The sequence below is a fragment of the Oncorhynchus tshawytscha genome, linkage group LG06 (assembly GCF_018296145.1).
Source record: "Oncorhynchus tshawytscha isolate Ot180627B linkage group LG06, Otsh_v2.0, whole genome shotgun sequence".
Lineage (NCBI taxonomy): Eukaryota > Metazoa > Chordata > Actinopteri > Salmoniformes > Salmonidae > Oncorhynchus > Oncorhynchus tshawytscha.
Genome location: NC_056434.1, coordinates 39,748,631 through 39,820,719, shown reverse-complemented (window position 1 = coordinate 39,820,719; position 72,089 = coordinate 39,748,631).

Genomic DNA, 72,089 nt, shown 5'->3' with positions numbered 1-72,089 from the left:
TATGCGCCCTGGTAGGACACCACGTGGCACACCTAGAGGGGGGTACTGTCACACCCTGATCTGTTTCACCTCTCTTTGGGATTGTCTCCACCCCTTCCAGGTGTTGCCCATCTACCGCATTATCCCCTGTGTATTTATACCTGTGTTCTCTGTTGCCAGTTTGTCTTGTTTGTCAAGTCAACCAGCGTTTTTGTGTCAGCTCCTGCTTTCCCCAGTCTCTCTTTTCTCGTCCTCCTTTGACCGTTACCTGTCCTGAAACTGTACCCACCTCTCCTGACCACGCTGCCTGCCCCTGTCCCTGAGTCTGCCTGCCGTCCTGTACCTTTGCCCACCTCTCGATTACCGACCTCTGCCTGACCTGACCCTGATATTGCCTGCCGTCCTGTACCTTTGCCCCTGTTGCTGTAATAAACATTGTTACTTCGACACGGTCTGCACCTGGGTCTTACCTTGATACATATACACCGCGTGTGTTTGTGTGTATGAGCAGAGTTAGAGGGAGATCTAATTTCTGCCTGAGAGCAGCTAGAAGCTGATAAAAGGTAAATCCCAGTTAGTGTTATCTGTGATACCCTAAAAGCCCTAGTTTGGGGTTATTACTGTAGTAATGGATGAGAAGAAGACCACAGAGAAAGTACGGGAGGACAGTTTGAGTGTCAACGGTCATGGGAATAATAACGAGGTGATGGTTCAAGTGTAGATAACTATAGATGGATGGAAGAAATGAGGATTGTTTGTACAACGTTGTCATGTTCTGACCTTAGTTCTGTTATTATATCTTTGTTTTAGTATGGTCAGGGTGTGAGTTGGGTGGGCAGTCTATGTTTGTTTTTCTATGTTGGTTTTTGAGTTCGGCCTAGCATGGTTCTCAATCAGAGGCAGCTGTCAATTGTTGTCCCTGATTGGGAATCATACTTAGGTAGCCTGGGTTTCACTTTTGGGTTCTGGGTGTTTGTTTTCCGTGTGAGTGTTTGGTCCACTGTTTTCAGTTTTGTATGTTCACGTCATCGTTTGTTGTTTTGTGCGAGTGTTCTATTGTCTTTATTAAAAAACATTATGGACACTTACCACGCAACGCATTGGTCCTCCGATCCTTCTCGCTACTCCTCCTCAGAAGAGGAGGACGAGAACCGTTACAAACGTAACCTGTTTCTAAACATTCCACTGCACGGATGTGCCCTGCTGAACGCAGCCCTGGCTTCCCACTCTCAGCTATCTTCCCAAACATTCACCTTCAATCCACTACTCTGAAAGTGGTGCCTCCACACAGCAAACAGTGGAGTTGGAACATAGATGGGACAAGTCCAAGTTTAAAGGTGGTGGTAAGAGAGCTGACAGAATTACTGCATAAGTTGTTCAGTATGTATTCAAACACAGTGACAAGGGCCCATTGCTCAGAGTTGGGTGGTGGAAGGAGGCTTTGTACCAAAGACTTATCAAGGATTTATTCACACCTCTACTTTTTATTCACACCAATACTTACACAACCACCATGCAACAGAAACAGTGAGACTCATTTCAACATGACTGCAGTACACACACACACACACACACACACACACACACACACACACACACACACACACACACACACACACACACACACACACACACACACACACACACACAGAGACACACATACACACACATTGTATACCTAAATTGAGCTTTGAAAAGGTTTTGTGTTGATTTCCATTGTGGGGGTCTGGTTTTACAGGAAATTACCTTGTTTTCGGACATTTGTCATTACGCTGGACCCTCCCCTTACTCTTATCTTTACCCCTCCTACTCACATCCACTTTAACTTTCACTCCCTACACCTACTCACTCACTATACTTACTAACTATACAGTAACGTAACATCGTCTTACTATCAACGCCATTCTTCTTCTTGCTCATTATACTGCTCTCACCTCATCAGCCCTACAACACCTTGTCTAGCCCCCCAAACACACACACACACACACACACACACACACACACACACACACACACACACACACACACACACACACACACACACACACACACACACACACACCTCTCTTACTGTCACTGGTAGACCCTCATCTCTAGAGCTCCTATTGAATTGTCTAATCCTCAATCATCCATCCACCCACTGACCATACCATCTCACTCTCTCTCTCTATCGGTGACACTCCTCCCCTTCCTAAATAATTGTTCTTGCCTAGTCTAATGCTGTACCCTCAATCCATCCATTGACATGTCCCACCAACTCCCCCCCTCCCCTCCTCCTCTTACACCTTCTATATCATCCCTCTACCCCGCTAGTCGCCATCCTACTCACTCCTTACCATATCTGGTCCCTCAACTTCCCTAAAGCTCAATTCAAAGTCCACAGCTGCAGAAACGTAACAGTCTGCGCAGACCATTATTACACTTTCAACCTAATTTACTAATCTGTTATCGAGTCGCGGAGGTAGCCTTTTTTCACTTAAGCTTATCCGTGTATCTCGTTGACCCACTACTTCATCCCCCAACCCAGCCTTGCCACCCTCGCTCTCTCCCTTTTTCCTTCTTTCCCTCCCTCCCTACCTCTCTCCCTCCCTCCTTCCCCTGTCCCCCAGGTCCTCCCAGCCTAGCAACCATAGAGAGGGATTGTTGTTTGATCTGGGGCTCTTTGAACTAAACTTATTTGTTAGGTCCACAGACGAGGGAACGGTGACACCCTCTAACCAGCGCTGATATATTGCTGCAAAGACAACACCCTCTCCAACAGAGCACTGGTTATTAATGGACATACTGTATTTCACATCATCTGTCTCCAGATAACACACTCTTATCTGAGCTCTGTGTGCATTCCTGCTCCTGCCTTGCATGTACATAACCCACTGTGAGGTTTGTGTTTGTGTGTTGGGGGGATAGATGAGGGTGGAGGTGGAGGGGGTGAGAGAATGTGCGTGTGTGTGTGCACGCGTGTGTCTATGTGTGTCTGTATTCATGTATGTGTTCTGAGTATAGTATGTTCAGTATATATCATGCTATCCTATACTCACGGATTGTCCTATGCAGTCATGGATCCCCCAGACCCTCCCTCTATATTCTATACCCAGAGGCCAGGCAGCCCAGTGGGGCGAGAGAAGACATTCTACACCCAGAGGCTAGACAGCCCAGTGGGGGGAGAGAAGACATTTTACACCCAGAGGCTAGACAGCCCAGTGGGGGGAGAGAAGACATTCACAGATGCACACATATACAGGTTGCATAAATCCGTTATATCCACACACATACCGTACGCACATAGACACACACACATACACCCTCCACCATGTGGAAGCAAATGCCATGTCTTGGGGGTAGATTCGAGACTCAGACTTCCACCCCCTCGTCCTTCCTCAGAACTGGGTCAAAGTCTACCCAAGACAGTTTACTGGTGCTCCATCTGAAAGGCATCCATTACAGCTACTCCAAAGGCCTGTTAGTGAAATCTAGTCCACAATATCCCATGATATCATTTCACATGTCGTTAATTACACTGTACACAGCCACACTATTCAAAACAACCACCATTTAGAATTTATGCCTATAGCGGTGTAGGCTGCTGAGGGGAGGACGGCTCAAAATAATGCCCGGAATGGAATAATGGAATGGTATCAAACATTTGTTTGCTACCATTCCATTTACTCCATTCCAGCAAGTACACTCCACTCCAATCATTATTATGAGACATCCTCCCCTCAACAGCTTCTACTGGCCTACAGATACATACAGTGGGGCAAAAAAGTATTTAGTCAGCCACCAATTGTGCAAGTTCTCCCACTTAAAAAGATGAGAGAGGCCTGTAATTTCCATCATAGGTACACTTCAACTATGACAGACAAAACGAAGAAAAAAAAATCCAGAAAATCACATTGTAGGATTTTTTATGAATATATTTGCAAATTATGGTGGAAAATAAGTATTTGGTCAATAACAAAAGTTTCTCAATACTTTGTTAATATACCCTTTGTTGGCAATGACAGAGGTTAATCGTTTTCTGTAAGTCTGCAAGGTTTTCACACACTGTTGCTGGTATTTTGGCCCATTCCTCCATGCAGATCACCTCTAGAGCAGTGATGTTTTGGGGCTGTTGCTGGGCAACATGGACTTTCAACTCCCTCAAAGATTTTCTATGGGGTTGAGATCTGGAGACTGGCTAGGCCACTCCAGGACCTTGAAATGCTTCTTACGAAGCCAGTCCTTTGTTGCCCGGGCGGTGTGTTTGGGATCATTGTCATGCTGAAAGACCCAGCCACGTCTCATCTTCAATGCCCTTGCTGATGGAAGGAGGTTTTCACTCAAAATCTCACAATACATGGCCCCATTCATTCTTTCCTTTACAAGGATCAGTCGTCCTGGTCCCTTTGCAGAAAAACAGCCCCAAAGCATGATGTTTCCACCCCCATGCTTCACAGTAGGTATGGTGTTCTTTGGATGCAACTCAGCATTCTTTGTCCTCCAAACATGATGAGTTGAGTTTTTACCAAAAATCTGACCATATGACATTCTCCCAATCTTCTTCTGGATCATGCAAATGCTCTCTAGCAATCTTCAGACGGGCCTGGACATGTACTGGCTTAAAACCTCTTAAGTCGACCCCCTACTTTTTTGAACATTCTGTTAAAAATCGCGCAACATTTCGGTGTCCTGCTACTCATGCCAGGAATATAGTATATGCATATGATTAGTATGTGTGGATAGAAAACACTCTCACGTTTCTAAAACTGGTTAAATCACCGCTGTGACTATAACAGAGCGTCTGTTTCATCGAAAAGCGCAAGAGAAACGTATCACTGAAAACTGAAAAAAATATCCATGCGCCACTTGCATGTATTGTTTAAGGGGCACGAAATTAAATGGGGCCGAGATTGCAAGTCCTACAGCTTCCACACGATGTCACCAGTCTTGTCAATTGCCTTCTCGTTGTTTCTTGGTCAAACGAGGAAGAGAGACCACTTTCCATCCGGTCTCCGACAGGAAGTTTTGGAAGAGAGATTTCGGAAGATGATTTGAAATCGTGGAGCTATTGAATACACATCGCCTCGTGATCAATTTGATCGATTATTAACGTTTACTAATACCTAAAGTTGGATTACAAAAGTATTTCGAAGTGTTTTGTGAAAGTTTATCGTCAACTTTTTTAATTTAAAAAAATGACGTAGCGTTTTGAAACTGTGTTTTTTTCTGAATCACACAGTTTCCATAGATGGATATTTTGGGTATATATGGACCGATTTAATCGGAAAAAAGACCCAATAGTGATGTTTATGGGACATATAGGAGTGCCAACAAAGAAGCTCGTCCAGTAATGAAAGTTTTATATTTTATTTCTGCTATTTGTGTAGCGCCGGCTACGCTAATTCTTTTGTTTAGGTCGCCTTCAGGTATTTCGGGGTGTTGCATGCTATCAGATAATATCTTCTCATGCTTTCGCTGAAAAGCATTTTAATAATCTGACTTGTTGGCTAGATTCACAACGAGTGTAGCTTTAATTCAGTACCCCGCATGTGTGTTTTGATGAACGTTTGAGTTTTAACGAGTGCTATTAGCATTTGGCGTAGCGCATTTGCATTTGCTGGTGGCTAGATGGGACGATTGCGTCTCGGGTCGACGCAAGAGGTTTTAAGCAGGGGGACACGTCTGGCACTGCAGGATTTGAGTCCCTGGCGGCGTAACGTGTTAATGATGGTCCCGTGTGGTTCTGGGATTTTTGCTCACCGCTCTTGTGATCATTTTGACCCCACGGGGTGAGATCTTGCGTGGAGCCCCAGCTCGAGGGAGATTATCAGTGGTCTTGTATGTCTTCCATTTCCTAATAATTGCTCCCACAGTTGATTTCTTCAAACCAAGCTGCTTACCTATTGCAGATTCAGTCTTCCCAGCCTGGTGCAGGTCTACAATTTTGTTTCTGGTGTCCATTGACAGCTCTTTGGTCTTGGCCATAGTGGAGTTTGGGGTGTGACTGTTTGAGGTTGTGGACAGGTGTCTTTTATACTGATAACAAGTTCAAACAGGTGCCATTAATACAGGTAACGAGTGGAGGACAAAGGAGCCTCTTAAAGAAGAAGTTACAGGTCTGTGAGAGCCAGAAATCTTGCTTGTTTGTAGGTGACAAAATACTTATTTTCCACTATAATTTGCAAATAAATTCATTACAAATCCTACAATGTGTTTTTCTGGATTTTTTTTCTCATTTTGTCTGTCATAGTTGAAGTGTACCTATGATGAAAATTACAGGCCTCTCTCATCTTTTTAAGTGGGAGAACTTGCACAATTGGTGGCTGACTAAATACTTTTTTTTGCCCCACTGTATATTTAATTTAAAGTACCAGTCAACAATTTGGACACACCTACTCATTCAAGGGGTTTCCTTTATTTTTACTATTTTCTACATTTTAGAACAATAGTATAGACATAACATCTATGAAATAACACATGTGGAATCATGTAGTAACCAAAAAAGTGTTAAACAAATCTAAAGATACTTTATATTTGAGATTATTTGCCTTCACGACAGCTTTGCACATTCTTGGCATTCTCTCAACCAGTGCCACCAGGTAGTGACCTGGAATGCATGAAAATGAACAGGTGTGCCTTGTTAAAAGTTAATTTGTAGAATTTCTTTCCTTCTTAATGCTTTTGAGCCAATCAGTTGTGTTGTGACAAGGTAGAGGTAGTATACAGAAGATAGCCTATTTGGTAAAAGACCCCGTCTATATTATGACAAGAACAGCTCAAATAAGCAAAGAGAAATGACAGTCCATCATTACTTTAAGTCATGAAAGTCAGTCAATATGTAAAATCAAAAACTTTTAAAGTTTATTCAAGTGCAGTCGCAAAAACCATCAAGTGCTACGATGATACTGGCTTTCATGAGGACCGCCACAGGAAAGGAAGACCCAGAGTTACCTCTGCTGCAGAGGATACGTTCATTAGAGTTACCAGCCTCAGAAATGGCATTAGAGTTAACAGCCTCAGAAATGGCAGCCCAAATAAATGCTTCACAGTGTTCAAGTAACAGGCACATCTCAACATCAACTCTTCAGAGGAGACTGCGTAAATCAGGCCTTGATGGTCAAATTGCTGCAATGAAACCACTACTAAAGGACACCAATAAGAAGAGAAGACTTGCTTGGGCTAAGAAACACGAGCAATGGACATAGGCCGGTGGCTATCTGTCCTTTGGTCTGATGAGTCCAAACAGAGAGCAGGAGAGTGATATAACCATGTTACTCTAATGGGAGCTCCTCCACTGTTATTGACGTGGATTAGAGGAACAAAGAGCAGGATGGAGAGAGGTGATAGAACCCTAACAACAACTGTAAGAGTACCTTCACTGTTATCTAATGAACAAATGAGATGTTTGACTAGGCCTGGGCAAGATCTAGGCACGTTTGGTTATCCCACCACCTCACAGGGGGGAAAGCAGTAGAGAAAGCAGTTAAAACACTAACAGGATAGTTTCATTGTGTGGAACTAATAGCCTGGCTAGCATCATAACATGATGGATCTGCATGGTTAGGAGAGACAGAGAGAGAGAGATAATATATAGGAAGGGAGAGAGAGATAATAGATAGGAAGGGAGAGAGAGAGAGTATGATAGGAAGGGAGACAGAGAGTATAGATATGAAGGGGGAGAGAAAGAGAGAGATAATATAGATATGAAGGGAGAGAGAGAGATAAAAGAAAGATATAAAGGGAGATAGAGAGGGAGAAAGCGACAGAGAGAATAGATAGGAAGGGAGGGAAAGAGAGAGAATAGATAGGAAGGGAGGGAGAGAATAGATAGGAAGGGAGGGAGAGAGATAATAGATAGGAAGGGAGGGAGAGAATAGATAGGAAGGGAGGGAGAGATCGCAGTCTACTTGAACAGAGCAATACTCAATCATGAGGCATCAAAGCCAAAGGAACTGAGTAACATTAAGATCCTATAGATGAAAGGAATGTAGTTTGGAAACCTACCAAAAAACAATTAGGCAACAAAAATTCAATCCCTTTTAGACAATTTCCTCGGTAAAACGTTCCACTGTAATAGTAAAGGTGTAAACTTGGCAGTAGAAAATCTTAACAGTATATTTGACCTCTCAGCTTCCCTATCAAGTCTAAAAATCTCAAATAGAAAACCGAAGAAAATGAACAACAATGACAAATGGTTTGATGAAGAATGCAAAAATCTAAGAAAGAAATTGAGAAACCTGTCCAACCAAAAACATAGAGTCCCGGAAAACCTGAGTCTACGCCTTCACTATGGTGAATCACTAAAACAATGCAGAAATACACTACGGAAAAAGAAGGAACAGCACGTCAGAAATCAGCTCAATGCAATTGAAAAATCTATAGACACTTCTGGGAAAATTGGAAAACACTAAAACAAACAACAACATGAAGAATTATCTATCCAAAATGGAGATGTATGGGTAAACCACATCTCCAATCTTTTTGGCTCTATAACAAAGAATAAAGAGCAAAAACATATACATGATCAAATACAAATCTTAGAATCAACTATTAAAGACTACCAGAACCCACTGGATTCTCCAATTACCTTGAATGAGTTACAGGACAAAATAAAAACCCTCCAACCTAAAAAGGCCTGTGTTGTTGATGGTATCCTTAATGAAATGATCAAGTATACAGACAACAAATTCCAATTGGCTATACTAAAACTCTTTAACATCATCCTTAGCTCTGGCATCTTCCCCAATATTTGGAACCAAGGACTGATCACCCCAATCCACAAAAGTGGAGACAAATTTGACCCCAATAACTACCGTGGAATATGCGTCAACAGTAACCTTGGGAAAATCCTCTTAACAGCAGACTAGTACATTTCCTCAATGAAAACAATGTACTGAGCAAATGTCAAATGGGCTTTTTATCAAATTACCGTACAACAGGGCATGCATTCACCCTGCACACCCTAATTGACAACCAAATAAACCAAAACAAAGGCAAAGTCTTCTCATGCTTTGTTGATTTAAAAAAAGCCTTTGAATCAATTTGGCATGAGGGTCTGCTATACAAATTGATGGAAAGTGGTGTTGGGATAAAACATACGACATTATAAAATCCATGTCCACAAACAACAAGTGTGCGGTTAAAATTGGCAAAAAACACACACATTTCTTCACACAGGGTCGTGGGGTGAGACAGGGATGCAGCTTAAGCGTGTGCGGTTAAAATTGGCAAAAAACACACACATTTCTTCACACAGGGTCGTGGGGTGAGACAGGGATGCAGCTTAAGCCCCACCCTCTTCAACATATATATCAACGAATTGGCGCGGGCACTAGAAAAGTCTACAGCACCTGGCCTCACCCTACTAGAATCCAAAGTCAAACGTCTACTATTTGCTGATGATCTGGTGCTTCTGTCACCAAGGAGGGCCTACAGCAGCACCTAGATCTTCTGCACAGATTCTGTCAGATTTGGGCCCTGACAGTAAATCTCAGTAAGACCAAAATAATGGTGTTCCAAAAAAGGTCCAGTCGCCAGGACCACAAATACAAATTCCATCTAGACACTGTTGCCCTAGAGCACACAAAAAACTATAAATACCTTGGCCAAAACATCAGCGCCACAGGTAACTTCCACAAAGCTGTGAACGATCTGAGAGACAAGGCAAGACGGGCATTCTATGCCATCAAAAGGAACATAAAATTCAACATACCAATTAGGATTTGGCTAAAAATACTTGAATCAGTCATAGAGCCCATTGCCCTTTATGGTTGTGAGGTCTGGGGTCCGCTCACCAACCAAGACTTCACAAAATGGGACAAACACCAAATTGAGACTCTGCATATAGAATTCTGCAAAAGTATCCTCCGTGTACAACATAGAACACCAAATAATGCATGCAGAGCAGAATTAGGCCGATACCCACTAATTATCAAAATCCAGAAAAGAGCTGTTAAATTCTACAACCACCTAAAAGGAAGCGATTCCCAAACCTTCCATAACAAAGCCATCACCTACAGAGAGATGAACCTGGAGAAGAGTCTCCTAAACAAGCTGGTCCTGGGGCTCTGTTCACAAACACACCCCACAGAGCCCCAGGACAGCAGCACAATTAGACCCAACCAAATCATGAGAAAACAAAAAGATAATTACTTGATACATTGGAAAGAATTAACAAAAAAACTGAGCAAACTAGAATGCTATTTGGCCCTAAACAGAGAGTACACAGTGGCAGAATACCTGACCACTGTGACTGACCCAAACTTAAGGAAAGCTTTTACTATGTACAGACTCAGTGAGCATGGCCTTGCTATTGAGAAAGGCCGCCGTAGGCAGACCTGGCTCTCGAGAGAAGACAGGCTATATGCTCACTGCCCACAAAATGAGGTGGAAACTGAGCTGCACTTCCTGACCTCCTGCCCAATGTATGACCATATTAGAGAGACATATTTCCCTCAGATTACACAGATCCACAAAGAATTCGAAAACAAATCCAATGTTGATAACTCCCATATCTACTGGGTGAAATACCACAGTGTGCCATCACAGCAGCAAGATTTGTGACCTGTTGCCATGAGAAAAGGGCAACCAGTGAAGAACAAACACCATTGTAAATACAACTCATATTTCTGCTTATTTATTTTCCCTTGTGTACTTTAACCATTTGTACATTGTTAAAACACTGTATATATATAATATGACATGTGTAATGTCTTTATTGTTTTGAAACTTCTGTATGTGTAATGTTTACTGTTAATTTGTATTGTTTATTTATATTTTGTATATTATCTACCTCACTTGCTTTGGCAATGTTAACACATGTTTCCCATGCCAATACAGCCCCTTGAATTGAATTGAAATTGAATTGAATTGAGAGAAAATAATGATAGGAAGGGAGAGAGATAGAGATAATATATAGGAAGGGAGGGAGAGAGAGAATAGATAGGAAGGAAGGGAGAGAAAGAGAGAAAGAGAGAGAATATGTAGTAAGGGGGAGAGAGAGACAGAGAGAGAATAGATAAGAAGGGAGGGAAAAAGAGAGAATAGATAGGAAGGGAGGGAAAAAGAGAGAATAGATAGGAAGGGAGGGGGAGAGAGAAAGAGAGAAAGAGAGAGAAAAGATATAGGATGGGGGAGAGAGAGAGAGCGAGAGAGAAAATACATTGGAAGGGAGAGAGAGAATAGATTGGAAGGGAGAGCGAGAGAGAGACAGAGATAGAATATAGATAGGAACGGAGAGAGGAAAAAGAGAGAAATATCTCTCATGAAGAGCAGTATAGGGCTGAGCATCAGCCTCAAGCAAATTAGAAAAAACAGTTCTGAACATTAATGTCCTCTGCTTTTCTCTCCCTGTTTGTCTCTCTCGCTCTCTGCCTCTCTCTCTCTCTGCCGTTTTGTAACCTCTTTCTGTGGCTTCCAAACCTCATGTCTTTGGCCTCCGCTCGCTCTCTACTTATGCAAGAAAATAAAGAAGAAAACGCTGCCCCTCCTAAATCTGTAAACTGCAATTAAGCTAAATTCCACGTTTATTTCCAAAATGCCGTCCTTGCTCCAGACCATGTGAGAAGGCCTCAAAAGGCTACAGTCTAAAATTATCATGTTTAAGTCAGGAGTCCAAGAGCTCAGCCAGCCTCAATGACTAACTGTCTTCTCCAATGGTCTGGGGATGGGTGATGGCAAAGACCTTGTGGATGTAGCGGACAGTAATATTTGATATGTGAACATACAGTACATTATACAGTGCATTCATAAAGTATTAAGACCCCTTCCCTTTTCCCACATTTTGTTACATTACAGCCAAATTCTAAATTGGATTAAATTTTAAAAAATCTTCATAAATCGACACAGAATAACCCATAATGACAAAGCGAAAACAGGTTTTCAGAAACTTTTTTTTTAAATGACCCTATTTCCATAAGTAGGTAGACCCTTTGCAATGAGACTCAAAAATGAGCTCAGGTGCATCATGTTTCCACTGATCATCATCAAGATCTTTCAACAACTTGAATTAAATTTAATTGATTGGACATGATTTGGAAAGGTAAACACTTGTCTATATAAGGTCCCACAGTTGACAGTGCATGTCAGAGCAAAAACCAAGCCATGAGGTCAAAGGAATTGTCCGTAGAGCTCCGAGACAAGATTGTGTTGAGGCACAGATCTGGGGGAAGTGTACTAAACATATTTTGCAGCATTGAAGGTCCCCAAGAACACCGTGGTCCCCATCATTCCTAAATGGAAGAAGTTTGGAACCACCATGACTCCTCCTAGTGTCACGGCCTGACCTTAGAGCTTTTTATGTCTCTATTTTGGTTTGGTCAGGGTGTGATTTGGGGTGGGCATTCTATGTTCTTTTTTCTATGTTTTGTATTTCTTTGTTTTGGCCGGGTATGGTTCTCAATCAACTTACACCTAGAGTTTGCCGCCTGGCCAAACTGAGCAATTGGGAGAGAAGGGCCTTGGTTAGGGAGGTGACGAAGAATCCGATGGTCACCCTGATAGAGTTCCAGAGTTCCTCTGTGGAGATGGGAGAACCTTCCAGAAGGACAACCATCTCTGCAGCACTCTACCAATCAGGCCTTCATGGTAGAGTGGCCAGTCCTCAGTAAAAGGCACATGACAGCCCGCTTGGAGTTTGCCAAAAGACACCTAAAGACTCTCAGACCATGAGAAAGAAGAATCCCTGGTCTGATGAAACCAAGATTGGCCTGAATACCAACCGTCACGTATGGAGGAAACCTGGCACTGTCCCAACATAGAAGCATGGTGGTGGCAGCATCATGCTGTGGGGAAGTTTCTTCAGCTGCAGGGACTGGGAAACTAGTCAGAATCAAGGGAAAGATGAACGGAGCAAAGTACAGAGAGGTCCTTGATGAAAACCTGCTCCAGAGCACACAGGACATCAGACTGGGGAGAAGGTTCACCTTCCAATATTACAACGACCCTACGAGTGGCTTCGGAACAAGTCTCTGAATGTCCTTGAGTGTCCCAGCCAGAGCCCGGACTTGAACCTGACCAAACATCTCTGGTTAGATCTGAAAAAAGCTGTGTAGTGATGCTCCCCATTCAACCTGACAGAGCTTGAGAGGATCTGCAGGGAAGAATGGGAGAAACTCCCCAAATATGTGCCAAGCTTGTAGCATCATATCCAAAAAGACTCGAGGCTGTAATCGCAGCCAAATGTGTTTCAACAAAGTGCTGAGTAAAGGGTCTGAATACTTATGTAAATGTAATATTTTAGTTTTAAGTTTTTAATAAATTAAGGAACAAAAAAAATCAGTTTTTTAGTATTTTGTGTAGATTGATGAGAGGAAAAACAATTAAATACATTTTAAAACAAGGCTGTAACATAACAAAAAGTGGAAAAAGTCAAGGGGTCTGAATATTTTCTGAATGCACAGTACACATTACATGCGACTCAGCAATAAGCCTATAAAAATGTTTATCTGAGTCCATAAAGGTAATTACCAACATGCACGAGTCTATGGTTGACTTACAGTGCCCTGCAAAAGTATTCATCCCCCTTGGCGCTTTTCCTATTTCATTGCATTACAACCTGAAATTTAAATGGATTTTTGGGGGATGTCATGTAATGGACATACACAAAAAAATCAAAATTGGTGAAGTGAAATGGAAAAAAAATAACTTGTTTCAAAAAATTCAAAGAAATAAATAAACGGAAAATTGGTGAGTGCATATGTATTCACCCCCTTTGCTATGAAGCCCCTAAAGAAGGTCTGGTGCAACCAATTACCTTCAGAAGTCACATAATTAATTAAATAAAGTCCACCTCTGTGCAATCTCAGTGTCACATGATCTCAGTATATATACACCTGTTCTGAAAGGCCCCAGAGTCTGCAACACCACTAGGCAAGGGGCACTACCAGGCAAGCGGCACCATGAAGAGCAAGGAGCTCTCCAAACCGGTCAAGGACAAAGTTGTAGAAAAGTACAGATCAGGGTTGGGTTAGAAAAAAATATCAGAAACTTTGAACATCCCACGGAGCACCATTAAATCTAAGAGAGGGACGCCCACTAAAACTCACAGACCAGGCATGGAAGGTATTAATCTGAGAAGCAACAAAGAGACCAAAGATAACCCTGAAGGAAGGGTTATAGAAGTGTCCAGAAAATATCCATTGTTTAAAAAAATAAATAAGAAAATACATTTGGTGTTTGCCAAAAGGCATGTGGGAGACTCCACAAACATATGGAAGAAGGTACTCTGGTCAGATGAGACTAAAATTGAGCTTTTTGGCCATCATGGAAAACACTATGGCTGGCGCAAACCCAACATCTATTATCACCCTGAGTACATCCTCACAGTGAAGCATGATGGTGGCAGCATCGTGCTGTGGGGGTGTTTTTCATCGGCAGGGACTGGGAAACTGGTCAGAATTGAAGGAATGATGGATGGCGCTAAATACAGGGAAATTCTTGAGGGAAACCTGCTTCAGTTTTCCAGAGATTTGAGACTGGGACAAAGGTTCACCTCCCAGCAGGACAATGACCCTAAGCATACTGCTAAAGCAACACTCGAGTTGTTTAAGGGGAACCATTTAAATGTCTTGGAGTGGTCTAGTCAAAGCCCAGACCTCAATCCAATTGAGAATCTGTGGTATGACTTAAAGATTGCTGTACACCAGCAGAACCCATCCAACTTGAAGGAGCTGAAGCAGTTTTGCCTTGAAGAATGGGCAAAAGTCCCAGGGACTAGATGTGCCAAGCTTATAGAGACATACCCCAAGAGACTTGCAGCTGTAATTGCTGCAAAAGGTGGTTCTACAAAGTATTGACTTGGCGGGTAAATAGTTATGCATGCATTTTCTGTTTCTTGTTTGTTGCACAATAAAAAATATTTTGCATCTTCAAAGTGGTAGGCATGTTGTGTAAATCAAATTATACAACAAATATTTTAATTCCAGGTTGTAAGGCAACAAAATAAGAAAAATGCCAAGGGGGATGAATACTTTCACAAGCCACTGTGCATTATTATGCAATGAAGAAATGTCTGAGAATTTAATTCTAAATACATGTGTATTTACTCACTTTGTAAAATGAATGGATTCACATACAAGGCATAACGCTTACAAGGTATTAATAAGCATTACAAGGCATCATTCTAAGCATGGTCAGAGAGAGAGACAGAGAGAAATCATAGGTTGAAAGTCCATGCCCCAAATGTCCTTGGGGTGTAGAGATAAATAAATAAAAGTATCTCTCCACGGCAGTTCCGGAACAAATAAGAGAAAGAACACAATTCATCTTAGACCCTTTTATAAGCATCTGAGCTGTTTGGATTCAAAACCTGAGTTGGTGACCAATAGTATTACTGTAAAGTTAACCTCCAATCACATATCAGAACTACGATGTAACGTCTGCTTCTCAGAGGTGTGACAATGGGGGTTGGCAAGAAACACAGAGAATGTTGAATTCCTAAGACAATGCATATCATATTCTACCATACAGTTGATAAGTCGAGTCACTGCTGGGCCTGGACTGCCCTACATAAGACAGAATTATTCAAAACCAGACGCCTAGCACTGTAGTTGCTGTAGACGATATTCAGACCAGCAGTTCATGGTCCTAGCAAGCATCTCTTCAGGAGTGTCCTTTTTGGCGCTCAATATTGTCTTCGTCTTTAGATGTGCAAATGCACTTAGGTAACACCTTTCCTGCAAGCAAGCTAGAAAGGAATGCTCCAATTGTTCTTGTAAGAGCAAAACACATAACTGAAGGTACATCCCAGATTAATCCACAATTCAATAAACATAAAATTGTCTGTGTATCTGATTGGATTGGTCAAAAGCAACTTCAGATGTAGTTTAATCAAATCAGTCAGATGAACATAAACGCGTGAGAATTACAATGTAGGTTGAGTGGTTTCACAAGCAATTTGAAAATGAAATGTACTTGCGTCTCAGTTTACAGCACCCAACCTTAGCATACCAATGGTGAACGTTCTAAGGTTATTTAGTGACAATAAAAGGTATGACTTTTCATAGCACACACACGTTCAGATGGACTTAGCCATGTGCACCACACATAGGAAAATAAACTATTCTTTGTGTCTTAACATGAGCCATTACATTTTATCGAGCACTCTGTATACAACAAAGAAAGCACATTCACAAAGTAACCTATATAGCCATCAAAAATGGAGGGTTCCAACAATGCCTGACCATATTCCCTTCCTTTTCACACAAATCACAACAACGCTTTGTGAGCTGTTTGGGATTAGCCTCTGTACCTGTCCCAACAGCTGCAATGGGAGCTATTTTGGTAGCTTAGCCCAATGGCATACCAGCAAACAGCGTTGCCTCGCACACCACACCCGTAGGTTGGACTGACTGTGCTTCCATCCGCTATGTGTATCCAAAACATACAAATCACTTTAGAGCCTATGTGTGCTCCATTCTAACAAATCTCTCTGCGGGTCATGTAGGGATGACCTAGTCAAACCATGCTTGTTTTCGCACGCTTCAAGTTCTGATTGCAACTGCTCTATTTCGTGCTCCGATGTCCTCTGGGACTTCACAGTCATATCAAGCATGTTGAACGCTAGTTTGCTGTGTCAAAGTACATTTTTCCCAAGTAAAAACACAACAAGCTCTAGAATGAATATCTTCTTCATTTTTTTCTTATGCATGGCAACATATTGCCAGTAATTAATCATTTCAACCCTAGTCGAATCAAATGTAAGACCATTCTTGCCATTTTTTTATGAAATCTGCTTCTCAGAGGTGTGACAATGGGGGTTGGCAAGATCAACACAGAATGCTGCATTCCTAAGACAACACAGCAAATCCTTGCATACGATGAGAAGAGTCACTTCAGGGGCTGGGCTGCCATACATGGATGATGGACAAACATTATAACAGCTATGATTTACGGCCATATTTCAGTTGTTTCTAACTCTCCCATAGCGAAATAAACGATCCACGTCTGCTTCTAACGAGAACAGGACTAACCATTTTTTTTAACAATCACATTTTCTGTCTGGGTGTGGTGTTGACTGCCAGTAATGTGTCAATCACACGGTATGAAAGTGTACGGGCGACGACGGGAAGTGTTTCAAGCAGCTGGGGTGCCAATCCACCCATCACAGACCCATTGACTTGAATGGGAATGTCCATTGTAGGAATTATATTTACAGTATACAGTTGATACTGCCCAACAACCAGAGAGAAAACTGTAAAAAAGCTATCCGGGAGGATTGGATTCCAGGCTAAAAATGGACAACAGCATCCCGTTGGCTTGGTGCTTTATGATAGCCTTCTCAGCCAGTGGTCTGACTCCACAGCCTGGTAGCAAATAAAAAGCAGCCCACACACCCTAGTCTCTGTCCCTCTCTTTTCTTATCTCACTCTATCTTTCTACCTCTCTTTCTTTTGCCCGCTCTCTCTCTCTGTCTCTCTCCCTCACCCTGTCACAGTCAGTCCTGCTCTCCTGTTGTACCTTTTTCACTTCTCTCTCCATTTATCAGTCTCTACCAATCTCTCTCTCGCTCCATCTCTCCCCCTGCCAGTTATGTGTTTACACACTAGAGGTTAAGTGACAGGGCTGTAAGCGGAAGTCTACAACCGTGTCATTTGGAGAATGTTGTATTTTCCTGGGAGCTCGGTGGTCACCAGGAGAAAAACAAGATTTACATCTCTACAGGGATGGGCCGGAGAGTCAACACTACATTTTCCTCTATTGGCTGTGGTCTGAGTGGGCCCTGACAGATTCACAGAGACTAATGGCTGTGACAAAAAATGATGGGCTTGGATCTCACTGAGATCATTTGAGGTGGGCATCCCTACTAGACATTCTTATACAATTTTCACACTACTGTGAAACCAAATTCAGATGGCTCTGTTATATTATTTTTGCATTGTCCTTTTTGCATTGTCCTCCGAAACCAAGCAGTAGGGGAGAGTGTGGTAAGTTGAGCAATCTTTTACATTCAGCATCACTCAGTCAAGGGAAATATAGTATTCGTTCTAACAAAGATATCTACACGTGTCAGGATGTTGTGTATCCCGGGAAATAATCAGAATTAATGTAAACATTACAGTTTGAAATGTTAGCTTATCCAAAAAAAGGGGTCTCTTGGCACAACTTACAGTACACCGGATATGGGGTAAGTTGAGCCACGCGGCAGGGTAAGTTACAAATGTATGTAGTGAAGGAAATATTACCACTACATTTTAAAACCCACTGGGCACAGACATAAATTCAACAACTCGTTTGGATTTACAATTGGTTTAGTCGTCAACTAACGTGAATTCAACGTGAAATCAACAACAAATGTCACCATGTCATTGGATTTAAGTTAAAAGTTGTGTGAAAAAACAGGACATGCCCTGATGTTGATGATTTTTTGCAAATCCAATCAGTTTTCCACGTTGATTCAACGTCATCACATTGATATTTTGGGTCAAAATGACATGGAAACAATGTTGATTCAACCAGTTTTTGCCCATTTGGAACCATGTCTATCTTTGTTTCCCAAACACAATTCAACACAATCTCGATCATTTTTTTACATAGGCCAGGCCCTGTTGTTACCTTTTATCCAAGCAATAATGCCTTGAAATACATATGGGAAGAAAACACTTCAATTTGCTCTACATGCCATTGGATCAACCATTTGCTTAACTTACTCTTTGGCCATTGGCTCAATTTATCCGAAGGCAAATATTCGTACTATATTAGCCCACACAGCTAAGCTTATGCTAAGTTTAAGAGCTCATATTGAAGCTTAAAAAGACCACAGTAATGTACAGAACACTTTAACATGATCTACTTCGGATTAGATGCAAGCATCATGACAACTCTAACACAATCCATTTATTTGGCTGTTTGACTGTTAATCAATCAGTTTTTGCACCTAAGTTGATTACCACCTTTGTCCATGAAGTTTCTCCCTTCATGGACTCCATGAAATCAAATAAAATAAAATTATATTTGTCAGATGCTTTGTAGACTAACAGTAAAATGCTTTTTTCATGGGTCCATTTCCAATAATGCAGAGATAAAAATAAAATGCAATTTTTTAAATAAAAAATGTAAATAGTGACACAAGGAATAAATACACAGTAAATAACAAAAATAACATGGCTTTATATAGGGAGTACCAGTACCGAGTCAATGTGCAGGGGTACGAGGAAGCTATGTACTGTACATAACCTGTAGGTAGGGGTAAAGTGACTGGGCAATAGGAAAGATAATACACAATACTGTAGCTGCAGTGTATGCGGTGAGTGTACACTGTGTACCACGGGACCACGCAGCTGTCAGACCGCTCAGGAAAAAGACGGGTTCTGTCTCCTAGAGATGAACGTACTTTGGTGCGAAAAGTGCAAATCAATCCCAGAACAACAGCAAAGGACCTTGTGAAGATGCTGGAGGAAACAGGTACAAAAGTATCTATATCCACAGTAAAACAAGTCCTATATCGACATAACCTAAAAGGCCGCTCAGCAAGGAAGAAGCCACTGCTCCAAAACCGTCATAAAAAAGCCAGACTACAGTTTGCAACTGCACATGGGGACAAACATAGTACTTTTTGGAGAAATGTCCGCTGGTCTGATGAAACAAAATTAGAACTGTTTGGCCATAATGCCCATTGTTATATCTGGAGGAAAAAGGGGGAGGCTTGCAAGCAGAAGAACACCATCCCAACTGTGCAGCACGGTGGTGGCAGCATCATGTTGTGGGGATGCTTTGCTGCAGGAGGGACTGGTGCACTTCACAAACTAGATGGCATCATGAGGTAGGAAAATTCTGTGGATATATTGAAGCAACATTTCAAGACATCAGACATCAGGATGTGTCACATTCTGACCTTAGTTCTTTTATTATGTCTTTGTTTTAGTATGGTCAGGGCGTGAGTTGGGTGGGTTGTCTATGTTCCGTTTTCTATGTTCTCCTTCATACGACGACCGTTACAGGATGTTCAAGCTTGGTTGCAAATGGGTCTTCCAAATGGACAATGACCCCAAGCATACTTCCAAAGTCGTGGCAAAACGGCTTAAGGACAACAAAGTCAAGGTATTGGAGTGGCCATCACAAAGCCCTGACCTCAATTCTATAGAACATTTGTGAGCAGAACTGAAAAAGCGTGTGCGATCAAGGAGGCCTAAATACCTGACTCAGGTCCACCAGCTCTGTCAGGAGGAATGGGCTAAAATTCACCCAACTTATTGGGGGAAGCTTGTGGAAGGCTACCCGAAACGTTTGACCAAAGTTAAACAATTTAGAGGCAATGCTACCAAATACTAATTGAATGTACTGTATGTAAACTTCTGACCAACTGGGAATGTGATGAAAGAAATAAAAGCTAAAGTGAATCATTCTCTCTACTATTATAAAGTGGTGATCCTAACTGACCTAACACAGGAAATTTTTACTTGGATTAAATGTCAGAAATTGTGAAAAACTGAGTTTAAATGTACCTGGCTAAGGTATATGTAAACTTCCGACTTCAACTGTATGTAGTCCGTGTGTGTGTGTGTGTGTGTGTGTGTGTGTGTGTGTGTGTGTGTGTGTGTGTGTGTGTGTGTGTGTGTGTGTGTGTGTGTGTGTGTGTGTGTGTGTGTGTTGGGGTGTCAGTGTGTTTGCATAGTCAGTGCAAGATATTTAGTGCAAAAAAGTGTGAATGCAGATAGTCTGGGTAACCATTTGATTAGCTATTTAGGAGTCTTGTTTAGAAGTCTTATGGCTTGGTGGTAGAAGCCGTTCACAGTCCTTTTAGTTACAGACTTTGTGGATTGGTACCACTTGTCATGTTGGAGCAGAGCGAACAGTCTGTGGCTTGGGTGGCTGGAGTTTTTGACCATTTTTTGGGCCTTCCTCTGACACCGCCTGGCATAGAGGTCCTGGGTGGCAGGGAGCTTGGCCCCTGTGATGTACTGGGCCGTAAGCACTACCCTCTGTAGTGCCTTGCGGTCGGATGCCAAGCAGTTATCATACCAAGCGGTGATGCACCCAGTCAAGATGCTCTTGATGGTGAAGCTGTAGAGCCTTTTGAGGATCCAAGGGCCTATGTCAAATCCTTTCAGCCTCCCGATGGAGAAGAGGCATTAACGTCGTACCCTCGTCACGACTGTGCTAGTGTGTTTGGTCCATGATATATCCTTAGTGATGTGGACACCAAGGATCTTTAAGCTCTTGACCCACTCCACTACAGCCCAGTTGATGTGATTGTGGGTGTGCTTAGTCCTCTATTTCCTGCAGTCCACGATCAGATAATTTACCTTACTGTCAGGTCTCTGACCTCCTCCCTATAGGCTGTCTCATCGTTGTCGGTGATCAGGCTAACCGCTGTTGTGTAGTCAGCAAACTTAATGATGGTGTTGGAGTTGTGCTTGGCCACGCAGTCATGGTTGAACAGGGAGTAAAGGAGGGGACTAAGCACGCACCCCTGAGGGGCCCTAGTGTTGAGGATCAGCGTGGTAGATGCGTTGTTGCCTACCCTTACCACCTGGGGGCGGCCCGTCAAGAGGTCCAGGATCCAGTTGCAGTGGGAGACGCATAGTCCCAGGGTCCTTAGCTTAGAACTTTTAGGGCACTATGGTGTGGAACGCTGAGCTGTAGTCAAAGAACAGCATAACTCACATAGGTGTTCCTTTTGTCCAGGTGAGAAATGCAGTGTGGAGTGCGATTGAGATTGCGTCATCTGTGGATCTGTGGGGGGTGGGGGGGAGGGTATGTGAATTGGAGTGGGTCTACGGTTTCTGGCATGATAGTGTTGATGTGAGCCATGACCAGCCTTTTAAAGGACTTCATGGCTACCTACGTGAGTGCTACTGGGCAGTAATCATTTAGGCAGGTTACCTTCGCTTTGTTGGGCACATGGACTATGGTGGTCTGTTTGAAACATGTAGGTATTACAGACTTGGCCAAGGAGAGGTTGAAAATGTTAGTGAAGACACTTGCCAGTTGGTTCGTGCATTCTTTGAGTACTCCGCCTGGGCCTGTTCAATTATTCTTTTTGTGTAGGGTTTCCTAGAAACAAGGAAGGCTTAACTTACCCCTTTGGCTCAATTTACCCCACTCTCCCATACAGCTTGGTTTGGCTCAGTAGTGTGAAAAGCCCTCTAGAATCTGCCAAAACATTTTTTTTTCTTGTGTGGAAAGTCATTGTAATCATATAAATGACTATGATAAGCCGTGGCATGAAGAATGCTGAGTCAATTACCATTTTGAAAGGTCAATATCAAGATTAGAGCTGTGGTCGGATGACAATTGATTAGAAACACAATCTGTTATTTTAACAGCCTGGGCCTGCCACTATGTTGTGCTTACAGTTACTGGCTCCACTAGGTCGCTCAGCCTCCTTAAAAATAGAATGGAAAAGCACTGTCATCACAGCTGATAAAACCTGGAAACAAAAGTTGGGAACTCTATTATGACCAGTAATCCACAAAAAAATCAGATTCAATGATCTCAGAGGATGAAAACAGAGCACAAACATTATGAGAAGCTATAGATAGCTACAATGCCTTCAGTATTCACATCCCTTGAATTGTACGGCCTGATTTTAAAATTTGATTTTTTTGTTCACTGGCCTACCCACAATAAAGTGCAATTAGGTTTTCAGAAATGTTTACAAATTGATTACCTATTAAAAGCTGAAAAGTCTTCAGGCAATAAGTATTCAACCCCTTTGTTATGGCAAGCCTAAATAAGTTCAGGAGTTAACACTTTCTTAACAAGTCAAATAATAGTGTTTAACATGATTTTTGAATGACTACCTCATCTCTGTACCCCACACATACAATTATCTGTAAGGTCCGTCAGTCGAGCAGTGAATTTCAATCACAGATTCAACCACAAAGATCAGAGAAGTTTTCCAATGCTGAGCAAAGAGGGGCACTTATTAATAGATCGGTAAAAAAAGAAGACTTCAAATCAAATCAAATTTTAATGGTTGCATACCCAATATGAATATTTCTGTCAGCATGGTGTTTTTAAGTTAATTACACTTTGGATGGTGTATCAATACATGAAGTCAAAAAAGATACAGGCGTCCTTCCTTACTCAGTTGCTGGAGAGGAAGAAACCGTTCAGGGATTTCACCATGTGGCCAATGGTGACATTAAAACAGCTACAGAGTTGAATGGCTGTGATTGGAGAAAACTGAGGATGGATCAACAACATTGTAGTTACTCCACAGTACTAACCTAATTGACAGAGTGAAAAGAAGGAATAAAATATTCCAAAACATGCATTTTGTTTCTAACAAGGCACTAAAGTAAATACTGCAAAAATGCAAAAATGTTGGCAAAACAATTCACTTTTTGTCCTGAAAACAAAATGTTACGTTTGGGGCAAATCCAATACAACACATTACTGAGTACCATTCTCCATATGTTTTGCTTGCAATTGTTAAGGACTGGGGAGTTTTTCAGGATAAAAAAATGGAATTAAGCTAAACACAAGCAAAATCCTGGAGGAAAACCTGGTTCAGTTTGCTTTCCACAAGACACTGGGAGATTAATTCACCTTCCAGTATGACATTAACCTAAAACACAAGCCCAAATATACAATGGAATTGCTTACCAAAAAGACTGTTTGAGTAGCCGAGCTACATTTTTGACTTAAATTTGCTTGAAAATGTATTCCAAGCCTTGAAAAGGTTTGTCCAACAATGATCAACAACCAATTTGACAGAGATTGAAGAATTTGAAAAGAATAATGGACAAATATTGTACAATCCAGGTGTGCAAAGCTCTTAGAGACTTGCACAGAAACACTCACAGCTGTGATCGCTGCCAAAGTTGATTCGGACATGTATTGACACAGGGGTGTGAATAGTTACGTAAATTAGATATTTCTGTATTATTTATCTATACATTTGCAAAATTGTTTAAAAACATGTTTCACGTCATCCTTATCGGCTATTGTGTGTAGACGGGTTAGAAAAAGCAACAACATTTAATCCAGGCTGTAACACAACAAGATGTGGAAAAAATCAAAGGGTATGAATACATGTTTTTGTTTTTATCCCTCTGCATTAGATCTGTTCACTTTTTTTCTCTTTGAAATTGGGGGGAGTGAAAAATAACCAGAATAACAGCCATCTCTTTCAATCACCTTTTACTACCACTTTATTAACTCCTTTACAATATGTATTGTTTATTCTGAATAGTAAATACAAGAACAACTTTGCCACCCAGAGGCTGTGTCTTACGCCTCCTGGAAAGAATTTACGAGATGGGCACGGCCTGGAACATCTTATCGCTTGTACAGGGAAGGGAGGGGAGAGGAGGGTGAGCAACACTTTTACGGCATGGAACAGTGAACTAACACTACATTTTGTGCCCTGGTCCATATGAATATAATATCAACCTCAGTGGAGTGTACAGAGATGTATGGGTCTTTCTATAAATAATGGAGCTAATGTGTGACATTGGGATCAACATTTCAAAATGGTTTGAAAAAATAAGTATTTGAATGCAGTTCCAGGTGTACTTGGAGGAATTTACATTCGGTTGAGTTGTCAACTAACATGAATTCAATGTGAAATCGTCAATGAATGTCACCATGTCATTGGATTCAGGTTAAAACTTGTTAGGGCCTTTTTTTCTCAATTTCCACCTGACTGACGTGCCCAAAGTAAACTGCCTGTTGCTCAGGCCCTGAAGCCAGGATATGCATATAATTGGTACCATTGGAAAGACAACACTTTGAAGTTTGTAGAAATGTTAAAATAATATAGGAGAATATAACACGATAGATATGGTAGGGGAAAATCCAAAGAAAAACCAACCAGAGTTTTATTTTGAGCGCCCATGCTCTCACAATGGAAAGTATAGGGAAATAATGAATTCTATCTCCCAGGATCCAATTCCTATGGCTTCCACAGGGTGTCAGCAGTCTATGTTCAGGGTTTCAGGCTTGTAACTTCCAAAATCAATGAGAAAGAACAGTTTTACGCTAGGGACAGTCTTGGAAATTCGATGAAGACGCACCTGCTAAAATTGGTTTCCGATTGAACATACTTCTTTCATGAAATATTATAGTTTGATTACATTTTAGGATATATGAGGAGTCAATATACATTTATTTTGACTTGTTGAAACAAAGTTTAGGGGTAGATTTTCGGTTTCCTATCTCTGTACGTTGAACGAGTGGATTACTCAAATCGATGGCGCCAACAAAACTGACTTTTTGGGATATAAAGAAGGATTTTATCTAACAAAACAACATTACCTGTTAAAGCTGGGACCCTTTGGATGACAAATCAGAAGAAGATTTTCACAAAGTTACTGTATATTTAATCGCTATTTGTGAATTTATGAAACCTGTGCAGGTGGAAAAATATTTTGATGTGGGGCGCCGTCCTCGCATGGCATGCTATCGCTGTAATGGCCACTGTAAATTGGACAGTGCAGTTAGATTAACAATACTTTAAGGATTCAACTGATATAAGACATTTGTATGTACCTAAATACTTAATATCCATATTTTTTATGATTATTTATTTGAATTGCGCGCCCTCCAGTTTCCCCGGAAGTTGTCCCGCTAGCGGGACGCATAGCCCTATAAAAGGTGGGTGAAATGAAGACAAAAGGGCCATTTGTTGATGACTTTTTGCAAATTCAATCAGTTTTCCACGTTGATTCAACGTCATCACAGTGACGCGAGCCTACCAGACGAGCTAAATTAATTTTATGCTTGCTTCGAGGCAAGCAACACTGAAGCATGCATGAGAGCACCAGCTGTTCTGGATGACTGTGTGATAATGATGTGGACAAAACCTTTAAACAGGTCAACATTCAAAGCCGCTGGGCCAGACGGATTACCAGGACGTGTACTTAAAGCATGCGCACACCAAAATGTCAAGTGTCTTCACTGACATTTTCAACCTCTGCCTGACCGAGTCTGTAATACCTACATGTTTCAAGCAGACCAACATAGTCCCTGTGCCCAAGGAAGCGAATGTAACCTGCCTAAATGATACTGCTCCGTGGCACTCACGTCAGTAGCCAAGAAGTCCTTTGAAAGGCTGGTCATGGCTCACATCAACAGAATCCTCCTGGACACCCTAGACCCACTCCAATTCCATACCGCCCCATCAGATCCACAGATGACGCAATCTTAATCACACTCCACACTGCCCTTTCTCACCTGGACAAAAGGAACACCTATGTGAGAATGCTGTTCATTGACAACAGTTTAGTTCAACACCATAGTGCCCACGAAGCTCATCCCTAAGCTAAGGACTCTGGGACTAAACACCTCCCTCTGCAACTGGATCCTGGACTTCCTGACGGGCCACCCCCAGGTGCTAAGAGTAGGCAACAGCATGTCTGCCACGCTGATCCTTAACACTGGGGCTCCACAGGGGTGTGTACTTAGTTCCCTCCTGTATTGCCTGTTCACCCACGACTGCGTGGCCAAACATAACTCCAACACCATCATTAAGTTTGTTGACTACACAACAGTGGAGGGTCTGATCACTGACAATGATGAGACAGCCTATAGGGAGGTGGTCAGAGAACTGGCAGTGTGGTGCCAGGACAACAACCTCTCCCTCAATGCGAGCAATACCTTTTCCCCCTCAGGAGACTTGACATGGGTCCCCAGATCCTCAAAACTTTCTACATCGAGAGCATCCTGACTGGTTGCATCACCGCCTGGTATGGCAACTGCTTGGCATATGACCGTAAGGCGCTACAGAGGGTAGTGCGAACGGCCCAGTACATCACTGGGGCCAAGCTTTCTGCCATCCAGGACCTATATAATAGGCGGTGTCAGAGGAAAGCCCATAAAATTGTCAGAGACTCCAGTTACCCAAGTTATAGACTGATTTCTCTGCTACTGCACGGCAAGCACTCCATGAGCGCCAAGTCTAGGACCAAAAGGCTCCTCAACAGCTTCTACCCCCAAGGCATTGGACTGCTGAACAATTCATAAAAATTGGCACCAGACAATTCACATTGCCACCCCCCCTCTTGTACACTGCTGCTACTTGCTGTTTGTTTGTTACCTATGCATAGTCACTTCTCCCCCACCTACATGACACTGACTCAGTACCGGTGTCCCCTGTATATAGCCTCGTTATTGTTATTCTTATTGTGTTACTTTTTATTATTACTTTTTATTTTAGCCTACAAGGGTCAATATTTTCTTCTTCTTGAACTGCACTGTTAGTTAAGGGCTTGTAAGTAAGCATTTCACGGTAAAGTCTACACCTAGTGTATTCGGCGCATGTGGCAAATAAAGTTTGATTTGATTTGAATCTCAGTTGTTCAAGTTGTTCCATCCTTGTGCCCAGCTCAAGAGTAGACTTGCTATGTGAATGTGTATACTATTTGAGAGGCACGCCAAAAATGTTGCAGGGATGTGAAGATTAGATTTTTTGGGGTTGAAGTTACATGGAAACAACTTTTATTCAACCAATTTTTACCCAGTGGGAACCATGTCTATCTTTATTTCCCAAACACAATTCAACACAATCACAATCACTTTTTTTCTCTTTTAATCCATTTTAAGCATATATTAACACAGGCGTAGTTAACACCTAACAAACACTTTGTATTTTTTTAAACACTTTTAACATAGACCAGGCCCTGTTGTTACCTCCTATCCCAGTGATAATACCTTGCATTACGCCGGGGAAGAAAACACTTCAATTTGCTTAACATGCAATTGGCTCAACCATTGGCTCAACTTAGTCCATGACCATTGGCTGAACTTACCCCAAGGCAAACATTTGGACTATAATATTAGCGCACACAGCTACAAGGATGCAATTTCATGCTAGGTTTAGTAGCTCATATTGAAGTGAGACCACAGCTAATATATAGAACACTCTTAACATTATCTGCTTTGGTTTAGAGACAAGCATCCTGAAACCTCCTACACAATACATTAATTTGACTTGGTGAATATCCGTTTTTTGTTTCTAAGTTGCTTACTACTTTTTCCATGTGGTTTCTCTGTGTTTGAAATTCTTCACATACTACATGATATCAAATCAAATGTTGTTTGTCAGATGCTTTATAGACAACAGGTGTAGACTAACAGTAAAATGCTTTCTTAGGCGTACATATCCAACAACGCAGTGTTAAAGATTAGATCAAATATTTCATAATGAATATAAATAGTGACACAAGGAATAAATACAGGGTGAATAACAAATAACAATAATGAGTCAAATTAAAATGGCTATATTATACGGAGTTCCAGTACCGAGTCAATGTGCAAGGGTATGAGGTAATTGAGTTAGCTACAGTATGTACTTTACTAATAGGTAGAGATAAAGTGGCTAGGCAACAGGATAGATAAAACAGACAGTAGCAGCAATAAATGCGGTGTGTGTGTGTGTGTGTGTGTGTGTGTGTGTGTGTGTGTGTGTGTGTGTGTGTTGGGGTGTCAGTGTAAGTGTGCGTGCATAGAGTCAGTGCAAAAGAGTTAGTGCAAAAAAGGGTCAATGCAGTTAGTTCATGTAGCCATTTGATTAGCATTTAGCAGTCTTGTTTAGAAGTCTTATGGCTTGGTGGTAGAATCCGTTCAGGGTCCTTTTAGTTACAGACTTGGTGGATTGGTACCACTTGTCGTGCTGGAGCAGAGCGAACAGTCTGTAGGCCGTAGGCACTACCCTCTGTAGCGCCTTGCGGTCGGATACCAAGCAAATGTCATACCAAGCGGTGATGCAGCAAGTCAAGATGCTCTTGATGGTGAAGCTGTAGAACCTTTTCAGGATCCGAGGGCTCAAGCCAAATCTTTTCAGCCTCCTGAGGGAGAAGAGGCATCGTCGTACCCTCTTCACGTTTGTGTTGGTGTGTTTGGACCATGATAGATCCTAAGTGACGTGGACACCTAGGAACTTTACGCTCTCGACCCACTATACTACAGCCCGTTGATGTGATTGTGCAGTCGCACCGGTCCCCTCTTTAGCAAAGAGATAATGGGAGCGGCTACCTGACCATAGCCCTGTATAAACTTCCAGTAGTAGTTGGCAAACCCTAAAAACCGCTGCACCTCCTTTACCGTGGTTGGAGCCAGCCAATTACGCACGGCTGAAATGCAGTCCTTCTCCATCTCTACCCCTGTTGCGGACAGTCGGTACCCTAGGAAGGAGATGGACTGTTGGAAGAACATACATTTCTCAGCCTTGGCGTACAGGTCATGCTCCAACAGTCGACCAAGCACCTTGCGCACCAGGGACACATGCTCGGCGTGTGTAGCGGAGTATATTAGAATGTAATCTATATACACCACTACACCCTGCCCGTGCAGGTCCCTGAAGATCTCGTCTACAAAAAGGATTTGAAAGACTGATGGAGCATCAACCCATACTGCATGAAAAGGTACTCATAGTGCCCAGTGCCCGTCTTCCACTCATCCCCTTCCCGGATACGCAAAAGGTTGTAAGCGGTCCTGAGATCCAATTTTGTGAAGAAGCGCTCCCCGTGCAATGGCTATGAGAGGCAGCGGGTACTGTACTTCACTGTGATCTGAATTATACCTCGATAGTCAATACACGGGCGTAAACCTCCATCCTTCTTCACAAATAAAGAAACTTGAGGAGGCAGGTGAAGTGGAAGGCCGAATGTATCCCTGTCCCAGAGATTCGGAGACATATGTTTCCATAGCCACCGTCTCCTCCTGTGACAAAGGATACACGTGACTCATGGGAAGTGCTGCGTCTATCATGAGATTTATCGCACAATCCCCCCATCTATGGGGTGGTAATTGAGTCGGCTTCTCTTTACAGAAGGCGAGAGCCAAATCGGCATATTCAGGGGGGATGTCCATGGTGGAGACCTGGTTTGGACTCTCCACCGTAGTTGCACCTATGGAAACACCTACACACATCCCTGAGCACTGACGTGACCATCCCTTGAGAGCCCCCTGTTTCCATGACATAGTGGGGTCATGGTCGGCCAACCAGGGATGCCCCAACACCACAGGAAATGCAGGTGAATCGATCAGAAAGAGACTAATTCTCTCCTTATGATCCCCCTGCGTTATCATACATAGTGGAGTTGTGACCTCCCTGGTCGGTCCCGACCCTAAAGGATGACTATCTAAGGCATGTACAGGGAAGGCCACATCAACAGGAACAATAGGGATCCCTAATCTTATTGCAAATGAACGATCAATAAAGTTCCCAGCTACACCTGAATCTACTAGCGTCTTATGCTGGGAATGCGGGGAAAAATCAGGAAAGTCTATACATACACACAGATGCGAAACAGGAAGCTCTGGGTGAGTCGGGTGCCTACTCACCTGGGATGATCCACCAGTGCCCTGCCTGCTGCCTCGTCGCCCTGGAGAACCGCCCCAGCACCGGCCAGCAGTGTGCCCTCTGCGGCCACAGGTGGTGCAGGGAATGCCACCCCCCCCGGTCCCCCTCATAGCAGCACCTCCTAGCTCCATCGTATTGGATCTGAGGTGCTGGAGGATGGAACTGACGGATCTCGATCAGGACGTCAGCGGGAGGCCAACAGGTTATCCAGCCTGATGGATAGGTCCACCAGCTGGTCAAAGGTAAGGGTGGTGTCCCTGCAGGCTAGCTCCCTACGAACGTCCTTGAGTAGACCACACCTGTAGTGGTCGATCAGGGTCCGCTCATTCCATCCCGCACCTGCGGCCAGAGTTCGAAAGTCCAGAGCGAAGTCTTGTGCGCTCCTCATCCCCTGTCTGAGATGATACAAGCGTAAAATCCTCATAATTGTCCAACGTCGGTCCTTCCCTTCCGCAGACTGGGTTGGCCCATTCGAGTGCTCTACCAGTCAGACAGGAGATGAGGGCGTTTACACTCTCGCGTCCTGAAGGAGATGGCTGAACGGTTGCCAGGTAGAGCCCCATCTGGAGTAGGAACCCCTGGCACCCGGCAGCTGTTCCATCGCATACCCTCGGGAGCGCGAGCCGAATCCCACTGGATCCAGGTGAAGGAGGGGTGGACAGCGGTGTGGGTTGTTGTGGGAGCTGGGGTGATGATGATGGGGTTGCTGGAAAACCCCCCTCTCTCCCATCTCTCCATGGTTTACAGCACGTGATCCATGGCTGTGCCGAGACTTTGCAACATAGTAGCGTGCTGCAGGACGCGCTCCTCCCTAGGTGGAGGAGGGCTGTGTGCACCTGCTGACTCCATTGAAGGTGCGTGTTTCTGTCAGAGTCTAGGTGATGTGGGTAAGGCGGAGTCAGGCGCAGGACACAGAGATGAGTAATAATGGTAACTTTACTCAAAAATAATCTTCCAACAAGGAGAACGAAAATCCAGAATCACATAAACGAGACAACTGACAACAATAAACACACACAAAACTATGATGGCTCCAGAGGGTTAAATAGGGAAATAATTAAAACATAATGGGAACCAGGTGTGTACAATACAGACAAAACAAATGGAAATAGAAATGTAGATCGGTGGAGGCTAGAAAGCCGGTGATGTCGACTGCCTAACGCCACCCGAACAAGGAGAGGCACCAACTTTGACAACAATCATCTGTAAGGTCCCTCAGACGAGCAGTGAACACAGAGAAAAAAGCAGACATTGAATATCTGTGTGAGCGTTATTAAGTTATTAACTGCACTTTGGATGGTGTATCAATACACCCAGTCACTGCACAAATACAGGCATTCTTCCTAACTCAGTTGCCCGGAGACTAAGGAAACCTCTCAGAGATTTCAGAGATGGGGGCAAATGGTAACTTTAAAACAGTTACAGTTTAATGGTTGTGATAGGAAAAAACTGAGGACAGATCAACAACATTGTACTCCACAAAACAAACCTAATTGACAGAGTTAAAAGAAGGAAGCCTTCTACAGAATAAAAATATTCCAAAACATGTGTCCTGTTTGCAACAAGGCACTAAAGTAATCCTGCAAACAATGTGGCAAATCAATTCAATGTTTGTCCTGAATACAAAGTGTTATGTTTGGGGCTAATCCAATATAACACATTACTGAGTAACACTCTCCACATTTTCAAGCATATTGGTGGTGGTATCATGTTATGGGTATGCTTGTAATCGTTAAGGACTGGGGAACGAAATGGACCTAAGCACAGGCAAAATCCTAGAGGAAAAACCTGGTTCAGTATGCTTTCCACCAGACACTGCGAGATGAATTCACCTTTTAGCAGGATAATAACCTAAAACAAGTATCACAAGTATCACGACTCAGGATATGACTCAGACACAGGAGGCGGATAGTTCGATACTCAGAATATTTATTACACAAAGGGGCGGGCAAAGGGCAGGTCGAGGGCAGGCAGTGGTTCGTAATCCAAGGCGTGGTCAAACAGGGACAGAACGGCAGGCAGGACAGGCAGAAAGGTCAGATTCGGGGAAACTAGAAAAACAAGCTTGAGAGCAGGAGAAACGGGAAACACACTGGTAAGACCGGACAAGAACTGGCAACAGACAAACAGAAAACCCAGGTATAAATACACAGGGGTAAATGGGAAAAAGTAGGAGACACCTGGTGGGGGGTGAAGACAAACACAAGACAGGTGAAACAGATCAGGGTATGACAACAAGGCAAAATCTACACTGGAGTTGCTTACCAAGAAGAATGAATGTTCCTGAGTGGCCCGGGTTACAGTTTTTACTTAAATCTGCTTGACATTCTATTGCAAGACTTGAACATTGTTGTCTTTCAATGACCAACAATCAATTTGACAGAGCTTAAAGAATTTAGAAAAGCATAATGTTGTACAATCCAGGTGTGCAAAACTCTTAGAGACTTACCCTGAAAGACTAACAGCTGTGATCGCCGCCAAGGGTGACTCTGGGGTGTGAATACTTATTAAAATGAGATATTCCTGTTAAATTGTCTAAAAACATGTTTTCACTTTGTCATTACGGTCTATTGTGTGTAGATGGGTGAGATTTTAAACTTTTTTTTATCCAGGCTGTAACATAACAAAATGTGAAATAAGTCAAGGGGTATGAATACTTTCTGAAGGGACTGTATATTTTTTGTTTTCCTCCCTCTGACATTAGATCCATTCAGTTTTTCCTCTTTGAAATTGGGGGGAATAAAATTCACCAGAATAACAACCGGGACATAATTAACACTTCCCTTTCAAATAACTTGTATTAACCCTTTATTTATTCCTTTATACTATTTATTGTTTATTCAGAATAGGAAACACAATAACAACTTTGCCACCCACAGGCTGTGTCTTACGCCTCCCGAAAAGAATTTACGAGATGGGAACGGCCTGTAATATCTTTTCGCTTGTACAGGGAAGGGAGGGGAGTGGGAGGAATGCTCTTACAGCTAAACCCGGGCATGGAACAGTGAACTAACACTACATTTTGTGCCCTGGTGCATATTAATATAATATCAAACTCAGTGGAGTGTACAGGGATATATGGGTACTTCTATAAATAATAAGGCCAGTGTGTGACATTGGGATCAAAATATCAAAATGGTTTGAAATAAAAAATATGTATAATTTGTTTATGCTGTTCCTTGTGTACTTAGAGGAATGACAGTGAATATATGCAAATTGACCCATAACTCTAACTATACAACAACATAGGCCTAGGACTATACTGTACATCCTTAAAGCGTGTTCATACAGACATTGGCAAATTAAATTCATGGTTTTTCAGGGACTTTTTCAAGAACTTCAATGCTATACAATTGTATAATTTATATAATTGTACATATACGGCCTAATGTAGAATCCCCCACCCCCCCAAAAAAATCATGCTAAAGGTGTCCCAAAAAGAAGTATGCCATTGCCACTTCAAGAGTAATAATAAATACAAAACATAGGCTTTGCCAATGCATTGATATTCTAATAATTTTTTACATTCTAAATTATGTGAGAATAATGTGGACATTGCCTGACTAAATATGGATGATTGGATGCATGCATGGCGATTTGCCTGTAGCCGATGTGGCCGACACAAGCACACACAATAAATTCATGAATAGCGGTAGCATTAATCTCACCATTTGAATCTCACCATCACAGTTTTTTGTATAACGAGAAAGTGACCAAAAACCAAGTTCCTTTTTTAATGGAAGAATTTGTATAGAAAGCCGTGTTGAAGCCAAAAATGTAAGTTGTCATCCTCATAATAACCACATTTGGTTTTACCGCAACAGAGCAGCTCAACACCCTTCACCTGAAGAGGCGGTAAACAAACAAAAGTGACCATATTGCTTACAAAAACGAATAACAAATTAAATAACGGATAGTGCTGTAGCAGGTGCGTAATTGGCGGCAGAGAAGTCAGGCGCAGGAGAGCAGAACTGGGTGATAACCGGAGATTTATTATGCAAAACCAACAGCATCCAGAAAAACAAGATAAATAGGCACAAAAATAACCCATTGTGCGCTCATGGGGACCGTGCACAAGCACTACAATAAACAATCCCACACAAAGACATGGGGGGAACAGAGGGTTAAATATACAACAAGTAATTGAGGGAATTGAAAACAGGTGTGAGGAAAAACAAGACAAAACACATGGAAAATTAAAAGTGGTGATGATGGCTGGTAGACCGGCTACGCCGAGCGCCATCCGAACATAGGGAGGACCCGACTTCGGCGGAAGTCGTGACAAGTGCTTGAATTTATGAGCTCCAAATTCAAGTTCAAGTATGTTACTTCAAGCATCTTGTATAGGAATTGCAGGAGTAACATGGAAAACAAAATGTATATGTCATGATATTTCATTACCAGGTGATACTGTGAATAAGCCCACTGTGCTATGTAATTTGTCGTCATTATGTAAAGAATAATTAATAGGAACAGCATTGGGGGTTGCACAATAGTCTATACTACACAATTGCACACAGTTGTCCAATCCTAGGCACAAAAACATATGAAAACATGAAATCATTACCTTGATGCTTTCTCAGTTAAATCTAAGGAGGCCCTGCTGTAAATCAACCAGACAACAACAGATGAGCAACATGAATTCGCTAGGGTTATTAGATCCAACGTGTATCCAGGCACAACTGTCTTCACCGACATAAAGAATGAGACAACAAAATATTCTGGACATTCATCGAGAACACCTTTTTAACCAGCACTTGGGCTGTTGTTGCGTCACAAGTGCCATCACAACAGCTGTTCCTCACTTGATTGTCATTCAGAAAATCCCTTCCTGGATCAGAAGATGATGTGTGAAAATATCATGGCTTAACTAATGAGCTGGACACCAAATTTGTATCCAACAAGTATTATACATAATTGTTGAAGAACCACGTTAATGACCGTATCAATTTAGGTTCTAAGTATCAAGGTTAGGTGACATTGTGTGCCCATGAAAACCTTTTTCACCCTGTAACATAAGGAGACAAAACATATTATATATAATATATGATATAATGACAACTTACACTGCCATAAATGCAAGGATGGAAAAGTAATGTTTTATGTCAAACGATATTGGACAAATCCGTCAAGACACCAACCACAGTAAAGGGATAAATCAACTCGTGCATTTTAATGAATAGCTATGATCCCCCACCCCCACACACACACACACCCATATATCTTAATGTAATGACATGAAACAAATTAGCCATTTATTATCAATGATTGAGCAACAGCTGCAACAAGTTGTCCAGTGTAGGAAATTCTCACTGGTGCCAAAGTGTCACTCTCACCTTAGATATCTCTGTTTTCTTTATATTTTGGTTAGGTCAGGGTGTGACGAGGGTGGGTATGCTAGTTTTTGTATTGTCTAGGGGTTTTGTGTGTCTAGGGGTTTTGTAGGTCTAGGTAATATGCATGTCTATGGTGGCCTGATATGGTTCCCAATCAGAGGCAGCTGTTTATCGTTGTCTCTGATTGGGGATCATATTTAGGTAGCCATTTTCCCTTTTGTGTTTGTGGGTTCTTGTCTATGTATAGTTGCATGTCTGCACTATTTGTATAGCGTCACGTTTCATTCGGTTGTTTGTTATTTTGTTTCAGTGTTCATTTGTTTAATAAAATAAGAATGTACGCTTACCACGCTGCGCCTTGGTCCGATCATTATGACTAACGTGACACCTAGTTTATAAAAATACCCATATAGAGATTAGGTTAGAGACTAAAAAAAGTCTGAGAAATCCTCTTCACAGACATAGTTAAACCCACATAGGTTCAAAGCTTGACTATACCGCACCGCACATGTGGCCCCATTTTGGGCATGGCTCAGGAGAGAGAGAACGAGACAGACCGACAGGGAGGGCAAGAAAGAAGGAGAGAGAGAGGGGAAAATTGTGACTAAGAGGCATTGTTGTGGTGTTGGCATTTTGGTCCCGGTAATCTAGATGTTCAACATCTGTGTCTGTGAGTGTGCATCTGTCTGTTTGGCCATCTGTCTGTCTGTGTTTGGTGTTTGTGTGTCAGAGTGTGTTTGTCTGTATCTATGTCTATGTCAAGTGTGTTTGGGTGTGTATGAGTCACTCTGTCTGTAACTATGTCTCAATTAAGTGTGTGTGGGGGGGGCTTGTATTACTATCCTTGTGGGTACAACAAATCCTCAGTACCTACAAGGATAGGAAAACAAGGAAAATTATCCCTCTTGGGGACATTTTCCACATCTCCACAAGGACAAAGCTTATTTTAAGCCTAGAGGTTAGGGTTACAATTGGAGTTAGATGTTAGGGTTAGGAGTTAGGGTTGGGTTTAGGTTTTAGAGGTTAAAGTTAGGGTTAGTTTTAGGGGTTAGGGAAAATAGGATTTTAAATGGAAAAACATTTTAGGTCCCCACAAAGATAGTAAAACATATGGTGTGTGTGTGGAGGATTGCTTCAGCAGTAAACAGCTGTGGATGAGCTAAGCCCCCCTGAGGTGAGTGGACTCATCCGATGAACAACTACTCCTTCCTCCTAGCCTCCCCAGCCCAGACCAACCCCAGAACTGTGGATCCATCTGACACACACACACACACACACACACACACACACACACACACACACACACACACACACACACACACACACACACACACACACACACACACACACACACACACACACACACACACACACACACACACACACACACACTCCAGACCCAGATCCTGGGAAAGGTCATACTCAGCCAGCAGAGTTAGCTAGCGCATGACTCAGCCTGTTCTATCACACTTTACCCCAGCCATTACAGAGCTCATCAAAACACAACACATCCTCTCTGTGAGTCAGACCACACTGACCACAGCCTGACACCAGCACACTCACACAGATTAAGACTCAATCAAAGGCAGACACAAACACAAACATTGGATGGGATACATCAACTTGCACACACTCCCACACAGAGATGGAATGGAAACTCCATCAAAGGCACACACTATCAGTGAGTGTACACACTCTCACAACACATACTGTATAAAGGTGCAAACTCTTAGTACAGAGACTAACTTAATGCACACTTAGAGGCCAGCCAGGTCACCCGTGATACAAGTCAGTATTCGACGTCCATCCATGTCTGAGGACGTCAGGAGATGATGTGGAAAGTGGCTACTAGGGGCAACAGTGAGCACTGTTACCTTTAAGTAGGTTTTGGTTTTGCTAGGGCGTTGTGGACGGGGATGGCCTCTAATTCGAAGGTTGCAAGTTCGAGTCCAGCGAAAATTTTGTTTTTGAGATTTTTGTTTTAAGCCTATCCCAAACCTTCACCCTTACCTTAACCATTCGGAGTTAATGCCTAACCTTAACAATTCTGAGTTAATGCCTAAACTTAACCTTAAACACTTCAACATTTGATGTTTGCAACAACTTTGAAATTCGGCATTTTAGAAACATGGATGATTATTTAATTCTGACGTGAGACTGTGAGAGCTAGTTGCACATGCACAGCTGTGATAATGTACCCATCACAGACATGCTCCATCATTTCACGGAGCAAGAAAATATATACTGTGAACAAAATGTAAATACATGATGTAAAAACATATGCACACTGAATCATAATAACAGAACTCCAAATTTTTGTCATAAATAGTTTCAGACAAATAGTACTCGTAACATGCAGACAAACAAGCTCGCAAACCTTCACACACATGTACACATACTTGGGCAATATATATATATATATATATATATCGAATTAATCGCAATAATCTTTTTTTCTTTTCATTTAGCGTTTATGTTGTTGTCTTTTTGGTCTCATCTCTTTCGCTCCTTCTGTGCTGTGTGCATTGACTGTAGGCTATGTGCACCTTCCCACTTACACACACATACCAAGCCCTTCCTTCCGCCACTCACAACAACAAAGATTACTTCTTCCTCCCTGACAAGCGGTTTTCAGCTCACTATTTGCATGTGAGGTTTGGTCCAACAGAATTGGTCACATGGACACCGAAACACATTGAGACGTTATTTTACTGTAATAGAGGAGAAGTTAACCTCTCTGGTGATACCCATTTTATATCTCAACTCTTCCAATTGATTGCAGAGCAGACGCTACTAAAGCAGAAGTATCAATAAACGTGGAAATTTAGCTGCATTAGCAGCATTCTTGCCAAAGATTGTTATACTAGCTGTCTGGTCTGTGTTTTATAAATGTGCAATAAGCGTAAAACACAATTATATAAGGAATTTGTACCTCCTTCTCATTCTGAGAGATAAGGTAGATCACTTGATTTCAACATCATAACAAAGTGGACAGGCTAGCATGCTGTTCAAACAGTTGGAGACAGTCAGTTGGAGACAGTCAGTTGGAGACAGTCAGTTGGAGAAGGGTATATTCATATCAATCCAACTGTTCTAACTTGTTAGCTAGCAAATAGCTCCAAGTTGGCTAAACTTGAAATATAAATATTAGCTAGCTACTGACTAGCGCGTGAGCTTGTGCTTGATAGATAGTTTATTAGACCTGTGTTAATTTGACATGTTCTGTAATATTATCAATTGTGTCAAATGTGTATAAATCTTGAGACAATAAACAACTAAAACTTGATGCTTCTGATTTCCCTTGTTGTCAATATCTGTCTATGCCTGAATGTAACTAGAATCATGGTGGCAACTCGTGGCTGCCGCTGCATGTGGTGGACTGAGCTCTAACGCTAGACGACTCGCCATGGCCAGTGAATGCTCTGGCAGTGGCTGCATGATGTCAGTCAGTGGATTGGGGGAACTATTTTTTGTAGTGTAGTGACATGGCAACAGTCAGAGGAGAGGTGGGGGATACGTTAATGTCAGAAGCTAACCGCACTCCCACGACCCAAAACAACCCTGTCGTTTTTCTATGAAATGTTTGACTTTTTAGAGGAAATGTTCACAAATAAAATGTTGGGATCCGTTTTATAAGCACATTAACACACTCCAGATAGTGCGTTGCCAGGGCGTTGCCAGGGAATTGCCACACACCTCAGCGGCCTCATAAACGTCTGTTGTGTGTTAATGCTTCCATAATGCCTGCTACAAGAAGTTGGTCATTATAAGTGAATGTGAATTATGCATGGTTCTGGTTAAACTTGTAACAAAAATGGCATTGTCATAGACAGACTTGAAAGTCAGATTAGTGATTATTGCAAAAGAGTAGGATGAACTATTTAGATAAAATAATTACATTATTTGTGGAAAGCTTATATTTAGCCTCGGTATAATTTCATAACCACTGAATTCATTCGATTATTGCTGAGGGTCTGAAATGAAGTGCATTTGCACTGTAATTGTACAACAAAACAAAATTAGAGAAAAAAACATTTTTATTATCGAGATGTACTGTATATCGTGAATGGAGATATGATTTTAGGCCATTTCACCCAGCCCTAACACATACAATACATTACCAAATGTATGTGGACACTTGACCATTGACCATCTCAATCCAAAATCATAAGCATTAATATGGAGTTGGTCCCCCCTTTACTGTTATAACAGCCTCCACTCTTATGGGAAGGCTTTCCACTTGATGTTGGAACTTTGCTGCGGGGACTTGCTTCCATTCCTCCACAAGAGCATTAGTGAGGTCGGGCACTGATGTTGGGCGATTAGGCATGGCTTGTAGTCGGCGTTCCAATTCATCCCAAAGGTGTTCAATAGGTTTGAAGTCAGGGCTCTGAGCAGGGCAGTCAAGTTCTTCCACACCGATCACAACAAATCAATTCTGTATGGACCTTGCTTTGTGCACGGGGGCATTGTCATGCTGAAACAGGAAATGGCCTTCCCCAAACTGTTGTCACAAAGTTGGAAGCACAGAATCATCCAGAATGTCATTATAAGGGGTAGCGTTAAGATTTCCCTTCACCGGAACTAAGGGGCCTAGCCCGAACCATGAAAAACAACACCAGACCATTATTTCTCCTCTACCAAATTTTACAGTTGTCATTGTGAATTTGGGCAGGTAGCGTTATCTTGGTACCAGCCAAACACACATTCGTTCGTCAGACTGCCAGATGGGGAAGCGTGATTCATCACTCCAGAGAATGTGTTTCCACTGCTCCGGAGTCCAATGGAGGCGAGCTTGTGTGGGGATGCTAGGCCATGGAAATCCATTTCATGAAGCTCCCAACGAACAGTTATTGTGCTGACGTTGCTTCAAGAGGCAGTTCGGAACTTGGTAGTGAGTGATGCAACCGAGGACAGACAATTTTTACGTGCTTCGCGCTTCAGCACTCGGCAGTCCCGTTCCTTGAGCTTGTGTGGGCTACCACTTCTCAGCTGAGCCAATGTTGCTCCTAGATGTATCCACTTCACAATTACAGCCCTTACAGTTGACAGGGGCAGCTCTAGTAGGGCAGAAATTTGACAAACTGTTGGAAAGGTAGCATCCTATGACCGTGCCATGTTGAAAGACTCTCAGGAAGTGTCACGATCGTCGTAGTGAGGAGACCAAAGTGCAGCGTGGTGTGAATACATACTTTTAATGAATGACAAAAAACCCACAAAGTACACTAAACAAACAAACAAACAAAATACCAACATGACCGTGACCACTATCAACACTGAGTGCAAACATCACAACATCACAATAACCCACGAACCACAATACAAAACAGGCTACCTAAATATGGTTCCCAATCAGAGACAACGACAAACACCTGCCACTGATTGAGAACCATATCAGGCAAAAACACATAGAAACAGACTAACTAGACATGCAACATAGAATGCCCACTCATATCACACCCTGACCAAACAAAACATAGAAACAAGCAATGCAAATAATGGTCAGAGTGTGACAGGAAGGCCATTTTACTGCCAATGTTTGTCTACGGAGATTGCATGGCTGTGTGCTCAATTTTATACACCTGTCAGCAACGGGTGTGGCTGAAATAGCCGAATCCACCTATTTGAAGGGATGTCAGTATACTTTAGTATATATAGTGTACAAACTCTAATATTGTACACACATGCTCAATCATACAGAGACAATTACACAAACACAAATATTATCTCACAACACACATGCAGATATACTCATGACACACACACGCAGTCTCACACACTCAGACACACACACATTCAGACACTCAGACAGAGACAATGAGACACGTGAAATGGTTTTGTTTTCGTATAGACAGCAGATCTTCCACATGTGTGCAACAGACTGTATCTCATACCAGAGATTCCTCCTGAACTATAACGGTTTTAAAGACAGATAGTAAATCAACATAAAGCGATGATCTTACAGACAGGCACATGTTCATATAGGGCACAAGAAATTAGATTTTTTTATACATACATTTACTCATGAGGCAAGAGCTGGTGTATATTTAATACAATCAATGTGTATGTTTAAATATGACAAAGGAAAACAGAGAAAATCCTTGGGAAATGTCAAATTAGCTTGGGGAAATTTTGCACCAGCTTTTGTGCATATGTGTGAGACTGTTCACTTACATGTGTGTCCAATATGTGTCTATTTGTGTGTGTGTGTGTGTGTGTGTGTGTGTGTGTGTGTGTGTGTGTGTGTGTGTGTGTGTGTGTGTGTGTGTGTGTGTGTGTGTGTGTGTGTGTGTGTGTGTGTGTGTGTGTGTGTGTGTGTGTGTGTGTGTGCGTGCGTGCGTGTGTGTGTGTGTGTGTGTGTGTGTGTGTGTGTGTGTGTGTGTGTGTGTGTGCGTGTGTGTGTGCGTGTGTGTGTGCGTGTGTGTGTGTGTGCATCACCCAACTGTACTCAGCTTAATCCTAGGTGTTAAGAGGCTTGAAGTGTGTGAGGGTAAACATGCCCCAATCTGTGCCACATGGGAAGGCCCTAGCACTTTCACAGCCCTTCTGGAACTGTGCTGTGTGTGTTCAACAAGATCTCATGGTTTCACCAATTTGACTTCAGATTCCGATGTTTGTCCACATTTCTCCAAACATGAAATTTCAACCCAGGGTGTTTTGGACACCCTGGGTTGCTTTTCGTGCTGCAGCTGTACCCCGGTTTGCACCACTGCTGTCACTTGTGCCTTATGACTGGTTAAGTTTAGGCATTCATTCCGAATGTTTAAATTAAGGGATAAGATTTGGGAACAAAACAACAAGTGCCTATCAATGGGAATGAACACGCAACCCTCAGAGCTGGAGCTCGCAGCTCATCCCCCACCCTATCCACAACCCCCTTAGCCTACTTGATGGTAATAATGTTTTGAAAGCATCTTCCAACGTCCTGGGTACCTGGATGGACGTCTGATTTCGAAGTAGATCATTGAGCGACCTGGCTGGTGTGTGTGCGTGCATTTTCAAAGCCAAACAGTGCCACGGTAAATCTAAACAGGCCGTACATTGAGGTGTGACTTCGCAGGAGTCAGCGGATCCCTGCAGCCGTTAACGCTACGGAATGTGTCCGGGTGTGTATGTGCGTGTATATATATATGTGTGTGTATATGTGTGTGCATATATATGTGTGTGTGTGTGTGGGTGTGTGTATATACATGTGTGTAGATTTTTCAAATGAAATCAAATTTGATTAGTCACATACACATGGTTAGCAGATGTTAATGCGAGTGTAACGAAACGCTTGTGGTTCTAGTTCCGACTATGCAGTAATATCTAACAAGTAATCTGACAAATTCACAACAACTACCTTACACACACAAATACACACAAATGTAAAGGGATGAATAAGAATATGTACTGTACATATAAATACATGGATGAGCGATGGCGTGCGACATAGGCAAGATGAAGTAGATGTGTAGAATACATATGAGATGTGTAATGTAGAATATGTAAACATTATTAAAGTGGCGTTATTTAAAGTGACTAGTGATACCTTTATTAAGTCCATTTATTTAAGTGACCAGAGATTTGAGTTGGTATGTGGGCAGCAGCCTCTTTATGTTAGTGATGGCTGTTTAACAGTCTAATGGCCTTGAGATAGAAGCTGTTTTTCAGTCTCTCGGTCCCTGCTTTGAAGCACCTGTACTGACCTCGCCTTCTGGATGATAGCGGGGTGAACAGGCAGTGGCTCGGGTGGTTGATGTCCTTGATGATCTTTTTGGCCTTCCTGTGACATCGGGTGCTGTAGGTGTCCTGGAGGGCAGGTAGTTTTCCCCCGGTGATGCGTTGTGCAGACCGCACTACCCTCTGGAGAGCCTTGCGGTTGAGGGTGGTGCCATTTCCGTGCCAGGTGGTGATACAGCCCGACAGGATGCTCTCGATTGTGCATCTGTAAAAGTTTGTGAGTGTTTCAGATGACAAGCCACATTTCTTCAGCCTCCTGAGGTTGAAGAGGAGCTGTTCCGCCTTCTTCACCATGCTGTCTGTGTGGGTGGACCATTTCAGTTTGTCCGTGAAGTGTACGCCGAGGAACTTAAAACTTTCCACATTCTCCACTGCTGTCCCTTCGATGTGGATGGGGGGGTGCTCCCTCTGCTGTTTCCTGAAGTCCACGATCATCTCCTTTGTTTTGTTGACGTTGAGTATGAGGTTATTTTCCTGACACCACACTCCAAGGGCCCTTATTCCTTCCTGTAGGCTGTCTTGTCATTGTTGACAATCAGGCCTACTACTTTTGTGTCGTCTGCAAACTTGATGATTGAGTTGGAGGCATGCATGGCCACGCAGTCATGGGTGAACAGGGAGTACAGGAGAGGGCTGAGAACGCACCCTTGTGGGGCCCCAGTGTTGAGGATCAGCGGGGTGGAGATGTTGTTTCCTACCTTCACCACCTGGGGGGTGGCCCGTCAGAAATTCCAGGACCCAGTTTCACAGGGTGGGGTCAAGACCCAGGGTCTCGAGCTTAATGACGAGTTTGGAGGGTGCTATTGTGTTAAATGCTGAGCTGAAGTCAATGAACAGCATTCTTATTCCTCTTGTCCAGATGGGATAGGGCAGTGTGCAGTGTGATGGCAATTGCATCGTCTGTGGACCTATTGGGGCGCTAAGCAAATTGGAGTGGGTCTAGGGTATCAGGTAGAGGTGATATGATCCTTGACAAGTCTTTCAAAGCACTTCATGATGACAGAAGTGAGTGCAATGGGGCGATAGTCATTTAGTTCAGTTACCTTAGCTTTCTTGGGAACAGGAACAATGGTGGCCATCTTGAAGCATGTGGACAACAGACTGGGATAGGGATTGGTTGAATATGTCCATAAATACACCAGCCAGCTGGTCTGCAAATGCTCTGAGGATGCGGCTAGGGATGCTGTCTGGGCCGGTAGCCTTGCGAGGGTTAACACTTTTAAATGTTTTTCTCAGGTTGGCCACGGAAAAGGAGAGCCCACAGGTTTTGGTAGAGGGCCGTGTCAGTGGCACTGTATTGTTCTCAAAGTGAGCAAAGAAGTTGTTTAATTTGTCTGGGAGCAAGACGTTGATGTCCGCGATGGGGCTGGTTTTCTTTTTGTAATCCGTAATTGACTGTAGACCCTGCCACATACTTGCCACGTGATTGCCTTGCGGAGGGAATAGCTGCACTGTTAGTATTCGGTCATGTTTCAAGTCGCCTTGCCATGATTAAAAACTGTGGTTCGTGCTTTCTGTTTTACGCGAAAGCTGCCATTAATCCACGGTTTCTGGTTAGGGAAGGTTTTAATAGTCACAGAGGGTACAACTTCTGCGATGCACTTGCTAGTATCCTTACTCACCGAGTCAGCGTATACATCAATGTTGTTGTCTGAGGCTATCCGGAACATATCCCAGGCCACGTGATCGAAGCGATCTTGAAGTGCGGAATCCTTTGGTCAGACCAGCGTTGGATAGACCTGAGCATGGGCGTTTCCTGTTTTAGTTTCTGCCTCTAGGCTGGAGCAACAAAATGGAGTCATGGTCAGATGGCGGTGGAGGGCTTTGTATCCATTCCGGAAGTTCGAGTAGCAATGATCCAGAATGCTACCAGCTCGTGTCCGTGTGTGTATATGTGTGTGTGCTGTGTGTAGAGCCCAACGGATATATCTGTACACCAATATTATCGGCCAATATTGGCCTTTTATCGCTATATTGGTAACAGCTGATAACTCTACCGATAACCGATATTCAATTAATATGATGAAAAAAAGAAATCTCATTCTTATCTGAAAACATGCAGCCATACTCATAATGTGTTATTATTGTCACATTGTATGAAATCAACATTTAAAGCATAGCTATTGGACAAATGCTCTTTTGGGTGGCAATTTATGAGAATTCAGTGCGAAAAGATGTCTTCTTTTAATGAATTATGCTGTATAACACTATATCGGCAGATAGTATATATCGGTGTCAGTACGTTAGCGATACATACGAAACATAGCGGCCGGGCTCTAGCCACGCGTGTGTGTGTCAGTGTGTCTCTCTGTGTGTGTGGCTGATGTTCACTTTTCTCCTTCCACTAAAATTAGTTGCTTAATGTGCACATTCAATCATCATTATACTGTATCTTTTGATCCCATATACTGTCGTTTAGTCTGGCTCTTTGATAAGCCCGGCTGTGTGCTTTTTACTGAGCATGTATGGGATCTATTTAGTGAGAGAGAAAATGCTGGTCAGCTTTATTTAAAATCAATGCTACAGATCTTATTCTTCTGATCTTAGTCTTAGTCTTATCTTCGAGCAAAACTGAATTAAATTCTTGTTAAACTTGATACTTGACTACTTGATTAAAACGCTTTAGAAACACAATTTTAAACCTTAAAATCTTCTTGCACTACCAGTATCTTTAAATCCATGCTAAGCTTTGTGCCCGCATTAGAGCAGTGGGGCATTAGAGCGGACAAGGGAGCTATTTTGTGCCTATCACTCAGTCAACACCTATCTCATAAATACAGGTGATTAATTTTTGCAGGGGAAACCCATAGTAAACCTCACACTAGAATATGTGTGTGTGTGTGTGTGTGTGTGTGTGTTTGTTGTTTCTGTGTGTTCAAACGCGCATGTGTGTGCATGCTTGTGTAATTATTTGAGTTTGTGTGCATCTGCCTATCTGTGTTCCTCTGTGTTTGTGTATTTACGTGCCTATGCAGGCAGGTGTGTGTGTGTCTGGCAAGAAACCTCTCTACAGAGGGCTTTTGTTCAAGCATCTCCCATGGTTCTAATTAGAAAAAACTATTGGAGAGAGAGCGAGAGGGAGAGAAAGAGAAAGAGAGAGAGCGAGAGAGAGCGAGAGAGAGAGAGCGAGAGAGCGAGAGAGAGAGAGAGAGAGAGAGAGAGAGAGAGAGAGAGAGAGGGAGAGAAAGAGAAAGAGAAAGAGAGAGAGAGAGAGAGAGAGCGAGAGAGAGCGAGAGAGAGAGAGAGAGAGAGAGAGAGAGAGAGAGAGAGAGAGAGAGAGCGAGAGAGAGAGAGAGAGAGAGAGAGAGAGAGAGAGAGAGAGAGAGAGAGAGAGAGAGAGAGCGAGAGAGAGAGAGAGAGAGAGAGAGAGAGAGAGAGAGCGAGAGAGAGAGTGAGAGAGAGAGAGCGAGAGAGAGCGCGAGAGAGAGAGAGAGAGAGAGAGAGAGAGAGAGAGAGAGAGAGAGAGAAGACACAGGAAGAAAATTGGGAGGAAGACCAACAGAGATTGACTGAATAAATATATGAACTTATGGCAGGACATGAAAGAAGAATGATCCCTCAGACTGGACATAACATGTAAACCAAATGTAAGACTTTTTTTACTCCCTTCATCCACCCTCAGATTTCCAATCACATCACCACCATATAATTCACTCCACAATACAACCTGCATCACTCACACAGTCCCTCTTGAACCCCACAGTTTCAAGATCAAATCCCATTTTATTGGTAGCCTACACATATTTTGTTATCACAGGTGCAGTGAAATGTGTATGTTTCTAGCTCCAACAGTGCAGTAATACCTAACAATAAAAAAACAATACACACAAAAAAAATACTAAATTAAAATACTAAATGAGTAAATATCAGAACGAGCAATGTCAGATTCCGGAATATAAATATACATGTATATGATGGTGTGTATAGAGAGTATGGACAGTAGATTAATAGAATAGGTGTGTACAGCAGTAGTTATATAGGATGAGCATTGACTAGAATACACTATATACATATGAAGTGTGTACAACAGTATGTAAACATTATTAAAGTGACCATGACTATGACCTATGACTATGACTATGAACATAGGTCAGCAGTCTCTAAGGTGCAGGGTATAGTACCAGGTGGTAGCCGGCTAGTAACAGTGACTAAGTTCAGGGCAGGGTACTGGGTGAAGGCCGGCTAGTGGTGACCATTTGTGGCCTGTTTCAGGAAAACTAGGCATATGTCAGGAGAGCCAACGATTATTATTATTATTATTATTATTAACCCTGCATTATAATTATATAAACCCTCTTAGATATTCTCACAGAACTGATTTGCCCTAACAAAATAATGCCGCTTAGATATTAATTTATCATCCTCCAATCCTCTAATTCAATTAGATCTACAGTACAGGGACATTTTATTGATCTGCAAGTACTTTCATTTAGAAGCCTCCCTTAATGAGTTCCAAGAGCCGTGTCATACCAATTATTATTGGATTATTCACTCATTAATGGATTTGGATCAAAATAAATAAGTACCAACATTCTTTCTGATAGTCTTTAATAAATAAATGTTTTTTGGTTACAATGAAGAATGTAACAACATAAATCAAATAAATCCTATTCATAATGAATAATCAGATGTGTGTTGCAAGCTTGATATTTTTTTACTTGCCATATTACATATTGGTTCGCTAAAAATATAACTTTTACATTACCATGTACGTATTTGCTTAGGGTTTAAAAGGGCCTATTTATAAAATGAAAATGAATTCGGAGGGCAGAAATGAGAAATTACCTAATCAATTGGAACCTTTATCAAGTGGAAGGGGGAAAAGTAAGGAACTTGTCTGTCAGCCCTGCACTAAAGACGAAAATAGGTCAAGAAAATTGTGATAAATAAAAATATATATCAGTTTAATTTAAGGTCCAAAAAACGGCTGTGCCATATAGATTGCAAAATAGTTGGGAAGAGATTTTCGATGTACTGATTACATGGCACATGGTTTATGAATTGACATGCACATTTCCATTCCTCCTGAAAGCCCTATATTCAAAACAGTCAAATGCATTCTCTCCATTGCCCACACACACTTTAAACATTTGGATAATAAAGCATTAAAGGCATTGGTTAATTTGAATACTTCTGACAGCCAAAATTCTAACTCCACCCCAAACGTTTGGACTTTTAAACATTCCCAGAAGGCATGGATTATTATAACCTACTGCAGGCCTAAAACCTATGGGTGTAAACAACGTTTCCATGATGGGCTAATCCTCCTTTAAAAGTTGCATCATACTGCGGCACACCTTGCATGCTGCTGCAGCATTCTGTGGCATGTCATTTAATTCTCAGTAATTTCTTCTGTTACTGCAAGTTATTGCTAGTTTGACCACCAGAGGGCATCTTTGAGAAGCGCTTGATAGTATTCCATATTGGCATTACCAGATTTTAAAACATTTTTTGTAATAACAAAGTAGGTTGGATTGATTTTAAGAAATGTGGCTTAATTAATTTGATTAAAACTATGGTGTTTCTTTTCAGAGAAAAACAAAAAACGAAACCCTCAGGATTTCCATTAGGATGGAATGGAAAATATGGCGATGTACAACATGATGGTTGGGAGTAGACTACAGGATCGGAGGATTCTAAATTGTTTTCCTTCATTAGACAACTTTGTTCTAATATTTCTGTAAATCAGTGATATTTATTCCCATATTAATTCATTATGGATCCATAACTAGATCAACATCTGCATTTTGAAAGAGTATCTTTTCTAATTATTTTATTAATGAAATGTGTTTTTTTGTTTATTAGTCTACTGTGCAGTCTACAATACATACTGTAGTAAACATGGGAAAGTGCCTTAATTCCTTACATAAGGGAGAGCAGACCATGTCTATACTACAGAATGCAGGGCACGCGGGAGACTGGTGTTTTTTTTTAAATAGTTGTGATGTCTTCACTATTATTCTACAATGTAGAAAATAGTAAAAATAAAGAACAATCTTGGAATGAGGTGGTGTGTCCAAACTTTTGACTGGTAACGTTACTTGCTTAATTAATTCGATTAATATTATGGTGTTAACATTCCATGAAAAATGAAAAACCCTCTGGGTTTCAATTAGGATGGAACAGAACATATGTCGCTATACAACGTGGCGCTCATAAATTCAGAGCATTGTCAGATTATCAGTTTGTAAATTCAGACCGTGGAGCGCACAATGAACGTTCGGGCCGAGGAGTAGGGTTGATTTGATCGTTCTGGCCTTACAACAGCAGTCAAGCACCCAAGCTAATGTTGGCTAGCTTGCTAGCTACTTCCAGACACAAATGAGACCACTCTGACCATTTTACTCATCCTAGCTGAGCTGGTAAGGCAGTTTTGAAATTATGCTTTTTTTCCTGACGTTTACTGACACCGGCTATATTCAACAGTTGTTGAGCGCTCGTAAATTAATTATTCTGTGCTCAGGTACACTCAGACGAGAATGCTCTGAAATCTGTGTTGATAGTAGGCTGGACACATGACATTTTTAAAAACTTTATTTTCTGATAAAAACTAGTTCATTGCATCCACTGTGGAGCCCAGTTTCATAATGTGACCATATTTCCCAGCTGCTTACCGTCATTTTGACATCATCGCGAAAAAACAGGTCTTATTTTAGTGCATTTTTCACCTTGCCAGCTCCTACTAGTTCTATTGAGCACCGTGGCACCAACTCGCCTTCCGAAAGTTCTATTTCCAGCTTATTGTTCAACGCCACAATGCCTGCTTCGCTATTGTTGGCAATGAGAGCTACTCATGTTGTTTTACAGTCAAAATGTAAACAAAAAAATTATATTGGAACTCTGTGGTCATCCAATTGTTTCCTATGGGGGAAATATAGGCATGTCTGTCTATTTTGCCAATTATCTCGCAATGTGTATACTTAGATTTATTTCAAGTCGGGCGCCATTTTAATCATGAGAATCTCCTCTTTGTAATTATGTAAGTCTGGGCAGCGAGCTCGTTTTTTATCGATCGCAAGACCAGAAATAGTTAGTTTTTTATTTTTTCCCTACTTTCACATTGCGCAGACATAAACACAGTTGACACCATCGAGGTGCGGATGTTAACTTTCTACACAAGTTGTTTTTTTTCCAGTTTTGTCCTACGAACAGATTGTAGTGGTAAAATAAAAAGGGATACATTTTTTGTGCCATTTTGGTGAAATGGAATTCTAAGCATTACTCCAGTCAAAACAGTTCCATTTTATTAATTTGCTATGGACTTGCGTGTTCCAGCTTAGCCAACGTTCTTAAGCTGTTTTTCAGCCTTGGAGGAATTTTGACTTGTTCTATTGTCCCGCCTATAGATAGCCAGAGTCTATTGAGAACGCACAACGACTGTACCATTTAGCTAAGCTAAGAATGACTGGAAAAATCAGGTCAATAAATGTTGGGTAGTTAGATAGCCTATAGTTAATATACTGGCAGGTTTGATGTACAACTACTAACGTTAGGTAGCCAGCTAACATACCGGTCATACTGCTGTAATGATATGCTATGTGGTTCGTAAGGACAGAGTAGCTAACAAATTGTCAGCCAACATAATGTGTAAGGTAACTTATTTCAAAAGTCATTACTTTATTATATTATTACACATCAACAACTGACACCCACAAAGCATCGTTACCCATCAATCCACAAAAGCCGCAGCCCTTGCAGTGCAAGGGGAACAACTACTTCAAGGTCTCAGAGTGAGTGACGTCACCGATTGAAATGCTATTAACACGCACCCCACTAACTAGCTAGCCATTTCACACCGGTTGCATAATCATTGATGTCCCAGGAGCAGCAGTGGTAAACACTGTGGAAGTGTATAATTGTACTGCATACATGCAGACACAGCATCATTCAAATAATGGAGTTTGATATGACTGAAAAATAACGTCTCAGAGATTCATAAACTGCACCTTTATTTGCCAAGGAAAAGTAGGTGATCAGTGAATATATTCAATGTACAGGCTACAATGTGAGAATCTCATGCGTGGAAATAACTGCAGTACATGTATATAGGACTTGCATCCTTGACGCAATAAAGTTAGAATATTCTACTCAATGCCTAGGCTTCATTAATGCCATTCAGACTTGAAGTTGATAAAACAACTATAATAGCTGAGGTTCCTAGATTGGCATGAATATTAGTTCAGAACCTAATGTTTTAGAGTCCATACACAGATCGGTTGCATACTGTAGCTAGCTACACATCCACAGGCATACAATTATTTTTATCCTCCACTACACAATAAGCAAGTAAATAGTTAGCTAGCTATGTTACTTCAGCTGCATTGCAAGGCAAGCTTACACAATTACAGTTGCAAGCTCACAACTTTTAAAGGAGGAACCACTGTACATAGACGTCAGCAACCACCATAATCCAAGTTTATCATTTTAAAAAGCTAATTGATCAATTGATCATTAGAAAACCCTTTTGCAATTATGTTAGCATAGCTTAAACCTGTTGTCCTGATCAAAGAAGCAATAAAACTGGCCTTCTTTAGACTAATTGAGTATCTGAAGCATCAGCATTTATGGGTTCGATTACAGGCTCAAAATGGCCAGAAACACAGAACTTTCTTCTGAAACTCATCAGTCTATTCTTGTTCTGAGAAATTAAGGCTATTTCATGCGAGAAATTGCCAAGAAACTGAAGATCTCGTACAACGCTGTGTACCACTCTCTCCACAGAACAGCACCACCTGGCCCTAACCAGAATAGAAAGAGGAGTGGGAGACCCCGGTGCACAACTGAGCAAGAGGACAAGTGTGTCGAGTTAGAGTGTCGAGTTTGAGAAACAGATGCCTCACAAGTCCTCAGCTGGCAGTTTCATTAAATTGTACCAGCAAAACACCAGTCTCAAAGTCAACAGTGAAGAGGAGACTCTGGCCTTCTAGCCAGAGTTCCTCTGTCTAGTATCTGTGTTCTTTTGCCCTTCTTAAATCTTTTCTTTTTATTGGCCAGTCTGAGATATGGCTTTTTCTTTGCATCCCGGAGTCGCCTCTTCACATTTGACGGTGAGACGGGTGTTTTGCAGCTCCTATCTCAGACTGGCCAATAAAAATAAAAGATTTAAGCTGCCAGTTGAGGACTTGCGTCTGTTTCTCAAACTAGACACTCTAATGTACTTGTCCTCTTGCTCAGTTGTGCACCGGGGCCTCCCACTCCCCTTTCTATTCTGGTTAGAGCCAGAATAGATACCAACCTTCACCACCTGGGGTCGGCCAATCAGGAAGTCCAGGGCCCAGTTGCACAGAGCAGTTTTAAGACCCAGGGCCCTGAGTTTAGTGTTGAAGGCTGAGCTGTAGTCAATTAACAGAATTATTACACACAGTAGGTGTTCCTCTTATCCAGATGGGATAGGACAGGATGCAGTGCGATGGTGATTGCTAAATCTTTGGATTTGTTGGAGTTGTATGCAAATTGTTATGGGTCTAGGGTGTCGGTAAGGTGGAGGTGAAGTGATCCTTAACTACCCTCTCAAACCATTTCATGATGACAGAACTGAATGCTATGGAGCGATAGTGATTTAGTTCAGCTACCTTCACTTTCTTGGGTACAGGAACAATGATGGACATCTTGAAGCAAGTGGGGACAACAGACTGGGATATGGAGATATTAAATATGTCTGTAAACAGCCAGCTGTTCAGCACATGCTCTGAGGACACAGCTTGGGATGCTGTCTGGGCTGGAAAACTTGCTAGGTTTAACATGCTTAAATGTCTTTCTCACGTCAGCCACGGAGAATGAGAGCCCACAGTCCTTGTGAGTGGCGCTGGCCCGTGTCGGCAGCACTGTGTTTTCAGTGGGCGAAGAAGATGTTTTAGCATTTCCGGGAGTAAAGCGTCTGTGTCCACGACATGGCTGAATTTCCTCTTATAATCCGTGATTGTCTGGAGTTCCTGCCACATACCTCTTGTGTTTAAGCCATTAAATTGCAACTCCACTTTGTCGCTGTACTGTTGTTTTGCCTGTTTGATTGCCTTACGGAGGGCATAGCTGGTCTGTTTGTACACGTCTATGTTCAGTTTTGCGTGAACGCTGCCATATATCCACAGTTTATGGTTTGGATAAGTTCTAATCATCATAGTGGGAACAACATCACCTATGCACTTCCTGATTCAGTCACCGAGTCAGTTTATATGTCAATACTATTCTCAGAGGCAACCCAGAACAATGGTCAACAGTGCCCGATGAGCGAGTAGCACAGGAGATGTTTTGATAAAACTTTGGTAGCGTTTTCCTCATATTTCCTTTTGAGAGACATCGAGGTGTTGGCTTGGGGGGGGAAATTTCATCTGGAATATAGATCGGGAGAACAAAAGGACTTGATTTCCAGTACATTACCACAATCACACCATGAGCAGTTGATCATGAAACATACACCTCCAAGTTAGCAAGTAATATACTCGGAAGCGGTGGGTGGTATTCATGCCTTCTGAGTCTGACTAAAAGTCCAATCCTTATTCCCCTTCTCCAGCAATAGTGTCATGGAGCAGCTCCTGGGATGAATGAAATTGCATCTGGGAGTTCAATCAAAGGATGCAATTCAGGTAACTAGAATTTGTGGTCGAAATGAGTGACCGCCGATCTAATATCCAAAAGTTATTTCCGGCTGTAGGTAATAATGCAAGAAATGATCAGAGAAAAATATGTAAAAAATAACAAACAAAAGAAAGTTGGCTAGGAGCTAGAAACAGGGCGACCGTGTCTGTCGGTGCCATCTTTACTACCCATAATCACGCTCTTAACAAAAAAAATACTGACGAGTAAATAAATCCAGATTTGTTTGACTCACAAGGCATGGTTATTTTAAACCTCTCAAATAAACCACTGTTGAATCACAGTCTGGGGACCAGAGTGTTTTGTAGGTTTCCCAAGGGCATGATCTGGTCGTGGCGTTTATGACACATATAGAACATACTGTTACTTAGTGCTGTCTGTCTGTCAGTGATCAAAGATGAGTCACACACAGGTTCTAAGCAGAGTGCCGGAATTACAGCTCCTGAGGATGATAAGGAGGGGATGCACTCCAAGAGAAATTCCAATATATTATTTATTGTAATAAAAAATCACAGTGTGAAACAAACAGAAACAAAAGCCAATTGCCCCACGTTTCGAAGGGATGTCTTTGTCAAGAGCTTTGAACAAAAATATATGTTTGATAAGGATGAGTGTGTCCCATCCTTATCAGAGCTTTGAGATAATTCTGGAAAGAAAAACACTCTACAAATTGAATTTATTATTTTTATTATTATCATTCATTGGGTTCTCCTCAACTTTTTGTGGACAGCATCCTTTTAAGGCCAAGGCCTCTTGCCAAATGGCACCCCATTCCCTATATAGTGAACTACTTTTGTTCAGAGCCCTATGGGGCTTCCCAAGAATCACAGCTTCTACCTTCTCTCCTCCTAATCGACTGGTCCATTAACATGGCCCCTGGGGCACGATGATCATCCTCCCTTCTCGCTAATATCATCCCGGCAAATGTTCCCATGTATTATATTACACCTTTCATTCACAGAGTCTAATGCCCTTGCTTTTCTACACAATCAACAATTGAATGCCTGTTTCTATGTGTTTCCACTTAAAAGTGTTTTTTTTTAAATGAAGAATTCTAAATACTTCCAGGAGGGCCTAATGTGTTCCATATTGTTCAAACTCCACAGTACTCTGTGGGATTTTCTGACCTACTGCAGCGCTCCCAAATACCTTTTACCTGTCCATGACACTCCCCCTGTCACAGCCCTGGTCTGCATCTGGTGATAACATAAACTAGCAAACCCAGACCCATACCCTAGGCTTTTCTTAGGTTAACCCTGCAGACACACAAGCTGCACATCCCCAAACCCCCCAAAGATACACCCCAGGTCTGACTTGTTCTAGACCCAGACTCCAACCCAGACTCTGCTTATCCTAAGGTTTTAACCCCCAAACACTCACCCCAGAAATAACAAACACAGAACCAGAAATCAGTCCTGGATTTCCCCAAAACTCATAACAGCCAGACCCTTAAACTCCAAACTTTGCTCAGACAAAACTCAGAAAGACTCATGTACCTTGTCTCTTTTTACCCTTTTGTTCCCTGCCACTCAGTCATCTACAAGCTTGTCCACTATGTAGCATGATGTAATAGAGAACCCATAATGCACGTTAACATAAAGGTGTCTTATCTCTTATCCAGGACCAGTGACCATTCAAACTCTATGACTTAGCCTCTGATGACTTAGACTTGAACTCCTTGACCATACGAGATACAGCCGACATTAAAGCCAGAGAAAACGCAAATCAACAGGCCTTTTTCTTGGATAGTGATAAAAAGACCAATATCTCAATTTACCATAAACAAATGTATCATACAAAAAAGGCCAAACTCTGAGTGACATTTCAAATGTTTACTCAGCGAAGATGCACCAGCTGAATACATACATTCAATACAGTGCAGTGTCCACTTATACCCTCAGCTCTCGCCCCCTCCCTTCCACAAAGATGTACTTCAGTACTTGTCCATCACCCAGGATTCTCCATGCTCCCCCATGCATATCGCAGGACTTCTAATCAGTCATGAGAGTTATTGGGTGTACACATTCCTACAGTACACTGCAGTCCACTAAATAATTCCGCTTCTCATACACAAGAGTTTAAACCTAACACTACTTTCAATCTCTAATGATATATAATAACAACCTATTAACACTAAGAGAGCATAATGATTTAAAACAGTAGGATAAAACAGCCATTTACAATCTACCAATAGTATGAGGACAATGTTCTGTGAACAACACTGAGAGAGTAAAAACATAACTTTAGAGTTATCCAATTCCAAACAAACTGTCTGTGCACAGAAGTATGTTTGCCCTTGATGTTTAAACATCCTTAACAGGAAATGGGTAAGAAGGGTAACATTTTGGTGAATGAATGAAGTAGAGCTTGGCTTGGCAGGGGCAGAGGCAGACAGGCAGTCACTGAACACACAGGGTCATCATTCCTGATCCTACTCATTCCCAATGAGTCACACATCAGGCCTGGTCATGCCTCCAAAAGGGACATTGGTGGAACGGGATGTACTGGGAACCCAGAACATCTAAACCCCTGGGCAGCTATTCATTACTCAGACTGCATGGCAAGCTGACACACAAACACACAAACAGATGAAAATACTTGGCTACACTTGCACAAACACACAACTGTTGGGCTGACACCACACACACAGAAATATTTCAAAGGCAGTCGGCCTAACACAGGCATGGATTCACACACACACACACACACACACACACACACACACACACACACACACACACACACACACACACACACACAGAAACAAGGATACACAAAAATCTAAATGCCGACATGTTTACTTACACAGAACATGGTTGCCATGTTCTATGAACATAAGCTATGTTTAGCTTCTTCAGGCTAGGGTCTATTTTTCTCCACTTCCTGTCTGACTGACGTGCCCAAAGTAAACTGCCTGTTACTGCATATTAATCAAATCAATCCAGAGAATCAAATCAAAGTTTATTTGTCACGTGCGCCGAATACATCAGGACCTTACAGTGAAATGCTTACTTACAGGCTCTAACCAATAGTGCAAAAAAGGTATTAGGTGAACAATAGGTAAGTAAAGAATTAAAACAACAGTAAAAATACAGGCTATATACAGTAGTGGGGCTATAAAAGTAGCGAGACTACATACAGACACTGGTTAGTCAGGCTGATTGAGGTAGTATGTATATGTAGATATGGTTAAAGTGACTATGCATATCTGATTAACAGAGAGTAGCAGTAGAGTAAAAGAGGGGTTGGCGGGTGGTGGGTGGCAGGACACAATTCAGATAGTCCAGTTAGCCAATGTGCGGGAGCACTGGTTGGTCAGCCCAATTGAGGTAGTATGTACATGAATGTATAGTTAAAGTGACAATGCATGTATGATAAACAGAGAGTAGCAGCAGTGTAAAAAGAGGGGTTGGGAGGGGGCACAAAATGTAAATAGCCATTTGATTACCTGTTCAGGAGTCTTATGGCTTGGGGTTAAAAACATTTGAGAAGCCTTTTTGTCCTAGACGTGGGACTCCGGTACCGCTTGCCATGCGGTAGTAGAGAGAACAGTCTATGACTCGGGTGGCTGGGGTCTTTGAATGTTTTAGGGCCTTCCTCTGACACCGCCTGGTATAGAGGTCCTGGATGTCAGGGAGTTTGGCCCCAGACTACCCTCTGTAGTGCCTTGCGGTCAGAAGCCGAGCAATTGCCGTACCAGGCAGTGATGCAACCAGCTCTCGATGTTGCAGCTGTAGAACCTTTTGAGGATCTCAGGACCCATGCCAAATCTTTTTAGTTTCCTGATGGGGAATAGGCTTTGTCGTGCCTTCTTCACGACTGTCTTGGTGTGTTTGGACCATTCTTGTTTGTTGTTGATGTTCGGTACCATTTGATAGAAAACACTTTGAAGTGTATAGAAATGCTCAAATAATGTATGAGACTATAACACAATTGATATGGTAGGAGAAAATCCAAAGAAAAACCAACTGGACATTGTTTTTTTTGGAGAGCCCATGCTCTTACAATGGAAAGCTATGGGGCATATGCAATTCCAGCTCCCAGATTGCAATTCTTATGGCTTCCACTAGAAGTCAACAGTCTTTGTTCAAGGTTTCAGGCTTGTTTCTTCCCAAACGAGGAAGAATTTTGAGTTTTGGTACTGGGAGTCAGAGTTGGAAATCAGTCTGTGCGTGCGCGACGAAGAGGACACACACCTGCTAATTTTACTTTCCTATTGAACATACTTCTTTCTGTATAAAATATTATAGTTTAGTTACATTTTAGGGTACCTGAGGATTTAATAGAAACTTATTTTGACCTGTTTTAACAAAGTTTAGCAGTAGCTTTTTGTATTCCTTTCTCTGCATGTTGAGCGAGCGGATTACCAGAATCAATGGTGCCAACTAGACTTTTTGGGATATAAAGGATTTTATCTAACAAAACAAACATGCATGTTGTGGCTGGGACCCTTTGGATTGCAAATCAGAGGAAGATTTTCAAAAAGTAAGTGAATATTTAATCGCTATTTGTGAGTTTATGAAGCCTGTGCTGGTTGAAAAATATATTGATGTGGGGCACCGTCCTCAAACAATCGCATGGCATGCTTTCGCTGTAAAGCCGATTGTAAATCGGACAATGCAGTTAGATTAACAAGAATTTAAGCTTTTAACCAATATAAGACACTTGTATGTACCATCATTTTTATGATTGTTTATTTGAATTGCACACCCTCCAATTTCATCGGAAGTTGTCGACAGGTGTCCCTCTGGCGGGACGCCTAGCCCTAAGATTTTTTAAGGGAATGGTCTCTTAGAAACAGTCATATGCACGCCACTGGAAAATGTAAAAACACTAGATAATGACCTAATGAGACTTTTAAGGGAACGTTCTCTAAAGTTGTAGGAATGTTTGTTGTTAGCAGGGGAGATGCAGATTCATGCCACATAAAACGATTGATTTCACAGTTTAACAAACCATACAGCTCTATGCACAAGGATTACTTTCAACAATTTACATTGAGAACTTTACAAAAACACATTTATTGGAAGAACTGTGCAGATGCAACATTTGGTAATAGAATTTTAGTAGTCTCCCCCCTCCCTGATTTCTGCTATGATATGACACCTTGACTTTGGGAAAAAAATCTATTTTGTTTATTGAACTACAGTGAAGTGGATTTCACCTGGTAACAGAATTGTGGTAACAGAATTACATCGTGGGTCCCTGATCTGTACTACACAGAAATGTATAATTATGGATATGAATGTTATTCTCTTTATGATGCATCCTAAATAGATACACAAAGGTAGACATATGCAATATCGTCCTTTGCATATCGGGGTATTATTCTACACACTGGCTAATATTGTTAATGAGCTCTGCCCCCGACAAGACCACATTTGGTTGTTCCGGACGAAATCTAAAAGTACAGCACAGTAGAACTCAGCAGAGTACAGTAAAGTACAGTGGAGTACAGCACAGAGCAGTAGAGTTCAGTACACTAGAGTTCAGTATAGTAAAGCATATTAGTGTACTCAACTCTAGTGTGCTCTACTGTGTACTCTGTTGAACTCTACTCCACTCTATTCTACTCTACTGGTCAGTACAGTCAGGACCTCGGTACATTCTTAAAATATATTATTTATTTATTTATTGGAACTCAGTCAGTCTCAACTTACTGTTGACAGTTAGCATAGTACACAAGGTTTAATTTCGAAACTTGGTTGTGCATCAGCAGTTTTTCTCTTGTTATATGTCACTCACTGACAGTCACTCAATTAGCCATTTTTTAAAAACATTTTTAGATTGGTAAATTAGTCTAGTTAGTCTAGCCAGCTATCTAATCTTGTAGTAATCATGGCCACATTACCGACCCGAGAAGCAGGGCACGTGCCCAGGTTCTCTGACCTCCAGGGGGACCCTAATTGATTTTGTTAGTCACTCTCACTCAGATATCATATTAACATGGTGCTTTGGAAAATACGAACCAAAGATTATGGCAGAGACTATTTAATTGTGTAATAGAAAAATAATTCACACAAGCAGCTGCAATGGAGATCTAGCTTTGATTTCACAGGGAAGATCTCAAATAATAAATGGTTACCAGTTCCTTATATAGTGGGAGGTGATAATACAATCATATTGTTTACTCAACAGTTTTTTTCAATGCAAGCAACAGTTCCAGAACACAATAGCCTTGAGTTAGGGTGTAGACAAACCAGGAGGCATAGCATCACAGTCCAACAGAGAACATATCCCTTGAGAAGTTACAACCGCTCACCCCAAATTCTGCCGCCACAATTCCCGATTTGATGCCATGCAAACAATAGACATCACCATACATGACATATCTAATCTGTTGTCAGACATAATTGAAAACCTTCTAGTTTCTGTGAAATTGCAATTTTACACAGAAGTGGGTGGTCTGAATGGAACTCCGAAAAGGTAATTTAATAATAACAATCTGGGGAAAAGGGGGGTTCATAGAGATCGGGGTCATTCCAAGGGCAGTAGGCATTATCATCTCCAATATGGCAATTTGGATCCCCAATAAAGGGTAAAACAGTGGCGAGATCCATCAAGTCATTCATGTTGACCTCTTGTGGTCATGATCATCTGGTGGGGAGGAGATACTGCTGTTTCACACAATCTCCTCACCAAGGTCATCAGGCATGAGAATAGGCAGAACGATAGCGCAAGGTCTCCAACCAGGCCTAGGAAACTTTGCAACACGAGAGTTCCGATGTTCTCCAGGCTGGTTTCCACCAATGCAAACAGATCCCAACCCCACTCATTATCTCGCTGGTTTGCAGTAGCTACCACCTGTGGCAACAGACTCAGCAACAATGGAGGAATCCGGAATGTAAGTACAACATTCTGCCTTCACCACCGCCCCCATCTGCTAGGAGAATATCCAAAGCCAATTTACTTTGTAAGACCATGGTACGTGTAGCCAATTAATGCTTCCAAAGCAGTGGCAGTAGCATTCCCCATTATTTGTACTTCATTGGATTGTTCTCAAATGGAATCAATCACAGTTGTCATGCCATAATTGGGAAGTAATGCAGACTTTTTTTTGCAAGGCCAGCTACAATGGGAGGAAGAGTGGATTGGTGGTTTGAGAAAAGCACACACAGGAACAACATAGCAGGATCCTGACCAATTCATAGGCAGATAATAGTATGCTTTCATCCCACACCCTTTTCATGTAATCTTTATTTAACTAAGTAAGTCACTTAAGAACAAATTCTTATTTTCAATGACAGCCTACCCTGGTCAAACCCTAACCCGGACAACGCTGGGCCAATTGTGCCCTATGGGAATCCCAATCACGGCCAGGTGTGATTGCAGCCTGGGATTGAATCAGGTTCTTCAGTGACACCTCTAGCACTGAGATGTAGGGCCCCTGCGCCACTCAGGAGCCTTGTTGGCAGACAGAAACTTACATAGTTCCATTTACTGAGGAAATAGGTTTATCATACACACTGACATTCTTGACTTAATAACGTATTCCCAACAACATGTTAGGGTTGGATTGTTCCACTTCTCAACAGTAAGGACAGGGTTGTTTTATTGTAGACAGAAAGATTATACTTACAACGACTTGCCCCCAACTGGAGATGGATTCCATTTGCTATATAACACAAATAACCTGGGGAAGAGTAGGCCAGGGTGATGGGTTGCTTGGGCAGAGAGGTGGGATTATTAAAATAAAATATTTTCATATAAAACACCCTATCCTCCTCACAATCAAGCTCTCTGTCTGTAAGGTTACTTGCTTTGGTCCACATCAATATTTCATAAGCAACGAGAGGTATAGCTAATTGTAGCATGGCCTCAGCATTGTCTAGAAACAATCCAAAATCCCAACAATCTGATACATTCTGTAATACAGAGACAAAACTAGCTAATTGTAAGAACTACATACACAGGTCTCTGCCAAAACTCCCCCAGACGACCGTACCCATCACGATATCTGATGACCCTGCCGACCTGAAGAGAAGAAAAAGATAACATGAACACTATGGGGTTTTCCCCGGGTCAAACACTTTCTTACAATTAGCTAGTTATGTCTCTATATTACAGAATGTATTTCACACGTACCATCACACGGGTGTGATCGTTCTACAGTGGTCACTGAAGCGTACGATCACAACCGTGTGATTAGAACACTAATTTAGAACGCTTATTTAGAATGGCCAGTTTTGAATGACGCAACAATCAGCATTTGAGCTGGCCACACTTTTTTCAGAAACTATTTACACAAACTCAGTCCTTACAAAGTTATGTCCAGAATGTGAGCAGTTTATTTTTGGATGCAATGTTCAGATATTCACAGAAGTATCTATAGCATAACACAATCATCCTAACTGTAACAATATAAGCTACATTTGTCCTAGCGCTACCGGAGGAAAGATTGACGCAACACAAGCGGTCATATTTTCTAACTCTCGGCTGACATAAACTACAATATGAATTAGCTAATAGCAATTACTGTGTATAATTACTCACATCACGGGTGAGCTCACCGTTGATCAAAATAATTGAGTAAAACACTTTCTAGAAATCGAAAGTAATCCGAAGATTAGTTTCAGCACTCAGCCAGGTTTTTTCCTCACAGAAACCAAAGATAATAAGAGAAGACAAGATGAGCAAGATGAGTTTGGTCTGTTTATAGTATGCATGTCGAAGGGTTGTGTCGTCTACCATCATTCACATCCCACCATTCACTTCCTGAAGTTCTCAAAGAATGAATGAACCCTTTCTCACCTCATTTTGTTATAGCACATTTGGTCCGACAGACAATCACGTGAAACCCAGAATGCATTGTATGTCAACAAACATGACTCCACACACATAGCTGGAATTAACTTAGCTCATCATAATCAGTACAACCCTCAAAAAATTATTTTACACACATACTATGTGCCCATTACAATCTATGCAAAATTCGGAATGCATGATTTATCACCGGTAATTGAAAAACGTGAATAAAATAGTAAATATATCAATAATACCACACAAAACATTTTCTGATAGTGATTTATTGATACAAATGGCGCGTACAGGCAGTAAATCACGTAACCTCTCACTCCCACTCTGAGCCATTCAGTGTTAATTGTGTATGTAGCTAATGAGCAAAGCTGTATCATTATCAATGCCTTTCAAAGGGAGACAACTCACAAATGCGGGAAATTCTGGAGACTGACAAAGTCCTAGTTCCATTTGAAGATGTTTGTGGTGATGGAAGCAGACCAATAGTGGATGAAATACAGGAGTTCTGTGGTAGCTGGAAGGCTGCCAGCCATTTCACCCCTCCTGTCCCTGCTGTTTGCTTTGATGATTCCCAGTCTGGAGTGCAACGGCCCTTGCCATTTCCATCTGAGGCAGTGCTTCAAGTTGTTTCTGACAGAGGAGCTGTGGGAGACATAGCAGAGACCAATCGCTATGCCTTGGAGCTAGGGGGGGACAACCACAATTAGTGAAATGCATACCTTCCTGGTGACTTCTCATGGGGATAGTAAAGAAGAACTCCCTAAGAGAATACTGGAGCAGAGATCCTATGGTTGCAACTCCCTTCTTTGCCACCCTCTTTTCCCAATACTGCTTTCTAGTTCTGCTGCTATGACTGCATTTCATCATCAATGCTACTGCCATCTTAAATGACCCGTTATACAAAATAAGAAATGTCAACAGCTGGCAGTAAAGTGCCATGACAAACGAGACGTCCATGTCCTCTCCACTGTCCATACAGCAACCATGTCGGCCATGAGGAAGGTGGACCAGCTGACGGGAGAGAGAAACAAACCAGACAGAGAAACATCAAACCAGACAGAAAGAAACATCAAACCAGACAGAAGGAAACATCAAACCAGACAGAGAAACATCAAACCAGACAGAAAGAAACATCAAACAAGACTGCATACTTGACTATAACCTCAAAATGGGGGCAGTGGATAAGGCTGACATGATAAACAGCTTTGTGGAATGCACTCAGAAAACGACCAAGTGGTATAAGATATTTTTCTAGGGTAGCTTCAAAATACAACAAGCCAATACTTCTGACACAACTAGCATTGTTTTACAGAGCTAATAGAAGAATGTAGCTAGCTACATAAGCACGATTGAATATAACACCATATAGGTTATGACATGAGTAATGTTACCTCGCGTGTCCACGGTTATAAGGAATATACACAAATATATTATGCTCCATACACACAGTGAGCTACAATAGAAACGGTATAACACGACACACAGAAACTATTATAATGTAATAAGGCACGCACGCAGTCTGGATTTGAACATGGGTGTCTGTAGTGACGCCTCTAGCACTGAGACGCTGTGCCACTTAGGAGTCATAAGGCCAGGGTAGTTTCAAAATACATCACATGCTAATGCTTCTCTGACACAATTAGCACTGTTTTCCAGAGCTAATAGAAGAATGTAGCTAGCTACCTAGCTACCTTAGCTAGCTAAGCATTGAGTATAACACCATAAAGGTTATGAAATGAGTAACTTTACATCGCGTGTCTGCGGTTATAAGGAATATACACAAAAACATTATGCTACAGTAGAAACGACATGCAGAAACTATTATAATGTAATAAGGCACTTACTTTGATAGAAACGCACACATTTCCAAAGATATTATTGGTAACGGAAACAACTTTGATTGTGATGCAGGCAACAGACGGAAAATGTGAACACGTGTGTGCAGGACGGGAGATGAGCAAATTGGGAAGTGTTTGGGGAATTTTGTTTGGGTCAGAAATGTCTAAAAAAGTAATTGGTCCGCAAAAGTAAAAATGACTACTTTTATGTGAATGAATGAGGCAGAACACACCTCAATTCAAACTGTTATTAGAAAATAAAAAAGTTGAAAACAGCCTATAATAAAAACAGGCTGTTGGTTTGAAGGCAGCATGGATTAAATGTACTGTTGCGTAACAATCACATACTGGAATGGAGAGAACGTTCACGTGCATGAAAAACTCACGCTGGGGTGCCATTAGAGATATTTGGAACTCACACATGAAAGGGTTAGGAAAACCCATTGGCCTTCCTGGGGTCCTGCAACATTATAGCAGTTATGTACAATTTAAAATATTATATGACATTACATTTCATAACACTTTTCTCAAGACATTAAGCGTGTTCCTTCAGGCCACAACTTTACTACCACATATCTACAATACAAAATCCATGTGTATGTGTGTATAGAGCGAGTGTCCAGGTGCAACAAAACTAGGGCCTGTAGGTCCTCCCTAGTGTTGTTAAGAAGGCAGAGCAGTGCTTTGTTATGGACAGACTCCCCATCTTAGCTACTGTTGTATCAACATGTTTTGACAATGACAGTATACAATCCAGGGTTATGCCAAGCAGTTTAGTCACCTCAACTTGCTCAATGTCCACATTATTTATTACAATATTTTGTTGAGGTTTGGGAGAATTATTTATCCCAAATAAAATGCTTTTAGTTTCTGAAATATTTAGGTCTAACTTATTCTTTGCCACCCATTCTGAAATTCACTGCAGCTCTTTGTTAGGTGTTGCAGGGATTTCCCTCGCTGTAGTAGCTTATGTGTATAGTGTTGAGTCATCCACATACATAGACACACAGGCCTTACTCAAAGCCAGTGGCATGTCATTAGTAAAGATTGAAAAGTAAGGGGCCTAGACAGCTGCCCTGGGGAATTCCTGATTCTACCTGTATTATGTTGGAGAGGCTTCATTAAAGAACACACTCTTTAACTCTTTATCCACAATATACTAGCAGGAGGTTAAAGCCATAACACATACATTTTTCAATCAGCAGACTATGAACGATAATGTCAAAAGCCGTACTGAAGACTAACAAAACAGCTCCCACAATATTTGTATTGTTAATTTCTCTCAGCCAATCATCAGTCATTTGTGTAATGGCCGAGCTTGTTGAACGTCCTACCCTATAAGTGTGCTAAAAGTATGTTGTGAATTTGTTTACAGTAAAATAGCGTTGGATCTGGTTGAACACAATTTCTCTCAATTTGCAGTACGTTTGCAAATCGGTTGTGCAGCGAGACTTATTTGCCATTAATTTTGTATCATCCCACTCAACCATACAATTTTTTCAATTCCTCATCAATCCACGGGGATTTAACAGTTTTTACAGTCATTTTCTTAGTAGGTGCATGCTTATTAGTAACTGGAATAAGCAATTTCATAAATGTGTCAAGTGCAGCGTCTGGTTGCGCCTCATTACACACCGCAGAACAACAAGGGCAACAGGCATTCAAGCCTGAGCCTCCCCTGCAACACATTCCACATCTGTGGAGTATAAAAGCCAAAAGCATCTCTCCCTAAATAAGAAGCCACCCTTGGAACCTCGTGCTCTTGTGCTCTTTTACTGTAGTCCATTGTTTTGACCTTGACAAGTGTTGTCAGATACGTACATTGGACGTTTCTGCAGGAACGCTTTGTAAATAAACAAGGGAATGCTGCACTCTGCCCAACCCACCTATTGATGCAATACACAGTACATCATCTAAAACAGACAAAACAGTGACCTGGACAACTTCCTTTATATTGTATTATCAAAAGACAGACATGCTTTATTTCTGTAAAATAAAAACATTTTGACCTTCAATTTCTTTACCAGTTCAGTAGCATGTATTGTAAACATCACTTTATCATCTAGCCAGATACCAAGATATTTATGAGAGGGAACCCGTTCAATTTGTGTTCCGTTCATGCTAGTCATTTCAGGGTCACTTACAGTTGAAGTCAGAAGTTTACATACACTTAGGTTGGAGTCATTAAAACTCAGTTTCCAACCACTCCATGAATTTCTTATTAACAAACTATAGTTTTGGCAAGTCTGTTAGGACATCAACTTTGTGCATGACACAAGTCATTTTTCCAACAATTGTTTACAGACAGATTATTTCACTTAGAATTAACTGTATCACAATTCCAGTCGGTCAGAAGTTGACTGTGCCTTTAAACAGCTAGGAAAATTCCATAAAACGTCATAGCTTTAGAAGCTTCTGATAGACTAATTGACATAATTTGAGTCAATTGGAGTTGTATCTGTGGATGTATTTCAAGGCCTACCTTCAAACTCAGTGCCTCTTTGCTTGACAAAATGGTAGACCTCCACAAGTCTGGTTCATCCTTGGGAGCATTTTCCAAACACCTGAAGGTACCACATTCATCTGTACAAACAATAGTACGCAAGTATAAACACCATGGGACAACACAGCCGTCATACAGCTCAGGAAGGAGATGCGTTGTGTCTCCTAGAGATGAACATACTTTGGTGCGAAAAGTGCAAATCAATCCCAGAACAACAGCAAAGGACCTTGTGAAGATGCTGGAGGAAACAGGTACAAACGTATCTATATCCACAGTATAGATACGAGTCCTATTTCGACATAACCTGAAAGACCGCTCAGCAAGGAAGAAGCCTCTGCTCCAAAACCGCCATAAAAAACCCAGACAACGGTTTGCAACTGCACATGGGGACAAAGATCATACTTTTTGGAGACATGTCCTCTGGTCTGATGAAACAAAAAAATGAATTTTTGGCTATAATGACCATCGTTATGTTTGGATGAAAAAGGAGGGGGCTTGCAAGCCGAAGAACACCATCCCAACCTTTAAGCATGGGGGTGGCAGCATCATGTTTTGAGGAGATTTGACGCACAAAATAGATGGCATCATGAGGTAGGAAATTGTGTGGATATATTGAAGCAACAGTTCAAGACATCAGTCAGGAAGTTAAAGCTTGGTCGCAAATGGGTCTTCCAATTGGACAATGACCCCAAGCATACTTCCAAATTTGTGGCAAAATGGCTTAAGGACACCAAAGTCAAGGTATTGGAGTGGCCATCACTCACAAAGCCTGACCTCAATCCTATAGAAAATGTGTGGACAGAACTGAAAAAGCGTGTGCGAGCAAGGAGGCCTACAAACCTGACTCAGTTACACCAGCTCTGTCAGGAGAAATGGGCCAAAATTCACCCAACTTATTGTGGGAAGCTTGTGGAAGGCTACCTGAAATGTTTGACCCAAGTTAAACAATTTAAATGCAATGCTACCAAGTACTAATTGATAGTATTGAAACTCCTGACCCACTGGGAATGTGATGAAAGAAATAATGGCTGAAATAAATCATTCTCTCAACTATTATTCTGACATTTCACATTCTTAAAATATAGTGTACAAATTGGAGTGGGTCTAGGGTGTCAGGTAGGGTGTAGCCTCTTTAAACTATGCCACTTTTATGTTTACATACCCTACATTACTCATCTCATATGTATATACTGTACTCGATACCATCTACTGCATCTTGCCTATGCCGTTCTGTACCATCACTCGTTCATATATCTTTATGTACATATTCTTTATCCCTTTACACTTGTGTGTATAAGCTAGTAGTTGTGGAATTGTTAGGTTAGATTACTCGTTGGTTATTACTGCATGGTCGGAACTAGAATCACTAGCATTTCACTACACTCACATTAACATCTGTTAACCATGTGTACGTGACAAATCAAATTTGACTTGATTTAGTGGTGATTGTAACTGACCTAAGACAGGACATTTTTACTTGGATTAAATGTCAGGAATTGTGAAAAACTGAGTTTAAATGTATTTGGCTAAGGAGTATATAAATGTCCGACTTCAACTGTAAGTCTAGGACCTAGAAAATAGCATGTATTTTGTTTTCTTTGCATTAAGTACTACCTTAAGATCCAAGACTGACATCTGTTGTGCTTGGAAATCAAACTGCAAGTACGAAAAGGCTTGGTTTACAGATGGTGCAACAGAGTACAATACTGTATCTTCAGCATAAATAATTATATTGCAAAAAAAATCAATCAAAAAAATCTAAAAAATCTCTCTCAGTCAGTCACAGTGGGGGGAGAGACAGACTGATTTCAAGCAAGAAACAGAACGAGTGAGTGAGTGAGTGAGTGAGTGAGTGAGTGAGTGAGTGAGTGCAATAGGGAGAGTGCAATAGGGAGAGAGCAATAGGGAGAGAGAAATAGAGAGAGAGAGAGAGAGAGAGAGAGAGGGGGAGAGAGGGAGAGAGAGAAATAGGGAGAGAGAGAGCAATAGGAAGAGAGAGAGAACGCATTTGGAAGAGAGAGAGAGCATTTGGGAGTGAGAGAGAGAGAGAGAGAGAGAGAGAGAGAGGAGAGAGAGAGGGAGAGCAAGAGGGAGAGAGCGAGAGGGAGAGAGCGAGAGGGAGAGAGCAAGAGGGAGAGAGCAAGAGGGAGAGAAATAGGGAGAGAGCAATAGGGAGAGAGAGAGAGAGAGAGGGAGAGAGCAATAGGGAGAGAGAGAGGGGGAGAGAGAGAGAGCAATATGATGAGAGAGAAAGAGAGCAATAGGGAGAGAGAGAGAGAGCGAGAGAGAGCAATTGGGAGAGAGAGAGTGCAGAAAAAATTATCATTATTTTATTGAAGTGCAGAAGTGCAGAAAGACTTGTAGAAGTGTTATTGAAGTGCAGAAAGACTTGTAATTGTGTGGCGCAGTAATATCTACAGTATATGGAACATGCCTGTAAGAGGCCCTGAGCTACAGTTCCCCACCACTCTCTTCCACCTAGTCAAAGGCATCCCACCCATAACTCACATTCTACCCCCAATATTAGCCATACAGCCAACCCAAAATGACCATCTACTCTGCATAAGTCCCCCCAAATCTCCAGCCCTCCCTCCGCCACTTTGGATGAGAGCCAAAGTGGCGTGTGTGTGTGTGTGTGTGTGTGTGTGTGTGTGTGTGTGTGTGTGTGTGTGTGTGTGTGTGCCTGTGCATGTACACTGAGTTTACAAAACATCAAGGACACCTGCTCTTTCCAATGACATAGACTGACCTGGTTAATCCAGGTGAAAGCTTTGTCAATACGCAGTCTCTCCTCTCAACTCCAGCCAAAATAGAGAGTCCCTGTCCATCCACAGAGGCCCGATAGCATCACAGCTTCTGGTTACAGTATCAAACACACACAGTGTGGTTGAGGTGCAAACCGCGATCTCATCTCCCTCGTTACAGTGGTCCACCTTCTTTTTAAAGTAGCTCTAATGTGTGTGTGTGGTGTGTGTATGTATTTGAATGGGAATGAAACCAGAGAATGCGGCAGTACTGGAGCCTGCCTAGTGCTTGTCATGCAGGTCCATAATTAAGATGATTTAGAGTGTATGTGTGTGTGTGTGTGTGTGTGTTTATTGTGGTTTCTCTTACTATCACTGTCATATTCACACACAATCAGATAGAACAGAGACCAGTAGACAAGCATTTTCATCCATTATCGTCATTATCACGTCATTATCATCATTACAAATCATAATAAATCATTTCATAGCTTCTGACAATACTTACAAGTATTAAAACCTGTTTGGGATAGGGTGCAGCATTTTCACGTTTGGATGAAAAGCGTGCCCAAAGTAAACTGCCTGCTCCTCAGTCCCAGTTGCTAATATATGCATTTTATTAGTAGATTTCTAAAACTGTTTGAATGATGTCCGTGAATATAACAGAACTCAAATGGCAGGCATTAAGGAGAAGTATACCTCTAATTTGGTACATAACACTTGTATCTTATATTAAAATTTATGATGACTATTTCTGTAAATTGATGTGGCTCTCTGCAAAATCACAGGATGTTTTGGAAGCAAAACATTAATGAACGTAAATCGCAAATGTAAACTGAGAGTTTTGAATATGTATATATATATGCACTTTATCGAATAAAACATACATGTCTTGTGTAACACAAAGTCCTATGAGTGTCATTTGATGAAGATCATCAAAGGTTAGTGAGGCATTTTATCTCTATATCTGCTTTTTGTGACTCCTCTCTTTGGCTGGAAAATGTTTTTGTGACTAGGCTCTGACCTAACATAATCATATATTGTGCTTTCGCTGTAAAGCGTTTTTGAAATCGGACATGATGGGTAGATTAACAAGAAGTCTATCTTTCATTTGGTGTATTGCACTTGTGAATGTATGAAAGTTACATATTTCAAAAAACTATTTTAGAATTTTGCGCGCTGCCTTTTCAGCGAAATGTTGTCGAGGTGTTCCACTAGCCAAAATAAGTTTTTACCAATTTGAACAGCTGAATTGGTTCAGAGAGCATCCCTCCAAATTAAAAACTATATATTGATATTCCAGTAGACAGTGAGAAAGTTGTAAAAACAAAATGACATCTCTCTATTCATGCAAAATATGCAGGGCATTCGGAAACTATTCAGAGCCTTTCCCTTTTCCACATTTGGTTACTTTACAGATTTTTTCTAAAATGGATTAAATAAAAACAATTCCCTTCATCAATCTACAAACAATGCTGCATAATGACAAAGTGAAAACTGTTTTTTTAGAAATTATTGCTAATTTATAAAAAATCTAAAACAGAAATAAAAAACTTCTATACATAAGTATTCAGACTCTTTGCTATGAGACAACTTGATTGGATCCACCTGTGGTAAATTCAATTGATTGGACATGATTTGGAAAGGCACACACGTGTCTATATAAGGTCCCACAGTTGACAGTGCATGTCAGAACAAAAACCAAGCCATGAGGTCGAATGAATTGTTGAGGCACAGATCTGGGGAAGGGTACCAAAACATTTCTGCAGCATTGAAGGTCCCCAAGAACACAGTGGCTTCCACCATTCTTAAATGGAAGATGTTTGGTACCACCAAGACTCTTCCTAGAGCTGGCTGCGCAGACAAACTGAGCAATCAGGGGATAAAGGCCTTGGTCAGGGAGGTGACCAGGAACTCGATGTTCACTCTGACAGAGGTCCAGAGTTCCTCTGTGGAGATGGGATAACCTTCTAGAAGGACAACCATCTCTACAGCACTCCACCAATCAGGCCTTTATGGTATAGTGGCCAGACAGAAGCCATTCCTAAAAGGCACATGACAGCCATATTGGAGTTTGCCAGAAGGCACCAAAAGGACTCTCAGACCATGAGAAACAAGATTCTCTGGTCTGATGAAACCAATATTTAACTCTTTGGCCTGAATGCCAAGCATCACGTCTGGAGGAAATCTGGCACCATCCCTACGGTAAAGCATGGTGGTGACAGACTAGTCAGGATCGAGGGATAGATGAATGGAGCAAAGTACAGAGAGATCCTTGATGAAAACCTGCTCCAGAGCGCTCGGGACTTCAGACTGGGACAGAAATTCACCTTCCAACAGGACAACAAGCAGGACAATTCAGGAGCGGATTCAGGACAAGTCTCTGAA